General features: G+C 41.1%; 1 protein-coding gene across 2 annotated transcripts; it reads right to left on the reverse strand.

Moving 5' to 3' along the window:
* Positions 1–710: 710 nt before the first annotated feature.
* On the reverse strand, positions 711–32,906 carry HDGFL3 (HDGF like 3). 2 transcript variants are annotated; one of them, XM_033920597.1, is made up of 7 exons: positions 32,525–32,903; positions 24,825–24,901; positions 23,488–23,626; positions 18,513–18,671; positions 14,811–14,954; positions 9,456–9,543; positions 711–1,798 (listed from the first exon to the last, which is right to left on the reverse strand). In XM_033920597.1, exons 1-6 carry the CDS (start codon positions 32,606–32,608, stop codon positions 9,484–9,486), a joined length of 663 nt encoding a protein of 220 aa, XP_033776488.1. In that variant the 5' UTR covers positions 32,609–32,903; the 3' UTR covers positions 711–1,798; positions 9,456–9,483. The 2 variants fall into 2 exon arrangements, with proteins under 2 accessions (XP_033776488.1, XP_033776489.1); XM_033920598.1 differs by lacking the exon at positions 9,456–9,543 and having other exon boundaries at positions 32,525–32,906.
* Between the last annotated feature and the right edge of the window lie 26,080 nt (positions 32,907–58,986).

Here is a 58,986-nt window from a genome sequence, read left to right on the forward strand (position 1 = left end):
CTGCTAGTTAGGAAGGCTATTTATTAGAGAATGACACGGGTGTTGGCGGGCGGAAGCTTCTCTGACGCAACTTCTGGTTGCATCAGAGGAGAAGCTTCCACCCGCAGATGCATGCGACTTCAGGCAGGCTTCGGCAGCTTTAAAAATTTACACATTAAAATAAAACATGCCACGAAGTTAAGGAGGAGGGAGATAGATGCATCCGGTAGATAGGAAGGAGGGGGCTGCGCGCGTTCCCTCCCTTAACTGCAGAGACAAGGCCATTCACTGCTCCACCCCTTGTCCCCGTACCTGCAGTGAGCACTTCCCCCCCCACACTGTTTTAGTGAGTTACCCACAGCTACCCACGGGTAACAGCCACCGTGTCATTCTATACTATTTAAGCTCATAATTTTTATTAGTTCTGAGAGGATTATTCTGTCCCACTGCTGTCCAATGTCACCCCATCTGATCCTTTCTGTCTATGGAGAACACCTCTTACAAGTTAAGCATCTTTGTTTTCTTGGGGGGGGGGGGGGGGGGTCCCCAAAAATTATAATAATGAAGAGACTTCACCTGTGCTTTCTTCTATCCCAATTCAGTATGAAGAGTGTTTGGAGTTAATTCTTTAGTCATATTATACACCCATGGTTACACACGTGCAGTCACATAATCTACTCTATTTAACGATGATATAAGAACTCACATGCAGGCTGATTGTTTACAGTCAGTTGTTCTTTCAGTACACATTCCAATAAATTTATTCTGTAAAAACGACAATACAGTTTTATACAATAAATGTTTCAACTACAAACTTTGAGATGTTTCAAGAACAAGCATAACAAGGATTCATAAAACAAACAGAAAAACAGACTAAAGATAATGTGTCCACAATAAAAGCTGGCATAAAAATAAATAAAATTATCTATTATCACAAGAACAACAGTAATGTACACAGATTAATGAGTTTGGAATGCTTATTTACTAATCTAGATTTATTTCCAAAGGAAAACCAAATAACTATAGGGCCCATTTTCAAAGCTTTCAATGTTTAATATTCAGTCCAATTTTTGGATTCCCCTAGGGGTTTTTTATGTTATATTACATAAAAAGAAAGTATATGTTAGAATGATTAACCCATATCGGCATAGAGCAGATACCATCCTCTTATAAATGGAAAATCAATCTCATGATCACCAAGAACTAAGTCAAATAATGTGGTAAGCATTACATTAGCAGCTCGAGAAGTAGAACCAGCTTTTCTAATACACAAAGGTAATTCTTCTGCCTACTTATCATTGCATATGGCTTTTATCATGTTGTAAGAAATTTTGCTTCCATATCAGCTGATCAAAAAAAATAGGAAAGAGTAGCCATAAATGTGGTTTCAATATACAGCAGATTTCTATTCAGGGCTGGCCTACTGATAATTCTTACTCCCAAGCTTTACCTATTTTAAAAAAGTGCTGCTCTATTTCTAGAGAAAAGTAACATAAGTTAATTGTCAGATCATTTTGCCTGTAGGGTTTCACCTTTTCTATGGATAGAAAAGGTCTTTTGACTACATACATGGCTGTGTAGACTCTTTATAGATCTCAGCCATTGTTAAAGGGCAGCTTCATGCAAGGAAAGGTTTATCCCTCAGATGGGGCACGTTTTATTTTAGCAAACACTACAAATAGGAATGTGAATAATGTGCATACAAACTGAGACTGTTGATGGCAACAATGAAAGTATGGAGTCATCAAATCCAATATATTAGACACCCAAACATGTAACTTTCTTGTGGTTTTGAACAGCATACAGCACACGATTAGGTCTGGAAAAGAAAAGAAAAAGAAATCATTATGACAGTAAACAAACAGCATTACGCCTACCAAGCTGCTTAAATATGCTTGCTAACTTCTCTCTCAATACACTGCTGTGCTGCATTGATACTTGGTGTAAACTGCAATGATAAGAATCATTTATGGGAAAAATGCTAGTCAATATGGCATATATCATTTGGCTCTTCTGTTAAACTTTTTGCTTTGGTGTAAACTAATTTTACATGTGGTTTATCAAGCTACATACTGTGATGTCTCTGCACTGAAAGTATGGTACCCAGTGATGATCAACACCAAAACAAGCTTAGCAAATTACTGTAGCCACACTGCCTTAACTCTATGCATATAGGTGACAAATTATCTCATGTGTAGATACACAAGATCTTAACATGCTACTTTTTGAAATGCATCCTTATACAATTAATTAAGAAAGCCAGACTTAACTATGTCATGAGCAAAATCCTGCATATTTTATATGTCTTTCTTAAAAATGTACATCTAAATGTTTGGTTCTCACATTTTAAGCTGACCTTCAAATCTACAGAATATTGTGCGTGTGTGTAATCTGAACATTATAAAATATCTCACATTCCTCTGAGGCAGGGGTTCTGAACTCAATCCTTGGGATGCAGCAAACTAGTCTGGTCTTCAAGATATCCATAATCAATATGCATGTGATAAATTTGCATGCAGTATCTCCACTGTTTGCAAATTATCTCATGCATACTCACTGTGGATATCCTGAAAACCTCATTGGCTGGGTGTGTCCTGAAAACCCCTGCTCTTATCTGATTGGGGTATGCTGAACAACAGAAATGGCATGACCCAATCAGATACCATCATATTTCATCCAAGACATCATTATTTCTACTCAGTATATATAAACATGCTTAGCACACTACAGTAGCACTTTTCGACCCACTATACGGAGCACACCCAGACAAGTCAGATTTTCAGGACATCCACAATGCATAAACATGAGGTACATTTGCATACCAAGGAGGCAGTTCATGTAAATCTATCTCATGCTGGCCCCAAGGACAAGGTTGAGAAGCACTGCACTATAGCAACACCTCTCTCTCTCTCTCTCTCTGGATCTGCTAATTCACTAACAGGGGGAGTTTGCTAAGGACAAGTGAAAAGCCCTCAACATCCAAACTTGTCTGGTAGACTTGTTTCTAGTTATTTTTCAGTCATATCCTGTGCTCATTTGTTCACCCCAAGGGCTTTCTCTGATGAAACTGTTAAGCATGTTGATGGAATCTCAGACCTCAGCGATAAGGAGAGGATCACGTATGCATACTGTACACTGCTGGCTGTCATGACCTTTGGCCACCTTATCAGCCAGTTAAGGGTAAACTTGGAAACAAAAGGAAAACATAATTCAGGCATATTGCACTACAAACATATGTTCATTACAACTGAACTGAACACTGGCTTCTTTTATTAATGAACCATCACATTAATCATTTTGACTAGCTGACTGTAATGGCTGATGTCAATGGACTAGAAATGAGCATAAGGAATATGTGAGAAGAATGAAGGTAAGATGCACTGACTAGGCTGTAAATTGTGCCTTAGCACTGGCTTCATCACACAGATCCAACTAGGTGCTCATTAAGTGACTTCCTTAGAAACAGTGAGGGAAATGCAATACAAATCTAAAAAATTGGCATCTACTTATCCAGTTTCTTCTGCTTTTCATTATAACTGGATTGAAAAGTAAGATGCCCCACACTTAAAAACAGGAGAGAAACTTGTTACTACTTGGAAACCTCAACACATCTGTTTCATAGGTTTGTTTTTTTTGTATGGACAAGTTTAAGTCTTATTTTTATATTAGTTTTCAGTATAAAAGAGGTACTTTATACCCACACCACAGTATTGCCTCAGGAGGGGAAATGAGAAGACAGAATAAGCTTTGTCATCATAATTTATATTTCTGACAGGTGATGAGCATAACACCATGCCAACCAAGTGTTGGGCGTTATGCAAAAGGTACTTGGGGACTGGACTGCACACTGTTGGAAACAGGATACTGTACCGGGCTTGACAGTGGTGTTTTCAATGAAAACGAATTCAGGCATAGGAGATGTTTTAGGCCTGATTCAAGGTCCCCTCCCAAAGATACAGAATTGGGAAAAACTGCTCCAATGAATTGGCATATTTTGGCAAATCAGTCACAAACTGGACCTCAATTGCCAAGACTTCCCCTTTAGACAGAAAATACAAAAAAGCTACAATAAAATAAATCAGGCTCAGAATAGAAGAAAACCTTTAGTGCAGGCTCCTTAATCTGTTACATTTGATTTTTATTTTGATAGTACTGGTGCTTTAAGCACATTAAACTCCTTGATACCTATCCGTGTCCTAAAGTACAGGAATAGCCTTGTGCTTGAGGTAGTGAGATAAATGAATACCTGGGAAGTTAAGGTTCAAATCTTTCTCCCCCCAACACTTCTCATAATCCTGGACAAATCAATTTACCCTCCAAACTGAAATCAATAGGGTTAGGGAACACTCTAACTACATGGGTTGAGGACTGGCTGAGTGGTAGACTTCAGAGGGTGGTGGTAAACGGTACCCCATCCAAAACGTCAGGCGTGATCAGTGGAGTGCCGCAAGGCTCGGTCTTGGGCCCGATTCTATTCAACTTATTCATAAGAGATATGACCCAAGGACTTAGAGGAAAGGTATCAATGTTCGCCAATGACGCCAAACTTTGCAACATAGTAGGTAAAAGCATTTTGCCTGATATGACGCAAGATCTACTACTGCTTGAACGGTGGTCGGCAACATGGCAACTAGGCTTCAATGTTAAAAGTGTAAGGTAATGCACCTGGGTAAGAAAAACCCGCACCGAACTTACATACTAAATGGTGAGATCTTGGCCAGGACCACGACGGAACGTGATCTAGGGGTGATCATTAGTGATGACATGAAGGTCGCAAATCAAGTGGAGAAAGCTACCTCCAGGGCAAGGCAAATGATGGGTTGTATCCGTAGAGGTTTTGTCAGCAGGAGACCTGAAGTTATGATGCCACTGTACAGGTCCATGGTGAGGCCTCCCTTGGAGTATTGCGTTCAATTCTGGAGACCACACTACCGGAAGGATGTGCTGAGAATCGAGTCGGTTCAGCAAATGGCCACTAAGATGGTCTTGGGGCTCAAGGATCTCACGTATGAAGAAAGACTGAATAAACTGAGGCTGTACTCACTTGAGGAACGAAGAGAGCGGGGTGATATGATTGAAACGTTTAAGTACATGACGGGCCGTATCGAGTCGGAAGAAGATATCTTCTACTTCACGGGATCCTCGACCACCAGGGGGCATCCGCTGAAAATCAGGGGAGGGAAGTGCTATAGCGACTCCAGAAAATACTTCTTCACTGAAAGAGTGGTGGATCATTGGAACAAACTTCCACTGCAGGTGATTGAGGCCAACAGCGTGTCGGACTTTAAGAGAAGATGGGATATTCACATGGGATCCCTAGGGGAGTGAAACCAGAGGGCGAGTATTTGGAATGGGCAGATTTGGTGGGCTATAGCCCTTTTCTGCCGTCTTTTTCTATGTTTCTAACCTGTGTTAAACACACTGTTCAATGCAAGCTCCATTATTTATATTGGGTCCTCTTTATAAAATAAATGCCTATCTTGCTGACATTAACGTGCATTAATACATGAGGCCTTTAAACTGCACGTTATCTGGTGCACAGATTTACCTATTTTCCCTAGCTAGGTCTTTTGAATGGAACAAATTGCCAGATAATCTCAGAATGTTAGAAGACTATTGTACCTTCACAAAACAGTGCAAGAGGCTATTTATTAGCCATGCATTTGGCAACCGAGGGTTGTACTTTGATGAGGGATAATTTTTATGTTGTATTTTCACAATTGTTTTCGGTAAGTAGCATATATACTCGAATATAAGTAATCCAAATATAAGTCAAGACCCCCATTCCCCCCCTAAAAAAAGAGGAAAAATGGTTGACTTGAATACAAGTCGGGCAGCTTAATAGTCAAGTGCCCTGCCCTGTCAGGCTCTGCACCCAGTCCCCCCCTCCCCACCCTGTCTTCGTACCTCCTCTCCCGATCCCTGGTGGTCCAGAGGTGCAGCTGGCAGGAGCAAGCTTTCCGCGTTCCTGCCCCACTGCTAACCCAGTCAGTGGTGGCTGCCATGTGATCGGGTTTCTTCAGCCACAGAGCGGCACTGAGCAGAAGCGCGCTTTAGCGCTCCTGCTCGGCGCTGAGTGGCTTCTTGATTGGCTCCCGCAAACTCTTGCAAGAATTCACAGGAGCCAGTCAGGAAGCCACTCAGCGCTGAGCAGAAGTGCCTAAGCGCGCTCCTGCTCAGTGCCGCTCAGCAGCTGAAGAAACCCGATCTCGCGGCAGCCACCACCTACTGGGATAGCAGCGGAAAGCTCGCTCTTGCCTGCTGCATCTCTGGACCGCCAGGGATCAGCAGAGGAGGTACTAGGCCAGGACAGGGAGGGGGAACAGGGTGAGGAGCCTGGCGGCGGCCTGCAATAATTGTGGGAGGGGACGATGGCTTGAATATAAAACGGGGCCCCCATTTTTGGGCCAATTGGTTTATATTCGAGGATATATGGTACCATATATCGTAAGATACTTTGTGTATCTGAATGCTTTTAAAATGAGTCCCATAATGCTTTAAATATCTTAGGGGTCCTTTTATTAAGTGCGCTCACCAATTTAGCATGTGCTAAAGATTAGCGTGTGTTAAATGATAAGGCATCCATTATATTCTTTTGGCACCTTAGCATTTAGCATGCGCTAAATCGGTTATAAAAGGACCCCTTAGTCTTTATTGTGAGCGCTTTCATTGTATACTGCGTAGAACTTTGAATAGTTGTGGTCTCTAAATATTTTATCTTAATTATAATAATTTACTTTGAGCATGGGTTTGGAAAGGTGAGTAAATAAATCCAAAATCATCCTCTTGAGTTTTGCAACAACAGAAAAATTGCCACACTGGGACAGCCAAAGGTCCTTCAAGCCCAGCATCCTATCTCCAACAGTGGCCAACCCAGGACATAAGCACCTGGCAGCAGTATATACTGTAACTGTTTCCTCCCCTGCCCCCTGGGAAGAGTGCTAGCCAGGGCTGGAGAAAGATTTTGGACAACTTAATTTGGAACCCAGCAAATTATAGACTAGCCTAATACGATACAGTGGATCATGTGTCAAAAGGGGGACAGAGTGTCAGGAAATCTCAGTGCCAGTTGTGGAGGGTCACAGGCAGGTATAGTTTGCAAGGTAACCTAAACATGAATATTAATCTAGTTTCTGGAACAAAGATATGCAAAAATTTAATGAATGCACACTCTGAAAATAACCTTCAAGAACCAGTGTATGAAATAACTCCTATACTAGGTGACCTTTTGAGGTTCCTCTTATTCCCATTGCCTATGATTGTATGAACAAATTGCCAGTCTCCGGGGATGATAAACATGAAGAAGCTATAAATAAGCCCACCTTACAGTATGTAGACGGTATCCTACATATTATTTAGCCTGATACAGATTTACTTCAAAAGAGAAAGCCATAGAGATTTCTATAAGTCCAAAGAAACTGCAGTGTTCCCCAAAATATCTGAAACACGAGAATTTCCTTTCACTGGGTACATGTGGCATGTTATCTATGAGAAACATGAGGATTTGTGGTCTCTCTTTACAGACCAATATAGAACTGTGTATAGAAGGTCAATATTTTTAGATTAACAATGCAGTAAGAAGGCCTTTTACTAAAGTGTGTTAAGTTTTTACACTAAGTGCGTCCTAACAACAGAAAGTACATCTCAAGTGTAAAGGTTGTGCACTAATTGTAAGGGGCATACCCTGCATGTCCTCTGGAATCAATGCACGGAAATCTGCGTTAGTTTGTATAGAGTCTCGTCGCAATTAGCACAGCTGCACTTAGCCTGACTTCACTTAATAAAGAGGCGCTAGTTCCACAAATGAAAGCTAGAACATGTTAAGTAGTGGACACTCCTTGCATTACACAGTCCACATCCATGACCCATCAAGTTCCTGCCTCCTAATACTATATACAGTTAGGACTGGATAGTAACATAATAGTAGATGACGGCAGATAAAGACTCGAATGGTCCATCCAGTCTGCCCAACTTGATTCAATTTAAATTTTTTCTTCATAGCTATTTCTGGGCAAGAATCCAAAGCTCTACCCTGTACTGTGCTTGGGTTCCAACTGCCGAAATCTCCGTCAAAACCTACTCCAGCCCATCTACACCCTCCTAGCCAATGAAGCCCCTTTCTAGCCCATCCTCCCCCAAACAGCAATATACAGACACAGACCGTGCAAGTCTGCCCAGTACTGGCCTTAGTTCAATATTTAATATTATTTTCTGATTCTAGATCCTCTGTGTTCATCCCATGCTTCTTTGAACTCAATCACCGATTTCCTCTCCACCACCTCTCTCGGGAGCGGATTCCAGGCATCCACTACCCTCTCCATAAAGTAGAATTTCCTAACATTGCCCCTGAATCTACCACCCCTCAACCTCAAATTATGTCCTCTGGCTTTACCATTTTCCTTTCTCTGGAAAAGATTTTGTTCTACGTTAATACCCTTCAAGTTAATACCCTACCTTTCCTCTAGTCTAGGGTATACATATTCAGGGTTTCCAGTCTCTCCTCATACGTCTTCTGGCGCAAGCCTCCTATCATTTTTGTCGCCAGAAGACGTGTGAGGAGAGACTGGAAGCTCTTAATATGTATACTCTAGAGGAAAGGAGGGACAGGGGAGATATGATTCAAACGTTCAAATGGATTCAGTACAAGGTACCCAAATTTGGGTGCTGGAAAAAATCAGTGTGGAGTATTATTCTATAAAGAGTGCTCCGAGTTGAGTCCATTCTCATGCCCAAATTCGGGTGTCAGTATTTATGCCAGCTGAAACCTTGTGTAAATGCCGGCACCCGAAATACAGCATTGGGTGCAGAATGGCAATATTCTATAGCTTCATAAGCAAATTTTTTGAACGCCCCTACCATGCCCCCTTTGAACTGTGCACTAGGGGGTGTAGAATAGCGCACAGGAAGATGCATGCACAAAATCTAATTACTGCCAAGTAACTCTAATAATTGATTGTTGACATCAATTTCTAATCTAATATTTGTGTGTTGCACAAACCTAAACAGGCTCTAGGCGACTTGTAGAAGGAAAAGGGTAGCCTGGGCATAGAGGGGAGGAAGGAAGGGGGACGAAGGAGAAGAAGAGTCTAGTCATTGCTAGTTAATGGCTTATTAGCCTATTCATTTCAGTGTCCAAATGTAGGTGCCATATATAGAATCTGAGGGTTAATGTGCAAATTATGGATGATCAAGTTGTTATAGCAGCTATTGGTGGTGCATTTTTCCGGTAACAGTTAAGGCACCATAATTCTCCTGCTTAACACACTTTGGTAAAGACCCCTTAAATGCACTATTATTTTATCTTCTACGTGCATTCAATTTTATCTCCCAAGTCAAGCAGCATATTAAATTATTTTAAGATGCCTTTCACTCATGGCTAATAAAAGGCAGCTAACAACCTTCCTCTGCAGAATTTTATTATGTGCTTTATGGGTTAAAATTATACCAATATTTGACTTTCATAGCTGTATGCTCACCAAATTCTTGCCCATGTGCCACTAAGCATTATAATTTTTCTTTAGGCTCTGAGCATTTCTTACGGACCCCAATTCTTGCATGGACATTCTGCAGGAAAATCACAGAACATCCATATAAAACTTTGTTCAGTTGATCAAAGTCCTCGATAGAATATGTTTCACTGTGGACAAAATCAGGGCACTTTATCCTCTATTAACTCAGCAGCAGGTCTCTATTAGCTGAAATAAAATGACTACTTAAAATAACGGGAGTAAAGAGAGAATAGAAGAAAATAACCCTTATAAAGCTCAAGGTCAGAATAAGGGGTCATTACAACAGCAATGCTGTTACTCAGTTCTTTATCAGCAAGACTGAAGTGAGTGACAACATTCATGTCATAGGATTAACAGAATCTCTACAGATAAGTGTATTTACTTCCAAAATAATACCTTTAGATGACTTGTAAATTCAATGCATGTATCCTCTCTCACACACGTAGCTCACCCAGTGACAGTACAATTTAAAGTGAAGATGACCTCATTTCATTTATGATGACTTCCATATAGCTATGTAATTAGTAGTATCTGAACATAGTACAAGCAGGCATTAGTTGTACCTGGGGTTTAAATTCTCAATATGTAAAGATCACAAAATGATTTTATTAAAGGCACATATTTTATGCATCACTGAACCCTTTCTCTGCACAATTCAGCCTGTAGTATTCATTTAATAGAATATGAATACCTGATTGTTGCAATGCCCATCACGGGTTCAGCCTCAAAATGGCCTCTGCGATCCCCAGTAGCAGTCTCACGGTACTTGAGACTGCCACTAGGGGACACAGTGGACATTTTGAAACCGGGCCATAATGGGCATTATTCTGCCTGTATGCACTCCTAGACCATCAGGGAGAGCTTCAAGGTAGGCCCGAGGGACTTGGGCCGAGACTATGCTTTGCTTCAATAGACTACTTAGGGGGGGAGGAGGAAGGAATACCTGAAAGCACTCTTTGAAGGTTAACTGAACACCAATCAATATACAAACTGGTACCTGGTTACCTTCACAACCAAATCTAAGACAGCCTTTTTGCTCTCCTAACTTTACGTCAGCGATGTGAATACCTCTCCGGCCATGGACCATTCCAATACTAATCAAACAGTGCAGGGGCAGTGATATTGAGAGGCACTGTCTGGTTAAGCACCGCTGAATATCAGAGCAAAGGTGGATCCAAACAATTTAACTGGGCAGGAGCCTCTCCTACCTGTTAAAGTGCTTTGAATATCAGGTTAATCTACTAACTGGTCTCTCCACCAGAACTCCTGAGCAAATCACCATGAATGAAAGAAAAAGCCTCAGGTTAACGGTGAGCCAATAAATGCTTGACCTCCACCTCCCACATCATTGGCATAAAAAACTTTTGTTCATGTGATTAATGCCAATTGTTAAGTAAACTTTTACATAATGAACAAATGAGGATCTCTGTAAATGCTCAATACTTTTATCGCCACTTTTTCTTACTCCTAATAGTACTCGAGTCCAACAATCCAGGCCAACTTTTCACGGCATGCGCGCTTAGGGTTTTGTGATCCCTGCCACCGTGCTGTGTGCCTCCGTGCCGAATTCGATTTGCGGCGCGTGGAGCAGCTTGCGGCACGTGCAGAGATTTGAGCAGCGGTGGCGGTTTGACTCCTGCGCTGCCACTGCCAGGACGCTTCTTCTCACCCCTGGACCAGCAAACACAGCAGCCACGGGGCATTTGCTAGGCCGGCCCACTTCGATAATGTGAGGTAGGCCAGCACAGCAAAAGCCCCGAGGCTGCCCAGGCTAGTGGATGCTGGACAGGGGGAGAAGGGAAAGGAGAAGGGGTACTACTGGACAGAAGGATCAGGTAAGGGGGGCTGCTGGAAGGGGGGGGGAGGTAAAAGGAAGGGAGAAGGCCTACTGCTGGACAGGGGGAGCAGGGAAGAGGTGCTGCTGGTCGGGGAGGGGGGAGGTTAAAGGAAAGGAGAAGGCCTACTGCTGGATAGGGGGAGCAGGGAAGAGGTGCTGCTGGACATGGGGGGAGGTAAAAAGAAGGGAGAAGGCCTACTGCTGGACAGGGGGAACAGGCAAGGGGTGGTGGTGGACAGCCGAGGAAAGAGAGACATAAAGAAAGAAAGACAGACTGACAGAAAGCGGCCAAGTAGAGAGAGAGAGAAAGAAAGATACACACACACATCTATTCTAGCACCCGTTAATGTAACGGGCTTAAAGACTAGTAAATTTATAAAAGATAATAATAATAATTAAAAATGCAGACTAATGAGGAACTGAAAGACTATTGAGTACCTGAAATATTGTGTTTGGTACTGTCTACATTCTGATGGTTCAACATTTATGAAGAGAGATTATCTTATATTGAAGTTGTATATGCAAGTTTTTCCTCAGCCACAGTAGTGATGCTGCCTCGGTAAGTACACAATTCCTATGGGCTTTGGTATAACTGCGGCAGTATCATTACTGTGGCTTTGTAAAAGTGGCCCAAGTGATTTTGGATGCTATAGATATTGACACTATATAAGTGATGCATACAGAACCATTCCTCAAAGTGTACAAATTCTCTCTTGCTCTAAGGAAGGTGTAAACGTGTGCATGTACACTATCTCCTGGATTCTCTATATGGTGCCCAGATTTGCTTGCCCAAATTTAGTCTTGCTCCTGAGATGTGAACATAAATTAATTAAATATTGAGCTAACACCAATCGATAATTGACATGTAACTCAAAAGGGGCACAGCCATGAGAAAGGCATGGGCATATTGGGAGCACTCGAAAAAATATACACACTGTTAAAAATACTTCCTCAAAGGCCCATAAATGGCACCCTACCGGCACCTACATTAAGTTGAAAATGCCATTTAAAACCTATTAAAAGGAATTCAAAGCAAAAACTGTAGGTGCCCAGCACCTTAAAAAATGGCACCTGCATTGCAGGAGGCCAGCGAGAGAGCTACATTATTTTAAAAGGTACGGGGGGATCTACTAATGGGGCGGCTTATCTACGATGTCATTACATTGGCTGCCCCATATAAGGAAGCCACACCAACGGTTTAGATTGTAAAATCCATGTATAGATACGGTATATAGCAAGATTAAAAAAACTAACTTGGGAACCATTGACTCGATATTCCAATGATCAGGTTTTATAGCACATTAGTAATGGATATATTAGATTGGGGAAGGGTGGGAATGTATATTATATGGATTTAAGAAATGAAGAAAGGGGAGGGTTATATTTTATGTGATAAGATGAATTACTTGTAATCACAATTTTTCATGTATTAATTGAAGTTTATGTAAAATTAAATTATTGTAAGAATGAAAAATTTATAAATAAAATATTTAAAAAAAAGAAAAACAAACTAGTTCAGTCACTAGGTTTCACAGTAGAATTTGCAACAAAGACAATGAACAGTACACCTTAACTGGCAAATCCTCTAAAGTCCACCTAAATTTAGACACCTTCATCGGCGCACCTAACCAACGTAGGCACCTACTTAATTAATAGGCTTAATTGGCACCAATTGGCACTTAATCTAATCTAATAAAACCCTTACCCGCGCAAGCGTCATTGAAACGGCGTGATCCCCGCCAACGTGATTTGTGCTTCCGTAGCCATGTTCTATGTGTGTCACGTGCACGGCGGTGGAATCTGTGGCGGTTTAATTTGCAGCACCAATTTTACCCATTGCTGATGTAGCTACCTGCCAATCGATGTGTGAGACTCGGGAGGAGAGGGGAGGGAGGATGAGAAACGCTACTGATGGCTGGCCTACTGCAGGAGAGGGGGAGCAGGGAAGGGGTGCATGTTTTGCAGGCCTCTCCACCACTGCGTAGGCAAAACTTGACAAATTCAAACGTAGGACTCGAATACTCATCAGAAATTACTAGCCAAATCGTTGCCACGCTCTAAACTCCACACTATATTAGTGAGGAGTTGCTATACTCGCTGTTAAATCGCTTTAAGTGCCAGGGCAGCTCAGAGCTACACTAGCATGCAGCCATCTTGGTCGACATCGTAGCAACGCTCCCCAGACAGAGCATAATTTCCAAGACATTTCTATGAGTAATGCAGAGCTCTGCCTAAAGAAACCGGGTAAGGTTACACGTATGTGGCCTATGAATACAAAACTGTATGCACTGTCTGAAGAGATGTTTGAGGTAGGCTTTGAATTTATTCACATACTTTAGGCCTTTGAAGTATGCAAATATTTTTAACTCATAATAATTCTGCACACTTAAGAGCTAATGTACTTCTGTACACATATGGATCGATATTCAACTGGCAGCAGTGAGCGTTTTTTAGCTGGCATTATTCTCAGATATTCAATGTCAGGCCATGTTTTGGCACTGGCACTGAATATTTGGATTTACGCAGCCAGCTCTCTCTTACGCAATTAAGTGCAATATTTAGCATTTAGCCACATAAGTGACATTGGCTAAAGATAGGGCTGCATAAAAAGCAGTCCTATTTGACCACTAAAATGAGGCAGTTAAGTGCTGAATATCAGCACTTAACCACATACGTGCCAACTCTGCCCCCAGACTGTCCACAAAATAAGCTGGTTTGAGTGTAGTGCTCTATAGGTGATATTCAGTGGCACTAACTGATTAAATGTTGCTCAATATCAACAGATGCCCTGAACAAGCAATTTAACCGGCCAAGAGCCATTTCTGGCTGGTTAAAAACACTTTGAATATCAACCTTAGTTTTTTGGGGGGTTTTTGGTTTTGTTTTTTTTTTGGAGGGGGGTATAATTTCCAAAGCAAATGTATGCAATATTTGCATAGTGCATATTACTAAATACCAGAAGAGTTTCAGTCAACAAGATCACCTGGCTGGCTGAATTTTCCTTACCTCTTTTACTACCAACAGTATTTACTACCAGCAGTCTCAAACTCTGATCCTCGAGGACCACAAGGGTTTACAGATTTGCATGCCCACTGCGTCCATTATATGCAGATCTCTCTTTTGCATATTCATTAGGAATAACCTGAAAATTGAACTGATTAGCAGTCCTCAAGGACTCCTGCCTTATACAGTGGAATGGAATGTTCCACTGCAACACAAAGGAGAAATCTGGTTGCAAACTCATTTTTACTGTGAAACACTGGAAGATTTGTAAACCAACTATAATTATGAAAAGACTAGGAGCTTCATTATGTATAGTATTAATAATAATATCTACAGGAAGTGACACTATAAGCTGATAAGGCAATACAGTCCTTGTAGGACACGTTTACTTGTGCAGCAAAAATAGTATTATTTAAGTGCATAGTCTTCACTTGCTTGTAGGACTGCAGCTCAATGATTTACAAGAATGATATTAGAATTACCCCTGCACTGGTTTTCTGCATCTCTGACGCGTTTCTTGTGTCATTGCCTGCATCTCCAGCCTCAGATCCACTCTTATTTCCTTCATCTTTGCTGTCTTTGTCTCCTTCATCTCCTGAAGATTTACGCGATTGCTTTGATGATTTCTGATGTGTGGACAGAATAAAGCAGGTCAAATGATAAGAGCAGATGCAAAACTATCAGAGTGTCAGAAATATCAGGGTTTATAGTGCATGCATAAGCAAGATCATTAGCAAGCTTTTTCCTTTAATAATTCACCACCTGACTTGCTTAAAAGGTACACAGGAGCAGGGTGAGAGCAATGTCTGAATGTCAGCTATCAGATGGAGGCAGAAGGGTGGCAGAACTGACAAGTGGTTTGACAGCCAGCAAGCACAGTGGTTGCTGCAAGTGGTAGAAAGCATGCCTCAGCATGTGGAAAGGACAGGGATGCTAAGCTGGATTTATTTATCTGCCTTTTTCAAAGACAAGGAGCAGTGCAACAAAAATGCACTAAACAATCCGTAACATTTATTAAAAATAACAAACACTAAAAAATCATCCAAAGGCATAACTGAACAAGCAGGTCTTTGCTAACTTCCTGAATGTGGAATAGCTTGTTGCCTCTCATAGTATGTTCAGGGGCGGCACATTCTGAAGGGTGCAAGCTCAAGATCTGAAGGCCTTACACCGTAGTTCAATCAGCCATACATCAGGGACAACACAAAGATTCTGCAAACCCTGCTGCAATGAGCTGAGAACCGTTAATGGCCCATATGCCCTACACAAGTTGGACAAATAAGGAGAAGCAAGACCATGCAACAATTTAAACTAAAGTTAGAATCTTAAACTGTGAGCACTACTGAAATAGGGAGTTAATGAGTCTGTAGCCTTCCTACCTGACTGCAGCCTAAGATGCATCTTCCTATGGGCTTGAGCCATGAACACATCACATACCCATGACAAGATAAAGTATTCTATAGCAGTGGTTCTCAACCCTGTCCTGGGGACCCCCAGCCAGTCGGGTTTTCAAGATATCCCTAATGAATATGCATGAGAGATTTGCATATAATGGAAGTGACAGGCATGCAAATCTCTCTCATGCATATTTATTAGGGATATCTTAAAAACCCGACTGCCTGGGGGGGGGGGTCCCAGGACAGGGTTGAGAACCACTGTTCTATAGCACCCCTCCATGAGATATGGATGAGCCTTTCAAAGAACTAGGCCCTTAAATAGCTTGATGAATCTTAAGAAAGGCCAGCCCCTACTTAGTCTCACAGTCCAGTGTATTATTACACCTTCTTTTCTGTCTATCCCTTCATTGAAAATTATAAATACCAGAAGACAATTTATTTTTTCAGTTACTGCGCCACAGATTTGGAATGCCCTCCCTATATTCTTAAGGGAAGAGAAGGAATTTGGAAAATTTAAAAGTAACTTAAAAACATTCCTCTTTAAGGATGCCTATGCAAACTAATTTTATTATCTAGCTAACCCCATCCTATTTGTATTATATTTATTTTGTTAACCTTCTGTATTTTCCCTTAGTGTTCTCTCTTTACTTTAAAGATTTGTATTTCTTTCCTCCTTACCTAATGTTATGAATATGTTAAATTGAGTGTAATTCAGTCTTTTTTTTATTATTTATTGTATTGTCACCTAAAAATGTAAATTTTAATTTGTACATCGCTTAGAAGTCTGATTAAGCGATTAATCAAGAAACCTAATAAACTTGAACTTGAAACTTGGGCTTCAAAAATCTTAACATTCAAGTCCCAAATTAATTCATTGTTAGAAAATCATATTGCCCTTTCATATGATACTATATTATTTGGTACATCTATGAGATTTAAAAGCCCAATTTCTGCAAATAATAATAAACTTCTATTAATACTGACAGGGGTTGCCATTCAGCAGATTACTGGAAACTGGAAAGATTACACTAAATTGAATTATACTTCTTGGTGGAATTCAGTATGTCATATTTATAAAATGGAGAGCGTGCTGGCCATGCAACAGGGAAATTATCATAAGTTTAAAAAGATTTGGGGGCCATTGATTAATTATTCTAATGACCAGACATCTTAAACACCTTAGTATTAGATTAAATATAGGGGGGGTGGGAATGTGAAAGATAATAATTGATAATTGTTTATTATTAATATGGGTGGGTGGGTAGGGATTCTTTTATATTTATATGTTTGGAGGAATTTAAGTAAGATTGTCAAGTGATTAGTTAAAGATTTTCTGTTTGACTATTATACATTTGTTGAAATATTTGAAAATGAATAAAGATTTAAAAAAAAAGTCCCTGAAGGCAGACTCAAAAAATATTAGGCAATGTATACATATATGGACATTTTAATCGATTATATTGTATGAGAACAAGTTGATGTTTCATGAATATTATTGTTTGTTACATATTTTAAGACTAACATTTGAATTAAAGTTTTTTTTAAAAATCTAGCTAATTCATTGATCATCATCGATTGTTTATTTATTAGTTTTGTACTACTTTAAACTCATTCCATTCCTAGCCCTCACCTGCTTTTCTGTTTCTTCTCAACAGTCCAGTTTCACCCCTGTCATTCTGTTCTGTCCCTGACTTATCTCCTATCCTCATCCCACCTCTGACTGCTCTGCCCTTTATCACCTCCCCAGATTTATTTTCATCCTTCTCTCTCAACTCCTTGCTAAGCTCTACCATGGCCTCCTCTGAATGGTTCCACCATCCCCAGCATCTCCCCTCTTTTTCTCTTGCCCCTCCCCCCCCACACTCACCAGTATCTTTGCCGAATGGTCAAGTATTTTCCTTCTTCCTTTTTCTCCTTCCCCACCCCAACAGCATAGCATCTCCCCTCTCCCCTTAAAAATCTAACAGCTCTCATGCTCTCCTCCCACACAACAGTCCAGCATCTCCCTCTCTACCCCCTAACAATGTCTATGTTTATATATTTTTTTTTAATTTAGTAGGCTGTCTTTCAGGAGACCAGTCAAAGCAGTTTATATACAATTGGAGAGAAGGAAAGGAATGCCATTCGTTCCAGTATCTCCTTGTTCCCACCATCTCTCCCTTTTTCCTTAAAGGTCCAGAATTTCCTCTCTTCAATATGGCAGCAGGAGCATCACCTCAAATCTTAGCATTTTTCTGTAATTTGATATCAGTTGTGCACCTTCCTCGGATCACAGCAGCATGCAATATTTATTACGATTTTATTTCTGGTGCACAAGAACTCACTGGAACTGAAATCCTAATAAAAGCATTGCATGTTGCTGCAGCCTGGGAAATCAAATTACGGAAAAATGCCAGAACTCCAGTTGCTGCGCTTCCTACCGTTAAGCTTTTCTTCTCTACTGCTACTCTCCCGAAGCAGTGGTCCTGTGCAGGGAACACAGTTTGCAATGCCTTGCACAGTACGTTTGGCTGACCCTGGTCTTTGGAGGGGCCTGTGCCTCTCCAGGCCAGTCTCTCCCATTCAAGGTTACCCCTCCGACTAAAAATTAGCAATGATTCAGGTGGTGATCTCAGAAAACTAAAATATCTAAAATAACTAATTCTGATAAACACAGATGGTCTAAAGAGAATCCTTGAGATTTAAGGCAAAAAAGCACTTATAAGTAAAATGATGGATTAGTATTGCATTACTCAGTGCACTGATATTTTTTTTCTTTTATAGAAAATCAACACAAAGTTCACTAACCTTTGAAGCGTAAGATTTCTTTCGCTTTGAACCTGCTTTTTCATTCTTCCTTTTACCTTTACCATCTTCCTCTACTCTGTCACCTTCCTCCTCGCTGCTAGCATCGGCTGCATTTCCTCCTTCTCCTTCAGTTTCTGAAGAGCTCTGTTGCTGAATTGCCTTAAAAGTTATTTAAAAATTATCATGTATTTTGCAATTATTTTTTGATACATACTAAGTTACAGAAAGCTTGGCAGGAAAGAGTGTTTTTATTTTACAGAAATAGAGTCATTGACTTATTATCCTAAATTGGATAATTGGAAGTATGAGTCTGATTAGAATGTAGATAGATATCTGAAACAGTCAGGAATAGTACAGAGATAAGAAAAAAGTAATCATTCAGAGACACAGAGGGTGTTGTAAGAATAATGCCAGAGAAAGAACTGATTTAAGGAAGACAGTACAGGAAGCTGCTGGGAATTGTAGTCCTTCAGAAATCGGGCAATCAGCAGAAAAAAGGGAACTGGCTGCAAGGGAGCACGCCAATAACTGGGGTATTCAGATAAAGTTATATAAAGAGATATTTAGGGAAAGCAGAATCTTTTTTGAGCAGACAGAGCAGAGGAGGGGATGATGAAGTTATGCTGCTATCCATGAAGAAATAGAGAAATAAATAAAATAAAGATGCTGTTTTACTGCAAGTGTCTGGTCAGACTGTTTTTTGAGCAATCTGGTAGTAGAACATTTTGTGTACTATAGTCTTTTTCATTTTCTAGTGAAGGGTCTGGATCATGAGAGAGCAGTAGCATTCAAGGGCAAAAGAGGCAATAAAAAGAGATTAGGTTCTCACCTATCTTTTCTAGTAGATAGGTGTGTCATTGTAGACAGTAGGGTATTCTTCCTATGCCCGCAAGCCATGCAGAAGGAATCCACTCCAAGTTTTCACCTCTACCTCCTTCTCCACAGGGCTCTGCTGCCCCTTTCAGTTTGTACCAAAGCATGCTCTATATAGTAACAGTTAAAAAGAAGGGGTATGGGAAGACTCCCCAAACAACAAATCTGTTCTTCTCTGAAAGTATAACAAACAAGTTAAAACATTTTAATTGAACAAAATGAAAACATTGAAATAACCATATCAGAAACATTTACGGAACTCAAGCATTCCCCCAATGAATTATGTTTATGTTTATTAAGAACTTTATATACCGCATAACAGCCTAAAAGGATCTAAGCGGTTTACAATATACAATTCATATTCATTAAAAAAAAAAAACTCCATTAAAAATAGAAAAGGAAAGATTAAGAACAAAAGTTTAAAAAAATGTTTTTCCTTAAAATATCATAGCAAATATCTCAACAGTAACAATTCTAATAGTAAAACCATAAAACACAGATCACAGTCCCAAACTCTGTTCTAAGTTGAGAAAGCCAATTGGAAAAAATGTGCTTTTAAATGTTTTTTAAAATGTATATATGATTCATCTTTTCTCAAGTCTATGGGCAGATTATAAAAATGCACAATCTCTAGTTGATGCAAAATGTACCTTCGAAATATGAGGAACGACTACCCTATTGTCATTCAGAGATCATAATAAATGCCTTGGGGTGTAAAATAGCACCAAATTAGAAAGATATGAAGGCTGTAACTGGAATAATGCTCTATGTGCTAACATTAAGATCTTAAATTTGATCCTAAACTCCATTGGTATTCTGCACTGTTTGCAAATGCTTCATCTGTCCCTAACCAATGCCTGCATATACTAAATTACCATAATCTAACTTTGACAATACAAAGGCATGAATTAATGTATGCAATGTTTTCTCATCCAAAAAATCTCAAATGGCTTTAAGCTGTCTTAGTGTCCCAAAACCTTTAGCAACCACACTTGATACCTGTTCCTGAAAATGTAAATGACAATCGATTATAACCCCCAAATATCTGAAACTATCTACTAGTCTTATACTGCAATTATTTTATGAAAAATCTAGTTGGGGTGTTGCTTTATCTCCAGAGATACAACAAGGCTTTTGACATCCCTTATAAATGCTGACATCTCAAGCCAAGAGGACTTAGCCACAGTTTTAAGCTAAGTATAAAAACATAAAAGAATAGAAAAAGTTAAAAAGTTTAAGAAAAATATTAAGCTCTATGAAAAAGATCATTAGACCCAGTGACGAGCAGACACGTAAAGCTCAGGACAATGAACAGTTTGAGTCCTGAGTGGTGCCACTGAGGGTCGGTTAAGATCTAATATGGTTGCTTGTATAGCAGGAAAGAAAATATTTCCTAGCTACCACATTGAAAACTATCACACAGCCATCTTGATTGACATGAAACGCCATAATGACTTTTGACAAAAAGGACGGAACTGTGCACAAGGATACTCCTGCGTCCATGATCCTGAGGAAGGGCAACCTGCACAACAGGGCGTGCAGCTCCGAGATTCGTCTCATTGACATAATGGGTATGAGGAAAATGGTAAGCTCCAACAAGGATGCCCCTTGAATAGGCTCATACGGAGCCTGACTGAGGACTTACAAAACCATGTTAAGAATCCATGAAGGAAGCAGTTGTTTTACTGGTGATCTGAGCCTCAGTGTCCCCTTTATGAATCTGGCTATATTTGGATGCAAAGCCAGAGGAGTTTACATTCACAGGCTCTGAAGCAGGAGAGGCCTGCTACCACTAGGCCTTTGTCGAGACCGGCTTGGAGGAATGCTACCACAGCTCTAATTGGCATCACCTGCTCCTTCACACACCAGTGTTGAAACGTCTCCCATACCTTAAAATAATAAGCTTCTTGGCTCGGAGGAGAGTAGCAATGACTACCTCTGAGTATCTTTTGGCTCTAACGTTGCGTACTCAAAAGCTATGCTGTGAGACCAAAATGATCCATATCATCTATGACTACTGGGCCCTGAGACAGAAGATCAGACTGCTCCAGGACCGTCTTCTGGCTGAGTCCCTCCTTCCAATGTAACTTCTGGCGAAACCAAATGGCTGATTTTTTACCCCTTTCCTGTGGGTCAGCTGCAGGAAACAGTCATTCTCTACTCTGAAGGTGCTGCAGCCTGCATCAGCTCTAACCCATGTCACTAGTATTTGACCAAAACCCAAGGTGTAGCAATATTCCATGCTACCAATACAGGGCAAGCAGTGGCTTCCTCCATGTCTTTCTCAATAACAGACTATTGTTACGATATCTTAGGATACAGTGCTATTTGGCATGATGATGAGGAAAAAGAGTCAAATATCATCAAAGAACAACAAGCTTTTATTAGTTATGACAGGGGTTGCCATCCAACATATAACCAACAATTGGAAAAATCACAGTAACCTTAGTTACACATTTTGGTGGAATTCTTTATGCCATATATTTAAAATGGAACGAGCAATAGCAATACAAAGAGGGACATATACTAACTTTATAAAAATATGGGGGCCATTGGCAAAATATTGTGGTGAATAGTCATCAATTCTTCTCTTCTCCTTTTCTTTTTTTAGCACACTAAAGGGGGGAGGGAGTTGGGAATAATTTTACATAATGTTATATAATATGTGTATATTCCTATTAAAATATTATAAAGGATGGGGGTAGGGGGGTTATTGCATCACTAGATTTTATGTGGTAGATATTAATGTGCTATTGTGCAACAATTTGTATAATATATTCTTCTGTGCACTTGCTGTTCAATTTGAAAACGAATAAAGAATTATAAAAAAAAAACAGACTATGGACTTTTCCTCCAGGAACCTGTCCAAACTTTTCTTAAAACCAGCTAAGCTATCCGCTCTTACCACATCCTCTGGCAAAGCGTTCCAGAGCTTAATTATTCTCCGAGTGAAAAAAAAATTTCCTCCTATTGGTTTTAAAAGTATTTCCCTATAACTTCATCGAGTGTTCCCTAGTCTTTGTAATTTTTGACGGAGTGAAAAATCGATCCACTTAGACCCGTTCTACTCCACTCAGGATTTTGTAGACTTCAATCATATCTCCCCTCAGCCCTCTCTTTTCCAAGCTGAAGAGCCCAAACTGCCCTTATGACACTGTCATTATAACACACAATACTTTTGCTGGAGAGAAATACTTCTACAGTACAACAATTTTTATGTTTATCTAGAACTAAGCACATTCTGCCAGTGAATATTTACAGATAATATAAGTTCTCCCCCCCCCATCACTGGCAATCTGAATAGACCTAGCTGACCCTCTCCAATAATCTACCCAACACTTTTATATTCACTCCTTTGCAAGGTGTCCTTGAACCCATTCCTCTTGCAGCTGGAGTCTCTACCTGTTATGCTATTTAAAGTTTCAGATCGAAGTGCACATTCAAACGACTGACATTAAGGGCTCCTTTCACAAAGCCGCAGTACACCGCCGGCCGTGCTAGCCGCTACCGCCTCCTTTTGAGCAGGTGATAGTTTTTGGTCAGCGCGGGGGTTAACGCATGATGAAAAGTCACACGCGTTAACCCCGCTAGCGCGGCTTGATAAAAGGAGCCCTAAGAGCATGAATCATGTAGGAGACCGAGGCAGAAGCAAATTGAAGCAGAAACAGTAGCAGGAACAGGTAACGGAAGCAACGGACCGCTAGATCCATTTTGGTCAAATCAGGTTGCAGAGACTGAGCAGCTGATGAAGTTGACAATAGACAGAAAAGCCATTTTGCTCCATTCTCCCTGGCATTCTAGGGGCTTTTAGAAAGGCCTAGGCATAAGGATTTTTTTTAATAGGTAAGAGTTTTAAAATATAGTATTACTAAGCAAGCCTGATGAATTTTCTTTCCTTTTATATAAAGTGCAGTTTTTGAGTGTGTGTCCCTTGGTCATATGTAGGGTATAAGTTATCTTTATATCTTTTTTTTTTTATAACCTCCAAGTAGTCTATTTCAGAAAGCATTAGAATTCCATGACCTCCAGATAAGTGTCTCAATATTTATTCTAAAAAGATTACCAAAATCTATTAGAAGAAAACTCAAAGTAAACTGTTTACCTGGTATCCAGTAAACTTGACTCCTGGATTATTTTCTATTTCCCATAAACCTTCATTAAATCCTTTACGCTTGTTTGACTTCCCAAATTTGTCCTTATATTCCTTATATGGAAACAAATCTTTGGGCCCCAGGAAGGCACTGCAGTATGAAAGACATGATATGTTACAAAAAATCCAATGCATATATTACCGTATTTTTTGCTCCATAAGATGCACTTTTTTTCCACCCAAAAGTGGGTGGAAATGTCGGTGCATTTTATGCAGCGAAGATACAATTTTTACCACCACCCCCGTGCCTTTTTAAAATGATCCCCGCCCATCGTCCCTTTTAAAATACGCCCCCCCCACCAGCCATCATATCTTTTAAAATGCAGTGGTGTATCAGCCAGCAGGAGCGTGCTTTCCGTGCTCCTGCTTGGGCTTGCAAGGCTTCTGAATGGCTGACGGCAGCCATTCAGAAGCCACGCAGGCCCATTAGACGTGCCCACCACTAGACGTGCCCTGTACCCTGTCCCGGCCTACTACTAGATCACCAGAGGGGGGAAGGGTACAGAGCACACCATTTGGTTCAGAATTTTTTTTTCTTAGTTTTCCTCCTCTACAGGTGGGTGCGTCTTATAGTCAGGTGCTTCTTATAGAGCGAAAAATACGGTAGGTACCATTTTACAAATTGCTTTATGGTTCAAGATTTTTCGCATTAGTCCAGCAGTTTCCTCCTGCTGCCTTAGACTTTCAACCCAATCAGAATTGGCTTCCACTGGGTTACTGCATCATGGGTCTTCATTTGCAACACGTGGGGCTCTTTCTCAATTCCATATCCCCTTCCCATTTAGTCCAGCTATTTAAGTGATAGTCATTAGCCACAGGCCACACACTGTGTCTACCTCTAGCACCCAGCTAATGTGGACCCTGGCCGTTAAGAGTTGCTGTTGATTGATGACTATTTCCCAGACCCAAGGGCTGTAAATGTAGCATTCCCATCTCGTCTGCTCCAGAAGCAGAAACCTATTCAAGATTTAAATTCACGTTTCCTTTGGTATGTAACAGCTGGCCAGGCTGGCCCACAGTTCCAAGATTTTTGAAGTAATTAAGGTAATGACAAACATGAGAGGTTGGAAGTGGGTCCGACATCATTTGCTGCCTCCAATCACATTCTTCCCACTCTAAATTTATCTAACAAACAAGAGATGTGGACCTATAGTAGGCAAACATTATTGCTTGCCATTGAGTAAACCCATAGCTCTTCCCAGAATTAAATTTGTTTCATAAGCCCTGTTAAAGCCCATTTTGTAAAAGCAGCTACATTTTGTGAAAGATATTCTATTTTGTACACTTACGTTTCATGAGTGCCAAAAAAGAAGATTGGATATTTATTTGCAGGAGGCTTCACAGCTCCCTCTGGGAGTTCATCAATCTGTCAAGAGGAAACAATATTTAAAACATTGTTAAAATATTTTGAACATATTTTGTATTCTAATTTACTAATTGTTTATTTTTTTGAATTTATACAGCTCTTTCTCTCATAATGTGGGCTAGATGGAAGTTTATGTATAAGATGGATTTTTTTTTCTTCTTTGTTAAATTTTTCTTGTGAATTTCTATATCTTGTATAAAAAATATATTTTGAACACAAAAGTGTACATTTTGTCAAAGAAGGCTCTGCAATGCAAGAGGCTCCAAGGAAGAAAAGGGGATCACCTGTAGTTTTGGAATACCGCACCCCAAGAGAGCTGCATGTGTTTTTTTAACGCTAATTTAGAAAAAAAATCAGCACAGGATTCTGAATTACAAGCATCTGTACTAGTGATATTCAGTACCAGTCCTCCAATGGATTAAGCTTTAGGATATCTGTAATGAATATGTATGAGATAAATGTGCATGCATACTAGTTTCATTGAGTGCAAATTTCTCACTTATTTATTACATTTGATACACCATACTTCTAAGTGGAAACTAAATCAAAACAATTTCCAGCTAGAACTATAAACTTTCTATAAAATTAATAACCCACAACATATGAAATACACGACACAAAATATTACCAAATATAATAAATCAGTTGTGGGGAGTGTGGGCACAGTGGTTAGAGCTACAGTCTCAGTACCCTGAGATTGTGGGTTCAAATCCCATGCTGCTCCTTGTGACCCTGGGCAAGTCACTTAATCCCTACCAAAGTGGAGAAGATGAAGAAGTAAGAAAAAATGAAATCTCCCACAAATATAAACTGACTCACTTCCGAGTGAATTAACAACAGACGGCGGGCAAATTTTTATGATATATAAATCCCAAGGGTTAATATTTAGTTGTAAAAACCCTTTATGCCAGCACTCCTGGATGTTGTGCAAAAATTCTTACTGTTATTCCTTAACTTTATAATTAAATTCAATCAAATATGATCACAGTAAGTTTTGTCACTTATCTTTATTGTGCAGTCTTACTAGCCAGCCCAACGGGACCCGTTTCGCCATAAATTATCTCAGATTTATTTTCAAACACCAACATTATCAGTACAGAGTTCTCCAATGATGGCTCAATAGGGATCACCTCTCCCAAGGAATTCCTTTCCAGCCACTTCAACATACAACAACTATCACAACTGATGCATCCAAATGAGGTTGGGGAGCACATCTAGACCACTGGTCTGCACAGGGGACATGGCATGTATCAGTCTCAACAAAAAGCATCAATTTTTGGGAGCTCTATGCAATCAGATTAGTCATACAAACGTTCCAATCACATCTCTACAATCAATCAGAATATGCACATACAACCAAGGAATGGGCTTTCACCTACTTTCTCAGGAATTGACTGCCATTTGGGAAATGGCTCTCAAATTGAATTCCCACATACAAGTGTTCTACCTTCTAGGGAAGGAGAATTCCATTGCAGACAAGCTAAGCAAACAGTTTGCTCTTCATGAATGGTCTTTGAAGACCACCCTTATACAAGACCTTTTCAGTTGTTGGAGAACACCTCTCATAGACCTCTTTGCATCCCCTTAGAATAACAAATGCACCAAATTATCTTCCTAGTATTACACTTCCAACAGGTTAACAGAGGATGCTTTTCAACTTTCCTGGACAAAAAAATCTTCTCTATGCTTTCCCTCCAATTCCTCTTATCAGAAAAGCTCTATAAAAAGCAAAGACAGACAATGCACACCTCATTGCACTAAATTGTCCCAGACAGGTGTGGTTCCCGATACTATTAAACAGAGATCACTATCCACCTTACATACTAACCAAAATTCCAGATCAAATTTCACAACAAAAGGGATGACGTCTCCATTCCAATCTACAGTCGCTCAATTTAGCAGCATGGCTCCTTCTACCTCAGTAACTGCATCAGATATATTCTCATCAGAAGTATTTCATATTCTCTTCTCATCCAGAGCAGACACCACAAAAAAATCTTATGCCTCCAAATAGAAAAAATTTGTTATATGATGCGCACAGCATCAGCTGAATCCTGACTCAGCCTCAGTTTCTCAAGTCCGCCAATATCCGACTCACCTAAAATCAAGTTTCAAGTTTATTAAAATTTGATGAAACACTAATCATAAATTCTAAGTGTTTTAACAATTAAAAATTAAAAAGGGAAACAATTAAGATACTTGTTAATGACAAGATGTAACATACATAAAAACAAGAGGAGAGTGGGGGGGGAAATACAATTTAAAAAGAAAAGAGTACAATTAAGGTTAAAGACAAAAGGGCAGCGAGGAAAATCACATGGTAGCGCTTTTAGTCTTCCATGACCACTTCTCTAGTATCCAGTTGTAAAGCAGCATTTCTGTGGTCTCCTACATATACTTCCTCCACTGAAACCACCAGTATCGTCATGGGATCTAAATCTTATTCTGCAGGCCCTTTGAACCCATGAATCAAGTGGATTTCAAATACCTCTCCTAAAAAATTCCATTTCTTACTGAAGTCACATCAATGCTGTCTTGTTAAAATGTTTATTTTATTTTTATTTTTCCTCTAACTCTACTTTTCACTTCTCTATTACCCTCCAGGTACTTTAGTTAGATTGTGAGCCTTCGGGACAGTAAGGGAATTTTTCAAGTACCTTTCTTATTTCTAATCTTAATGTATATTTTCTGTAAACCGCTTAGAACCTAACGGATGTAGCGGTATATAAGAAATAAATTACATTACATTACATTACATTGGTGAACTCCAGGTCTTGGTACATTACAGCCCTTACACCCAAATCCTTCACGATACTGTTAAGGACCCACCCTAAATTTCTGACAAATATGGTGTCCCAATTTCATCTCATCCAATTCATCATCTTGCCTACCTTTTTTTTCAGCTCCACATTCTTCCGATGAAGAACAGAGACTTCATCTTTTGGATACTTACTATCTACTCAGACAGGATGACACTTCAGAATCGTCCATCCCAACTGTTCCTCTCTCTTGCAGGTTCATTAAACCCCAAACCAGTAATGAAAGATACTTTATCCAGATGGATTACAAATCTTATACGATTTTGTTATTCCAACCAACATTTATTTATCTTCTTCATCTCTATCACGTCACAGCACATAATCTCAGAGCTAACTTGGGCACATCTCCAATGTGCTCCTCCTCAAGACATTTGCAAAGCAGCGATTTGGACGTCCATTCACACTTTTACAAAACACTATTGATGTGGTGTCTCAAGAAGATTTGACTGTGGGCAAGACAGTGCTCTGAGCATCTCTACGAAGTGGCAACTACCCTCCTCTGCTTTCATCTCAGGTAACAAGATATTTTTTATATTCTTATACAGGTGCACTTAACAATATATATACGTATCTTACCTTTTGAGCTTGGGAGGCACCACTTGTGTAGCTGACCTGTAACAATAGTTCTCCTTGGACAGATGATTTTACAGCCACACAAACCCACCCAACCTACACAGTTGTCGCCAGCTTTACACAGAACTGAACAGGTACAGTATACATATACTGTATTTACAGTGGATACATTGGGTGGGAAGGCTGACACATGCACATAAAGCTCTTCTAGCTGGATTTCCCAGCTTGTGACTAGCTGAGGTCAGCTCCGTCCTGATGATGTCACCACTTGTATGGCTGTAAGATCATCTATCCAAGGAGAACTACCGCTATAGGTAAGCAACTTCTATTTCACTTCTGCAACACAGAAACTTCATCCAGATCACCTATTTCCTTCCTATAACTAAAGTTGTTTTTGAGTCCTCTACCCACCCCTATCTACAGTTTCTGCCGCTACAGTGATTACAGTGGAAGAAGGCAGAGCGGGCTCACTCCAATGTGTGGGGTTGGGGGTTTGTTTAAACATCTAGACATTACCCGTCCTTTACCTTCTGGTCAATCATGTACAATTCTAAAAACAAGCCAGAGAGTTGGCAATCCTCACCTTCCCCCCTAAACATATAGTCACAAAGTATGTGCAAAGTTTGCTAAAGAAAACTGTATGATCTTGAAGTAGTTTTCACAGTAGAATTAACAAAGAAATATCCACATATGAACTGAAAATTCTATGGTCTTTGATATCCCTAATGGGCACTGATATCTTCCTACTAAGCATTGGATGCACTAAAAAGGGTCGGTAATACCACATGGGTCCGCTATAATCCAATTTTTGGTCAATTCCAAAAGAGCAATTGATGCACTAACAAGTTTATATGCAAATGATTTGTGTGGAGGTTTGCTGTAATCCCTATCTCTCCCATCTGATGGATCACTATGAGAGCGACTCTCACACAAGCGCAGAGCCAGCAGGGGAATCCCCGAAGCAGCCTCTTGCCACCCAGGGCATCTTTTCTCAACATCAAGTGTGTAGATCAAAGGACTTGGACACTGCACACTGCAAATAAAATCAACAAAAAAAGCTTATCTTTCCAGCTTCCTGATGTAGCTTAGCGAAACACAGACTGTGTTGGAGCTGTGAACTGACCTTTTCAGATAAGTGGTCTACTGTTAAACAGCTTTAGTAGAGCCATAACATTTGCCATCCAGTAGAAGCAAGATTCCTTGCTCCATGCAATGTGTTATGATTAAAATTCAAGCACTTTTCCAGCGACGTTGTACCGCTGTTGTGGCACCTTGCTGAAGAGCTTATGAGCACATTTAAATATTCAAAAGCCTTTAAATGTTGCGTGATGTTATTATTTGAGAAACCTGCCCAGTATTGATGAAAGGGGATTTTTTTGTGTTTTGTTTTACTCAGCTATTCAGGGCAGGAAACCTTTTTTCTTTTTTTTATGAACACAGATGTTGTGCATGTTACCCACACATAATATCTGTCTTCATTTTTTTAAAAAAAAGTCATGCCAGTCCCCCTCCTGATCACAGCTGTCGCAACCCCTCTGACGACAACCGTGGGTCCCTGAAACCCCCCCCCCCCCAAATGATGACAGCCACCCCCATGAGAGACAGGAGGGATGCCTCAGCTACCCATGGCAGCAAAAATGGCAGGAGGGATGCCCACTCTCTTCTGCCAATGGAGGCCTCCCACACCAGGTTCCCCCCCCCCATGAACCATCCCCTACCCTTCCCCTCAAAAAAGGCTGCTCCCCTGAACCCCCCCCTTCAACAGTATCTTTGTCTGAAGTTGAGAGGAGGAGGAGGAAAGCCAGTCCCTCCTACTCTGGGACCTGCTAGTCCAAAATGGCAGACCTTCCCCTCCTTGGTGCATCATGTGATACATGGGGAGAGGCCTAAGACCCTGAGTGGCTCAGATGACTTAGGAGGGACCTTAGGCATTTGAGCCAATCAGGGCCTTAGGATCCTCCCTCTATATTTCAGGGTTAGCAAGCTCAGGGTCCTGTCTGGAGGACCTTCACACATATGCGAGCATCACACATGCATGTGACATCATTACATCGATGTCTGTACATGCCTGGAGGGTCTCTAGCTGCAGCCCCAAGTTTAGTGTGCCATGGCTTGAAAAAGTTTGTGAGACACTGCTGTAGTTTATAATATCAGACTAGACTCTGTATTCCTTATGTAAAACTTCTTTAATACAAAGTTAAAAACAAAGATATAAATAAACTCACAGCTCAGTTGCTCTTAAGGATTCCTGTCTTCTACAAAGTCCATACTCTACCAGCACATTCCAGAGATAGAAATGGCCAGGAGTGTATCACACATACTCTATGGAGGATAATATTATCCTGTAGAGCTTAGCCCATTAAGTTGAAATTTAGACTAGCAGATTCAAAGGTAAAAACAAATTGGGCACAATACTTTCTTTATAACCTGCGTGTCAAAGCAGCTTCTGATTGGTGAAGCCCGACTTTAGTACAGGAAGAGGTGGTCAGAGCATACCGCAAGTGATTTCCTTCACTCGCTGGTGCTCCAGCTGCCCTCTCCTGCCTCCCCAGGATATTTGCAGGGTTTCCTGGAACGGAACCCCCGTGAATATCAGTGAAGTACTGATATTATTATAGATTGTAACCGCTTAGCTCTTGTGCGCAGGCAACAGGCACAATTTCTCCCCCTTTCACCAGGCTACTCAGCACAAATAGCATGCATACGATTTGCATGCTATTTGGGCTTAGCATGCCCTAGGAAGTCCAAATAACACCCAACTGGCTATAGGCCTGTGTGCATGCTCAAACATCCACCCCTTCTGCAGCTCTGTTATTACCTTGCTGGCACAACACTGCCATGTTATACATATGCCTAGTGGATAGGCTGACATTGCAAGCTGATCCTGGAACAGTTAGGTTTTCAGGATATTCACAATGAATAAGTGTTACATCATGAGAATAAGCAGACATTTCTCACTGTTGTTCCCTAAAGGTCATGTTAGTGTCAATGCCCTCACTTCTAGCTATAATAGGGAGATAGCAATAGGGGAGAGGTGCCTGCATTTTATTTCAGTAGTGCTCCTGGGGTCCATTCTAATTGTACCCTCTTGCTAAACTCTGCACATCCTTATATGGTAACTAGCCCCTCCCTTTAAATCCCTGAATGCACTCTATTTTGACAGGGGCAGCCCAGGAAAGGCAGAAGAAAGTGGCTTCCTTCCTGCCTCCAACTAAAAGGTATGAGGAGAGGGATTTCAAGCGCTTGTTAGGGGGTCCAGCTTGGGGCCCGGATGGTTGGGGCAGAAGGGTTCACTCATCACCAGGGAATTTCTCAAGGTTGGCGGACCACTGGGGGATCTGTTGGCGTGAGGTCAGGAGTGGGGGTCAGAGGTCCTCTGGACTTCCAGGGAATTGTTAAGTTTGGGGGTGGCTATGATTTGGGGAGGGGGTAAGAGAGAGCTGCTGCCAATCAACGCTCAGGCACTTGACAGCAAGGTGAGCATGGGGCTATTCAAGTTTATGTGCTGTACTTTTAACCAAGCTGAGCCATGTTTTGGAAACTATTTCCTTTCTCCAGTCCTTTCTGTCTACAGCAAGGGCCTCTGAAACCCAACTGTTTATGCACAAAAAGGACAAAACATAGCAGGTTTCTGAAAACACAGTGGAGAGATGAAGGCCGAGAGCAGGGTCTGCGGGAGTTAAGCTCCTATTAACGGGAAGAAATCGACAGAAACCGAAGAGAAATCTAAATCATTTAAAGCAAAAGGTCTCTTCGAGCTCCAAATGCCGCTCCTGGAAAAACGACATCTTCCCGGCACAGGTGATATAAGCAAAGGCCACACAAGATCCTGGAAACTCCTATTAACAAACCCCCCCCCCCTATGGCCTTCTTATAAGATAAACGGGGGCCTACGGACTGGACCAACTGCACCAGCCCCCCCTCTCGCCCTGCCTGAGCGGTCTAACGTTTCCCCGTACAGGCCTCGGCACCGCCTAAATGCTGGCGGGAGGGCGACGCGAGAGTCGGGGGTGAAACGCAGGGCCCTTCTCATTGTGCTCGTAGGAGGAGGGGGGGGGGTAAGAGCAGAGCCGCCTCCCCGCGCGAGACACCCCCGCGAGCCTCTTCCCGCAAAATCAACTGAAAAGCGCCCTCGCGCCAGCGCGAGAAGGCGCCGCCTCGCTGCACCCGGGGCCCACGCGCAAGGCGCAGGGGGGAGAAGCCGGGCCCCCTCCGCCGCCGCCGTACTCACCCGGGCCGGCCAGTGCGGGTAGCCCTTCATCTTGGCGAACACCAGCTCCCCAGCCTTGTAGTCCCGGGGCCGAGGTCGAGCCATGGCGAGTGTGACGGCGTGAGAGAAGCGAGGCCTCGCCTCCGTCCGTGGGCCACGGCGACACAGGAGCGACGGCAGAGGGAGGAGGGGGGGGGCGCCCCCCCGAGAGGAGAGCGGCGAGGGCCGACAGGCCGCAGCGCCCAGACTCGATCCCCCGCGCGCCGGCGCCTCTCTGCGCGCGCAGAAAATATCGGGGTTAAAAACCAAACCAAACCAAACCCCCCCGTTAGCTTCAGTAGGAGCTGAAGACCCGGCTCGCTCGCTTTAACGTTGCTTCGTGGCTGCAAACTGTCAACACAGGCTAAACGAGCATTTCCTGCGCCAGCCCGCGCTAAAACGCCCTACCGCAGCTTGATAAAAGGGGGCCATGTTATCTAGTCAGTAACTTGAAATGTGAAGAGGGTTGAACGATTTTCAGGTCGATGCTACAGGGCTGGGTTGGAGATGGGGGGGACCAGGGCAAGGAAAGAGATGCAAAAAGTACTGAAAGGTCACTTGGACACACAAAGTCAGAGGCGTGAAGAAAGTACAAGAGGTTTATTACAGCATGCTGGACTCTAGTACAGTTAACAGCCTGCCTACTAGAGTGTTAGAATCAGGAAATGCATGGATTTTTATGCCCTTTTCACTAAACTTAATATATGCAAAAACTACAATTTTCATTTGTTACTTCTATAACTTTTCTACAATTATTATTGGTCCTAAGCCAGCACTTATGATAGGTTCAGGGATACAACTTATAGGCCTATAGGAAACTAGCTCATTTATCTGCTTATCTAAATCTTACAGGTCTAAATGTTACATGAACAGAAGGGCAGGGTACATCATAACTAAACTAAACCTTGGGTTTGTATACTGCATCATCTCTACATTCGCAAAGCTTGACACGGTTAACAAGGGTTAGGGTAGAAAGGAACTCCAGTGAAAGGAAAAGACAAAATGAAGAGAAAATTTAGGACAGAGTAACCAGAGAGAGGAAGAGTTACATTTTTGAAAATAACCAGGTTTTCAGATGTTTACGGAAGATTTGGCTCAAACTCTTATCTATTTAGCTTACAATGTGGTAAGGTAGGGACATACATTTTAGGCAGATGAGGTCAATAGATTGTATACTGTTTTCAGCTATGTAGGCTAGAGCAATATTTTAAACAACAGTTAACCAGTTCATGACCCTACAGTACTTACTTACAAATGGAACAAATGTTTAACCAGCTTCATCTCAAACGCACTTTCATACCAAACGTTGAGGAAGTCAATCAAAACTTAGCTCTCTGTCTCCGCTTCAACCTGATGTACTTCCAAAACACTTCCAGATAAACCTGACTAAACTTAACATGCCAATGTAGTTTCAAAAGTTCATCTGTATGCGTCAAAACAAAGACAAACTGCAGACAGATGTACAAAGATGCAGACTAAATTTATTAAAACAAAATCATGAATGCGGTTAATGTTACCACCTTGAACCAAACCAGTCTCTTCCCTTGTAAACGGCTTAGAACTGTTTGTGGTATGGCAGTATATAAAAATAAAGTTGTTATTATTAGGCACAAGGCAAAAATTTCAGCATACCATGCCTCATAAGTATGTGATACAACTCTTAATACAAAATTGATCTGTAGGAAATAGCTTTCAATAGTTATATTATTAATATGTAAAGTTTATGTACCTGTTCAATGGACAAAGATGCTGTTTTAGGCTTCTGGTGGCAACTTCTGTTTATATACCCATGTAACTAGACATGATTGTACAATTTGACATATCTAAACCTGTTTTGTAAATCTGTTATTCTTGTTTTCTTCTGCAAAATTAATAAAAAATATTGAACACACACACAAAAAGATCTTTTAAGGTTTATTGGGTTGTTCTTTTTAAAAAATGTTTATATCCCCCAATCACAGCTCTAGGCAAGTAAAAATCCATATAGGAATAGATTCAAGAAAGGGCAGCAAAAGTTTAGAGCTCAATTTTTTAACACCTACAAGTAACAAATATTTTACATCAAAGTTGGGTACTGAAGCCATTATTACAATACGAGGTGGGTGCGGAAAAGTTTTCAGACCGACAAGAAGGGAATGACATGAAGCTATGAAACTTACAAGTTATTCCACATATTCTCCCCTAAGTTCAACACACTTGGCACATGTGTCTGAAGTTCCTGTAACCCTTCCAAACAATGCCCAGATGGCTCAACTGTTGCAATCACCTGAAAATTGTTGCCCTTTCAAGCTGCCCTATCTACTAGAAAAGAGATTAGCAAGGTAAGAACCTAATCTCTTTTTCTAGTGCAACAGGTGTGTCATTTTGGACAAGGACATACAAAAGCAGTCCCAGAAATCTAGGGTAGGACCTCTGTGCCTACTCGTAACAATGAGGACGCAAAGACTATGTCCTCCCGTGTTGCCACGTCCACTCTTTAGCTTTTGAAGAACGTGTGCAGAGTGGACTAGGTCACTGCCCTAAAAAGCTCTCTGGGCGCAATCACCTGAACTTCTGCCCACGAAGAGGCTATGCTTCTTGTGGTGTGCACTTTCATGGAGGCTGATGATTGCTTGCCACAGGCAACATATGCTGATGAGATGGGCATCCATATTCTTGAAATGATAGCTTTAGACACTGGTTTATTTTATTTATTTATATCGATTTCTATCCCGTCCTTCGGAAGCTCAGAACGGGTTACAAAAGACATTCACAGCAACTTAAGAACATCACAGGTTGCAAAACAAGGATTACATAGTGAGGAGGATATATAGAGGAGTTATCTGCTAGCATCAGTTTAGCTGAAGAGGAGGGCCTTCACTGCTCTTCGGAAGACCATCAGTAAGTTTAGTGATCTTATCTGTTCAGGCAGCTGGTTCTATAGTTAAGAACATAAGATTTGCCACTGCTGGGTCAGACCAGTGGTCCATCATGCCCAACAGTCCGCTCACACGGCGGCCCTTAGGTCAAAGACCAGTGCCCTATTTGAGCCTAGCCTTACCTGCATATATTCTGTTTCAGTAGGAACTTATCCAACCTTGTCTTGAATCCCTGAAGGGTGCTTTCCCCTATAACAGCCTCTGGAAGAGTGTTCCAGATTTCTACCACTCTCTGGGTGAAGAAGAACTTCCTAAGTCAATTCCCTTCAATATCTTAAATGTTTCGATCATGTCCCATCTCAGTCTCCTCTTTTCAAGGGAGAAGAGGCCCAGTTTCTCTAGCTTCTCGTTGTATGGCATAGTTGTGGGAGAAAGTGACTGTGGAAGCATTTACGTGCAGTTTCCATCTGGAGAGATCTTCCTGGAGGGATGCATAAACAGATGATCCGACAGTTGGAAATCATTGGTTATCTCTATAATGTAGGAGGACTCTCCTCACATCCAGCTCTCTCAAAATACGGTCCCCTTTCTTTGACCCTGTGGTCTGGATTACTGGTAATCTTACCTCTTGATTGACATGAAACGCCAAAACATTTTTAAGCAACCGTGTGCAAGGACACTCCTACTTCCGTGATCCAGAGGAAGGGCTCCCTGCATGACAGGGCCTACAGCCGTGAGACTTGTCTCACTGATGTAATGGCCATGAAGAAAAATTCAACAAGGATGCCTCCTGAATAGGCTCATATGGAACTTGATTGTGACCTTGCAAAAACACTTTTAAATTCCACAATGAAAATGATTGTTTTACCGGTGGTTTGAGCCTTAGTGCTCCCTTTATGAATCTGGCTATGTCTGGATGCGAAGCCAGCGGAGCTTTACGTTCATAGGCTCTGAAGCATGAGATCTTGGACCCTGAGATACACCACTGCTTGTTTTTTGTTGAGATCTGCTTGTAGGAATGCTAGCACCACCAAGATCGGAGCACTAAATGGATCCACCTTCTACATGCACCAGTGTTGAAACAACTCTCATGCCTTAGCATAAGTGGAGATTGTCATAGGCTTCTTAGTTCTGAGGAGAGGAGCAATGACTACCTCTGAGTATCCTTTGTGCGTTCAACCAAAGCAATCCGGATCTTCTATGAGCACTGGGCCCTGAGATAGAAGATTGGATTGCACCTGCAGTCTAAAACGTTTGTCCCTCCGAGGATGTACTAAATCCGGGCTAGGTGGACCTTTGGTCTGACCCAGTAAGGCTATTCTTATGTTCTTATGTCTGATGAAAGGATGAATGTAGTCTCATGTGCTCCTGCATCTTCTCATATTTTGCTGTTCTAACAAAAGACATTGCAGCTTACTAAAACTTTAGTATGGAACCAGCACATTTCAATAAACATGGGAGATCCTGCATCTCTTCCCTATGTTACAAATTAAATAGATATAATTCAAGGCTTTTGTCAGGGCTTCCCACATATGTTCTAGAGACCCTTCAAACCACAAAAACATATGCTTGATATTCATTAATGTATTCTGGGTTTTCCAATGTGTGCAAATTTCTTTTATGCATGAATATCCTGAAAAGCCAACTGACTGGGATCTCAGATTAGGATTGAGGACTCTAGGCTTAAGACATTAAAGTGCAATTTCCAACACTTTAGTGTAGCTTGCAGGCTCACAGATGCAGTCGTTTAGACATGCAGGTCTACAAGTGAAAAATGTTTAAAGGGAAACACCCTGAAGAGTTCTTTGTCAAACACACACAGTGTGAAGACTTTTTACCCTCAGAAGGGAGAGCAGTTCTCAACCGCTTATTTCACCTGGGTACTTAGTTGTCAAAATAAAATCTTGTGAAGATTGCCATTACATATGGAGAAGGTTAAATTGGATAGCAGACTCACATTATGTCTCCTTCAACTTCAGTCCAGTGATTTAAATCTTTTATTCTGACCCTTTGACACTTGGAAACCAGACATTTGGATGAAAATAATTAAGAACGAGTTCATTGGAAGCCTTGAACTGTGCAGATCATAGAGCTCATGGGCTTGCCTGTGTAGTGCAATGGTAATTCAGTCTTGACAGTGCCAGTCAGGAATTGATCCTGCAGACTGCCAGGAGACAGTGAATTTTGTGTAATGCATAAAGCCATGGATAGTTATAGTTGGTGCACAAGATATAATTTATTTCCTCCAGCAGAGGTCTCCGTTTACTTATTTTTACAGAAAGTTTTGCAGTGTAGAGATAATGAGCTTCTTTTCTATACATTTAATTATCATATTTGCTGAGGCAGGAATTGTAACATGGAATTTGTGAAGAAGTTGAAACTGGTAATTATCTTAAAATAACAATTTTGGATCCCAGTTCGATTACAAAAGTTAGACAGCTCTAAGTCTATTAGATGCTGGCATTGTAAACTTGAAGCAGGGACTCTAGATCATTTATTATTCTATTGTCCCTTTATCATGGCCTTTTGGAAATCAATTTGGTCCCAAATTAATTGTTTATTAGCGAATCATGTAGCATTATCATATGATACGATTCTATTCGGTACATCAATGAGAACAAGGAGTCAGATTTCATCAAACAACAATAAACTTTTATTGATTATGACAGGGGTCGCCATTCAAAATATCACAAGTAATTGGAAAAACTGCAGTAGATTAAATTATACCTTCTGGTGGAATTCGTTATGTCACATTTATAAAATGGAAAGCATAATTGCTATTCAAAAAGGGTATTATAATAAATTTTAAAAGATCTGGGGGCCATTGACGACTTACTGTAATGAGTAGATACCATTTTCTATTGAAAGTATATTTGCAAATGGGGGGAGGAGGGTGAATTAAAGTTTACTGTAGGTTTAATCAATAGAAAAGAATATTTAGATTTGTATATTTTTGATTAAATGCTAAAGGAAAGGGTGGGTGGGAAGAATTCAGTAACAGCTGAGTTCTTAACTGTTTCTTGAATCGAAACCAGTTTACACAGTTGCAATTGACCCACCAGAGCATTCCACATTTTGATACCAGCAATACAGAAAATCATCGCTCTAGTGTCTGCATAATTTCCCTGCGCCACTGGAATTTATAGCTTTTGATTTTCGGGTCATAAAGATCTATGAGGCTTATAGAGTGCCACAACTTGTCGAAAGTACCATGGTGTTTGATGGTAAATAGTCTGATGGACCACAGAAAAAACTTTATGCAGCACCCGAAATCCCCCCCCCCCAAAAAAAAAAAAAGAAAAAAGAGGCACTGATCCTATATAGAATCAGGACAATTGAGACTAGAAAGTTAATGAGCTAATTTAAATGAAAATTCAGTTTTTGACTATTTTCAGGTGGAGTCTAGTTGGAGACAACCTATGTAGGAGCAGATCATTTTAAAAACAAACAAAGCCCAACAGCTTTGAGACAGAGACAGTTCATCAGAGAACCATAGAGGCATGGGTTGATGCAAATTAGTAGGCCCCAGAATCCTGGAACTCGTACATGAATGAATGTTATTACTTATTTTAAAAATGTCTTACAATAGAAGCAGTTGAGGTAGCTTTATAGCTGCAGAAGTATGAAAACTTGTTTCTAATTAAGGAAAAATTCAGTAGTCGAATTATTTTCATGTTCAGTTTAAAGATAAATGCTTTCCCCAAACAATCCCTTTTCTATGTGAGGCCTGGCCAATTTGCTATGTTGGTCTCTCCACAGACAGAGCGGACAGTAATTTAAGGTAGAAGACTTGGTGCATTTGCATTTTTGGAGAAATGATAGAGAGAGAAGTAAAAGCCATGAAAAGATGTGGCTGAAATAGATTTGTTAGGGTTACAGAGAAAAATGGATTTTGGTAAAGTTTCATTTGAGGCTTAGAACGGTAGCCAAACATGCCAACATTTTCAAAATGAGCCATTGTTTTTTCATTGAGACTTCATCAAGGGCCCCTTTTACAAAGGCACAGTATTGATTCCTGCACAACAAATGCAGTGCAACCCATTAAATTCCTATGGGCTATGAATTGCTACCAGAGCTTTGTAAAAGAGGCCCTGAATTAGTTCCTGCACAGTCTGAGACCATAGCTCCATTGGCTTGAGGAGTAATGTAGCTAGTATCTATTATGACCCCTTGGATTTGACTAGGATAATCATAGACATAGGGTTGCTAGGTTTTCAAATTGAGAAATCCAGACCCCTAGACCCGCCCCCAGGCCTGCACATCCCTGCCCCCAGTCCTACCCTAGCCTTGCCCCCTACTGCCTGCTGTTGTCCTCAAATCGCATCGGGCAGGGAAGTGCGGACTTCCACTCTGTCCAACGCGGTTTGAGGAGGCTTTTCAAAACCTGGACAAAGACTGCAATACTGCAAGACCTTCCCACCGGAGGGGTGTGTGTGTGAAAAAGAATTGGCTGGGAGGATAAACAGGCGAGGGGAGGTTATAAAGCCGGGACCTTGGAGGACCTGGCTTCTTCCAGGGTCCTCCAGAGTCCAGTGGGTGGGTGGGCTTTTCCCGCCCACCCACCCACTGTTGGGGTTAGTCTTGGTGGCTGATGGTTGGTAACTCAGGATGCCAGGTCTCCCAAGCTACCGGGTGCTGGGGCTTATCTGGCGATGAGTGGTGGGCCGGCTGGGAGCCATGCCTGGGGTCAGGTGATCTAAGGGGCATGGAGTGACATGCCACCCCCAGACTCTTGCTGGTATGGCGGGGTTGGGGGCCAAAAATATTTATGTATGCCTGGTAGTGAGGTGTGAGCTGTTAAGCTATATTACGTTAAGTTATAGAAACATGATGGCAGATAAAGGCCAAATGGCCCATCTAGTCTGCCCATCTGCAGTAACCATTATCTCTTTCTCTCTCTGAAAGATCCCACGTGCCTATCTCAGGCCCTTTTGTTATGAGAATTTGTTATGGTTAATATTAATATTTGTGAATATGGTTAATATTAATATTTGTCAATTACAGAGCTGCGGCTAATTTCACCATTATCAGAGTCATGGTAACTTATAAGTTGGTGAGGGAAGTTTGTAGGTAAAAGGGTGTGGGGGAATGGTGACCGCGGGCCTATCCAAATCCCGCTGCTAAAAAATTTACGTGCACATCTTTGTAGAATAGCATGCAGAAAGATGTGCAAATAAACTCTAATTGGCAGTAATTGATTTATTACCAAATGAAATTGTGTGTGTGCTCAAATTTGCATGCACAAATTAGTGCACCATATATAGAATCCAGGGCATGGGGTGAATTTTCAAAAGGTCACCTAAAGCCTGGATGCCATGTGCTGAGCATGGATTCTTTTGCTGTTATAGAATACTAGTGGAAGTCTAGATTTCACTTTGGGCACGAGCACTTATTCTAGCCAAATGGTTGGTGTAAATGCAGGCACCTGTGGGCCATCAGGCACATAATTGCAGGTTTCCATAACCCGCAGTTGCAACTGCCAAACACGTCCCCTCCCAGGTCCTTGTCCTCTTGCAGTCATGCACTTTGGAATCCATGCACACAGTTTATAGAATGCCCACTGGGGCAGTTAGGCACATATTGCAGACATGTGTCTGGCATACATGCTTTTGCCAGGTGCTGCTCAGTTTTGACTTGCAGTGCCTCTGCAATATGAGGCTGGATCCTGCTGGAGACCCCCCAAAATAGGCCACTAAGAAATTAGGAAATTGTTATTCATAAAGGACTATAATCTTCATGGTTAAAATCCCCTCCTCCCCTCGTTTCTTGCAGACTATGACATATTGTGGGAACAAGTTTTATCACACACAAACTTTATTTGGATAAGAAGCGGCGGTGGTCTTTTCAGGTTGCAATTTCATGTAGCCCGAGCAGCACCAATAGAGCTGGCTAGACAAAGTTAGGCAGAAAAAAATAGCTTTTATCCTGCTTACTTCTTCAGGTATATTTAGATCAGGGATCTCAAAGTCCCTCCTTGAGGGCCGCAATCCAGTTGGGTTTTCAGGATTTCCCCAATGAATCTGCATGAGATCTATGTGCATGCACTGCTTTCAACGCATATTCATTGGGGAAATCCTGAAAACCCGACTGGATTGTGGCCCTCAAGGAGGGACTTTGAGATCCCTGATTTAGATAGACCATCTCTACCTTGAGTTACCGGTGAAGAGGGATGTGTGAAATCCCGATCTGAACTGCACAGATAAAGGCGAAAGATCTGGAAAAAGTTAAGCAGGCAAAGTTGTTTGGTTAACTTTCCCACTTGGTGGCTTGCAGCAGGAACAGGCTGCTTTCACAGCTCTGGGACATGTTTAATACAATTATTACTATGGATTACTTATGTAGTCCTATCAAAATGTATGCAGTGCTGTACCAACACGCAGAAGAAAAGAGTCCGTGCTTCCTGGAGATTAGAATTTCATTAAGACATATGAAAGGTTTGTTTGTTATAGAAAGAAAGAAATGAGAGTGTCCTGATCAGGAAGACGAGAGCTTCAGTTTTAACAGCAGTCTGAAAGAGTTAGGTGCTTAGGTAGGATTTGAATAAGGGACAAGAAGGAGCAGAACGCACTCGCCTATAAAGCAGTCACATGCATTTTCCGATGCCATAGTCTTCCTTCAATGCATGCTTAAACCCTTTAAAATGCATGAAATTAGTACTTATTCCTGGGGGGTAAAGCGTGAAAAGCCTGTTTTACATGTGAAAAGCGCTTTCAAAAAATTGTATTCCTGCATGTGTGCATAAAAAAAGCACACCGAGCATGGATGTAGTCAGTGGGGTGGGGGAGGGGGGGGGCTGCAATTGCACCACCCTAACTGAAAATGAATGCAATGTTAAATGCTTGTGGCCAGTCCCACCATGGCCTTTCCTCTGCTATGTTTCAAGTTTATTTAAGTCTTGATATACCGCTTTTATAGTCAAAGCGGTTTCCAATTAATACAAAGTTAAAAAAAATCAAATAAAGGGAACAAATTCGCAAATACCATACAGACATAACATGATACGCATAGGCAAATGGGGAGGATAACTAGCATAAAATAAAACTTGTCTTTATAGATTGCAACTGATTCAAAATACTGCTGCGAAATTGATCTTTGGGAAACGTAAATTTGATCACGTGACTCCGTTGCTCCAGAGTCTCCATTGGCTCCTGGTTTATTTTAGAGTTCAATTTAAATGTGCTTGTGTTGTTTTTAAAATCCTATATGGTATCTTTACTCCTCTCCTTCCTTTATTTTGGAATGCTTACAGACTTTCTTTTGCAAGAGGTAATCAACAATTTAAATTATCTCTTCCTTCCAAAAAAGGGATTAAAGGAGTCAAGATTTTTAGTCAATCTCTGATCTTTAAGTTTTCTCAACTTTGGAATGATCTTCCATTTTTTAAGGAGTTCGGTTCACTTCAATTTTTTTGCAGATCTTTAAAAACTACTTTATTTGCTAAACAATTTGAGAATTCATTTCCCGAAATTTAGTCTTATTTTTTATGGTTTTTATTTAAGTTAATTATTGTAAACCGAGTCGAGCTTTCTTAGAATGATGACTCAGTATATAAAGCCAAGCCTTAGATTAGATTAAAGGGGAGGTTAAAAACAAAAGGTACAAAGGGAATCATTAATGTAAGGCCTGATGTCTGAGATTTTGGATTAAAAAATTTAAGTATAAATCTCAAAAGCATCTCTGAAAAGAAATGTTTTGAGATTAGATTTAAAATTATTGAGATTCTTTTCTTGTCTCAAGGTCAGAGGTAAAGTATTCCACAGTGTGGGAGTAGTTACCAAAAAAATTGTTTTTCACGTTGTATCATAAAACAGTTGGCGGACTGAAGGGACCGCTCAAAGATATTGTTGGGAAGAACATAGAGTCCTATGTGGATCATATGGGATTGACATCGTATCTATAAAGGATGGAATGTGATTAGCTTAAACTTTAAAAATAAGTAGTATTTTGAAAGTAATCCTAAGTGAAATGAGTAGCCAGTGGGCTTTTCTGAGGAGTGGTGTAACATGGTCAAATTTTATAGCGTTAAAATGATTTTTATAGCAGTGTTCTGGATAACCTGCAATCTCCTGATCTCCTTTTGAGTGATGCCCTGATAAAGTGAATTGCAATAATCTAAAGTTGAAATTACCAAAGAATGGATAAGAATATTGATTGAATTCGGGTCAAGTATTGATTTGAGAGATCTGATCATTTTTAGTTTCTTAAGCCACGGCACACTAAAGGTAGTGTGCATCAAAAGCTGGTTCAGGAAGGAAGGATAGAAATAAAAAAGGAAAGGTCTAGCGCAGAGAGAAGAAAAATTGTTTCCGTGTAAGTTGAAGACTAAGGGCTCCTTTTACTAAGCTGCGCTAATGCCAGCATTGAGCTGGCGTTAGTTCTTGGCACGTTGCACGGGGTTTGCGCGTGCTAAAAACACTAGCGCACATTAGGAAAAGGAGCCCCAAGTCTAAAATAAAAACGTTTTTTCAATAGCCTATTTTGTCATGTGCTCCAGCCTTCAACTTTGAACAAAAGTCTGCTTACTTAGCTTACGCCCATGTACTCAAGTTGGAGTCCAATCCCAGTGTAGTTCTCTCCGGCCAGGATTTTCAAAAACCCGCAATAAAAAGCAACGGTCTGCTAACGCAGCTGTTTCGATACTGAATCTAAAAACCCGAGACATTCTTAAAACATTGCGCATGCAAATAAGATCGGTGATGCAGCGGATGGGTTTTCTAGCAGTCTCTGACACTGACCGGCAACCCTGGACCAGTCGCTTTTTTTTAGTTGCCAAAAGCCGACACTGCTTTTTAAAAATGGCTTGGCATTTTTTAAGAATCCACCGGAGGGGCTCATTTCAATGTTGACGAACCCATTTGCATGTCGGTGTCGGAGACTGCTAGAAACCTCGTCAAAGACGGAGATAATCCGTTTTGATAATCCGCCGCTGAACTGTGTACAGGCTAAACCACTGGAAAACAGTTTAGCGATGGCGTTAAACTTATGAGAATCTTCCAGTCTATGATCATTTGCACCCCCCCTAGCTTGGATCCTGGAAGATTCTACTTGCGCTGGCAAACATTTCACCACTGCATGTGGGCATCCTGGGAGTACGATTACTGCCTCTAGTGGCTGGAGTGAAGCAGGGTTCTGATATAATTGCTTATAAAACAGGCTGTTCTGCACATGTGCACTTTTTTTTTCAGAGCAAGTATACATTTCGGAAAGAGAATTTGCACACTGCTGGAGCTGGTCCAGGAGCCTGTATTAGACAACTACATATCTATCTACATTACCTTTATCAAATTGATCACGGTGCAGTGGTTAAAAGCTACAGCCTCCGTACCCTGAGCACTCTTGGCAAGTCACTTAATCCCCCCATTGCCCCAGGTACATTAGATAGATTGTGAGCCCGTCGGGGCAGACAGGGAAAAATGCTTGAGTACCTGAATAAACACATGTAAACCGTTCTGAGCTCCCCTGGGAGAACGGTATAGAAAAATGAATGAATAAATAAATAAATAACATTGTCCCCGACCTGTTGTAGTGTGTGCTATTTCTTTTTAGTGCATTTTAATACAAAATAGCACATGACAAAAGGTAATGAAATAAAGAGCAAGGGCACAAAGAGAAATAATGGTTTTTGTTTTTTTTCCAGCACACCCCTATTAGGAAGGCTATTGCAGTCATTCAGTGCAAAGAGGGAGAAAGTGCAGTCGAGATTTGATGATGGATAAGAAGGATACAATTGTCGTTGTGTGTCATCGCTTCAGGTATCCAGTTCCCCTAAGCCCTCTCTTATTCAGCCAAGTTACCAGCATAGCTCCAGGTCCTTGGTTTCCTGAGGAAGTCTGACTTGGATAAAACTTCTGTTTACATATTTGGGGTTTGAGATTACTGCATCATTAGATGCCCCGTTCTGTACATATTCACTTTCTCTCTGTCTTGTAGTTCTCCAGTCTTTTCTTTACTCCCCTCCCCTCTTAGATCTCTTCATTTTGTCAAATAATACTTGTAGATACCTATCTGGAGCTTGTGCCAAATAACCTTCGTGGGTGTTCCCCTTACATTTCTTTTTTTTTTTTTGGCATGTTCAGCTAGTGACTGATTTTCCACCCTGCAAAAGACAGGAGAAACACTGTAGCTAAGGAGGCAGGATTAAACCTCACGCACCCGGGAAGGGGTAAAGCGCAGGCCTCGCGGATCTCAACCGCAGATTCATAAATATCTTCATTTATTGACAGCTGAGGTTTCATAGTTCTTGTGCGCAGGTCTGCGTTTTAGCCCCTCATTCCACTGCTGTATCGGTTGCCGTTTCTGACCCCACGGACCTGTGCCGACAGTCTTTTATTAATAACAATTAATTTGCGGAAGCACTTCAGCTAACAAACCCTAATGCTTCTCCCTCCCTACGCTTAGACTAAAAGTGGCACGGACCTCAGGGCAAAAGTTTTGCCACTTTTAGTCTCAGCAAAGGGAGGGAGCTCCCTTAGCTGAAGTGTTATTAATAAAAGACTGTCCACACAGATCCGTGGGGGTCAGAAACGGCAACAAATACAGCGGTGGAATGAGGGGCTAAAACGCAGACCTGCACACATGAAATATGAAACCTCAGCTGTCAATAAATGAAAATTTTTATGGACGTGCGGTTAAGATCTGCAAGGTCTGCGTTTTACCCCTTCCCCACGCATCCTATGGTGACTGTTTTGTGACAGGGTCGGGTAACCCATGGGAAACCTACAAGCTATATTGTTTGTCATAACTGTGGGTGTTTCATTTTAAGCCAGTCTGAAAATGTTTGGTACATAAACAGAGCCAGCTTTAAGGCTGGAGACGTGATTCAGCTGGAGAGCACCTTAAGGATTTCACTGTTCCGAGCTCTTTGCCAAACCAAAGCAGCTGCACTTATGCATCAGTACCATTGCCAGTGGCTACCATGACAAGAACTGTCATGTACACACATGACACTCTGTATGTACTGCACATACTGAATTTTTTCTATGCCTTACATAAGAAACATAAGATGCCAAACCAGTACATTGCCTGAGGAAGGGACCATGATGTTTCCAACAGTGAGTGACTTAAAAAGACTGTTTAATAGCGAAAACATTGCCTACCACCTCTTCCAAGCTACTGTTTCTTTTCTGTTAAAAACTGGATTCAGGTATGTTCACACGTTACCACTCCCTTCCCACCACTACATTTGAAATATTACAGAAAGGGGGGGGATAGAAATCTTGTAAGAGTAAAGTAGGTAAGGACAATGGCAACATAAAGGATGATATAAGTTACGGCCCTCATTTTACAAGCCATAAACAGGCACTTGAACATTTATCCTGCGTCAATGTCTTAAGTCCCCATTGTATAAAGTTGGGAGATAAACTATCAAACCCAAGAGCACACAAGAGACAAGGGGCGTGGCCTAGTATAGTTTGGGTGGGATAAGAGCATGGCAAGTTTACAAATGTTTGCCTATTTCAGAAGGGGGACTAAATATTTATAACCTAAAGATTCAGCAGCAATTTACTGGAATGGGGGGGGGGGGGAGGGTTCCAATCCAGTCCTTAGAACGCACCAAGCCAGATTGGACAATATACAATATTTTAAAAAAGCTGCTGAAAACAACCTTATTTGTGGAAGTGTTTTCTTAAACATGATAGATTTGTGTAGCAGGAAATAATAGAGACAAGCAGCAAAATACAATTTTACATTTTTTGTTTCTGCTTTTAATGTTATTGTACTTTTAATGTTATTATGTAATCCGCAGTTTTTAGGCAGACTTACCCTCTCTTTTACTAAGGTGGGCTAACCGATTAGCGCGTGCTAAACGCTAACGCATCCATAGACTTACTTGCACATGTCAGTGTTTAGCGCACACTAATCGGTTAGCCCACCTTAGTAAAAGAGGGCCTATGTCTTTTAAATAAATAAATAAAAGGTATCCACAATGGATTTACATGAGAAAGACTTGCATACAATGGAGGCCATGCAAGCAAATTTAACTCAAGTTCAATTTACCAATCAGCCAATTTTTACGATTTAGGCGAGTATGTTCCACTATTGAAGAAGAATTTAATCATCAAGCCTCTCTGATGGAAGAACATTTTGAAAATAGGGGATACCCCCAAAACACGATTAGACAAGGGTTTCTGAGAGCGAGATATGCACAAAAGAATCTTTTGCTTCAAGAGAAGTCCACATCAGAGAGAGAGAGGAGGGAGAGAATTACCTGTTTTACCATACTCACAAGGGGCAAAGAAACTTACTCAAATAATGAAAAATAATTGGTATATACTGAAACTACATCCCCCCTTACAACAATTTCCGATGGTATCATTTAATAGGGGTATCACTATAGGTCAGAAATTGAACTTTCAGAAATGTAATGATGACAAGTAAAGAGAATGATGGTAATCATAAGAAATGTGGCAGATGTTAGTAGCGTCCCAAGACTATTGAGGGCAACAAATGGTTAGTACCAGGTAAAGGCAAAGATATAAGATCAACAGACAACACAGACTGTAAAATATTATATATGCCATAGTTTGCCCATGCAATCTGGCCTATATAGGTTGCATGAGTAGACCGGTAAAAATCAGGTTGAATGAACATAAATCCAGGATTTCTACCCAGAACATGCAAGTGCCGTTGGTTGCCCATTGGGTTCATAAAAACATTCTAGTGATCATATCAGATGGCGGGTTGTGGATCAAATTAAGCAAGGGAGGCAATATAGAGAAAGCATGGCTCACTGTAGTGGTGAAAGAAGTGATCAGAGACAAGAAGACTTCGTTTAAGGAATGGAAAAGGTTAAAAATTGATGAAAACTGGAAAAAGCATAAACAACATCAAAGCAGGTGCCATAAGGTGGTAAGAGGAGCCAAAAGAGACTATGAGGAAAAAATAGCTAAAGAGGCAAAAAACTTCAAGCTGTTCTTTCGATATATTAAGGGGAAACGACCCGTGAAGGAAGCGGTGGGGCCGTTGGATGACCAGGGAATAAAGTGAGTGCTAAAGGAGGACAAGGCCATTGCCGACAAACTGAACACATTTTTTTGTGTCTGTATTTACCGAAGAGGATATACACAACATACTGGAAGTCAACAGGCTATAAGCAGGAAATGAAGACTGGAAACTGACTGGGTTGACGGTCAGTCTAGAAGAGGTACGCAGGCACATTGATAGGCTTAAAAACGATAAATCCACTGGACCAGATGGCATCCATCCGAGGGTAATCAATGAACTGAAAGAGGTTATAGCTGAACTGCTTCAACTAATAACCAATCTGTTGATCAAATCGGGAAGGATTCCAGAAGACTAGAAAGTGGCGAATGTTACATCAATCTTCAAGAAATATTAGAGGGGAGATCCAGGAAACTACAGACCGGTGAGTCTGACCTCGGTACCAGGAAAGATGGTAGAGGCACTGATAAAGGACTGCATCGTTGACCACCTTTACGGACACGATCTGATGAGGACCAGCTAGCACGGCTTCAGCAAAGGAAGATCTTGCTTGATGAACTTGCTGCTATTCTTTGAGAGAGTCAACAGGCAGGTAGACAAGGGTGACCCGGTCGACATTGTATATCTGGATTTTCAGAAGGCATTCAATAAGGTCCCACATGAACGACTACTTCAAAAAAATTGCGAGCCATGGAATCGAGGGTGAAATATATGGATTAAAAACTGGTTGGCGGATAGGAAGCGGAGAGTGGGGGTAAATGGACAATACTCGGAATGGAAAAGCGTCACGAGTGGAGTGCTGCAGGGTTCGGTGCTTGGACCCGTACTCAACATATTTATAAACGACATGGAAATTGGTACGACAAGTGAGGTGATTAAATTTGCAGACAATATCAAGTTATTCAGAGTAGTGAAGACGCAGAAGGATTGTGAAGACCTGCAACGTGATATAAACACGCTTGAGAAATGGGCCGCGACATGGCAAATGAGGTTTAACGTGGCTAAGTGTAAGGTGATGCATGTCGGTAACAAAAATCTTATACATGAATTAGGATATCCAGTGCAGTACTCAGAGAGACCCCCCAGGAAAGAGACTTGGGAATACTGATCGACAAGTCAATGAAGCCATCTGCGCAATGTGCGGCGGCGGTGAAAAGGGCAAACAGAATGCTTGGAATGATTAAGAAGGGGATCACAAACAGATCAGAGAAGATTATCATGCCACTGTACTGGGCCATGGTACGCCCCCACCTGGAATACTGCGTCCAGCACTGGTCACCATACTTAAGGAAGAACACAGTACTACTTGAAAGGGTCCAGAGAAGAGTGACTAAAATGGTTAAGGGGCTGGAGGAGTTGTCATACAATGAGAGATTAGAGAAACTGGGCCTCTTTTCCCTTGAAAAGAGGCGACCGAGAGGAGACATGATCGAAAGGGAATAGACTTGGTAGATAAAGACAGGTTGTTCACCCTCTCCAAGGTAGAGAGAACGAGAGGGCACTCTCTAAAGTTAAAAGGGGATAGATTCTGTACAAACATAAGGAAGTTCTTCTTCACCCAGAGAGTGGTGGAAAACTGGAACGCTCTTCCGGAGGCTGTTATAGGGGAAAACGCCCTCCAGGGATTCAAGATGAAGTTAGACAAGTTCCTGCTGAACCAGAACGTATGCAGGTAAGGCTAGCCTCAGGGCACTGGTCTTTGACCTAAGGGCCTTTGCGGGAGCAGACTGCTGGGCACGATGGACTACTGGTCTGACCCAGCAGCGGCAATTCTTATGTTCATTCAATTTCAAGGAACAACGTTAGATATATAGATTAAATATGGTAGATCCAGAGGGGTTGAATGCTGAAGTAGAATGGGACACTTTAAATTGACCCAAGACGTCTGTCGCTTAAAAATTAGCAAAGACTACAGCTTTTAGGCATTTCTAGCTAGGCTGATCGTATTATCTTCAGTTTGGATGTAAATTCAAACACAGCCAGCTTTAGTACTGGAGGTGTGAGTCAGCTGGAGAACACCTTAAGGATTCCACTGTTCCGAGCACTTTGCCAAACTAAGGCAGCTCTATTCCAGTCAGCAGTGCCATTGCCAGTGGCTACAGAGAACTGTCATGTATAAACACGACATTCATTCTGTATGTACTTGCCATACTGAAAATATATTTTGGGCCTTCCATAAATGCTTAAAGAAGCATTTTGAATGCTTCCAGTCTGCAAATGTTCACAAATGTTTTGAATTAAAGACCTGGATTCTGATTAGACCTAGAATGAAGCCAACTTTAAGCATGTGAAGAATCTGAATTAGTGAAAATCATTAGCATCCCCCCCAGTGCAGGTATGCACAGGTACTTTGCTTGTGTCTGCATTTGCTGAACCACCAATAAAAACTGTATCCATATTTATGGTGAGGTTGGAGAGCAGATAATTAATTTGTTATTTTGAACCCAGTACTCTAGGAGCTAAAGTTCACATTTCAGGAGATGCTCAGGCTAGAATTGATGCACAGAAGGAATGCATCTTATGTGAGTACCAGGATCATTGGTGGTGGGGATGGAGGATCCCACTGTATCCACTTGTTACGGTTATGATTACATGCGCTTGATATACCACCTTTCTTAAAGCAAAACAAAATGGTCACAGTAAAATCATTACAGCCGAAAAGGAGTGCCATAGGTCCAATAAGACAGAAAAGCAGAGAAAAGAAATGACCTGTTCATCTGGGTGCCTGTCTCCAACTGGAAGCTATGCATAGCCCAAAGCCTCTTTTTTTTTTCTTTTGTAGGAAAGTCTCTTTAAAATAATAAATCAATAAAGGAATTTAATTTTCTTGTGGCTAGTTTGCACTATTTACCCCAAAGTTCAAATCAAAACCTCATGCCATTCAAAAATGTGCAATTTCTTACAGGGAATTCAGATTTGAAAAGTACGGCCTTTGTGTTTTTAACAAAAAAAAAAAAAAAAGTAGAATATATCAACTTTCCAAACTCGTTAATTCGGGTATCACACCTTCTGTTATGGGAAAGAAATGTACCCCAGACACAAAAGAAATAGGATACTGTCCAACAGAGTAGAAGTTTTTAATGCTCATTGAACCTTGCTCAGAAAATGATGGTCACATGATTAGAAGTGTTTCCTAACCGGTGGACCATGACACAATGATGAGCAGGACAGCCATGGAGAAGTGAACATACTTTGAGGCTCAGGTCCAGACCAGTAAAAAAATGACACTTGCTGTCAAACATTTCTTCCTTCACTGCAACATGAGCTCTGGAGTGTGGGAATTAGGAGACAGCATGGATATCACAGAGCTGGATCCCTTTTTGTGCAGTACACACAGCACTTCTTCAGTTCGGTCTTCCTCCTTCCAGCCTTTGTCTCATCTCCAGGGAGCATGAGACAACAGATCATGCATTAAGCACCGGATGTGACTCACCTTGAGATCTGGGAGCAGCAGCGGTGGATGAGCTCTGGCAGCCACATGTGACAGCCAGGGTAACTAAGATGCCTGTTTGCTGAAGGCATTTCACCATTATGGGAGTCATTTTTTTATAAAGGATTTTTCATATCATGGGTCATGTACGTAAAAACATGCGATGACAAGAAAACACGTTTTTATGAATTTGCATGTAGGCACATTCAGGGACATAGTTTAGGCAGAGGGGTAGCTGGTGTCAGGAAAAATGTAACTATTCCCCACATTTTGTATAGGTCACCCAAAGTTCAATTTTGGGCATGGATTGCAGATGTGTGTGTAAAGTAATTGGCTAAATGGGTGCTAAGAATTGGTGTTAATGAGCACTTAATAGGCAGTCATTAGAAGTTATGGCCAAAATTCTATATATGGCACCGATAAAATTTCATACTAAGTGCTGTGGACCACTAGAAGAGCTAACAAATTGATTCTGTAAGAGATCAAACCAGCTAAGTCACTAGAAGCCCAAATGATGAAGTTACAACTGTCTTATTTTGGTCACACCATCAGAAGAGAGAGATCACTGGAGAAGGACATCAAAAGAATATAAGAATAGCCTTACTGGGTCAGACCAATGGCCCATCAAGCCTAGTAGCATGTTCTCATGGTGGCCAATCCAGGTCACTAGTACCTGGCTAAAACCTAAGGAGTAACAATATTCCATGCTACCGATACAGGGAAAGCAATGGCTTCCCCCATGTCTTTCTCAATAACAGACTATGGACTTTTTCTCCAGGAACTTGTCCAAGCCTTTCTTAAAACCATCTACGCTATACACTCTTACCACATCCTCTGGCAATACGTCCCAGAGCTTAACTATTCTCTGAGTGAAAAAAATTCCTCCTATTGGTTTTAAAAGTATTTCCCTGTATCTTCGAGTGTCCCCTAGTCTTTGTAATTTTTGATGGAGTGAAAAATCGATCCACTTGTACCCGTTCTACTCCACTCAGGATTTTGTAGACTTCAATCATATCTCCCCTCAGGTGTCTCTTTTCCAAGCTGAAGAGCCCTAACCATTTTAGTCTTTCCTCATACGAGAGGAGTTCCATCCCCTTTACCATCTTGGTCGCTATTCTTTGAACTTTTTCTAGCATCAACGGCGACTCACAAGACCATACTTCCACCCACACCACTTTGCTCTGATCATTCAGATGATGGTCCTACCCCCAACTGGACTATTGCAACTCTGCCTACCTTGAAATCAACATCACATTTACCCACAAACTACAACTCATCCAGAACACAGCCGTTAGACTAATCTACAAATTAAACAAATTTGCCTCAATTACAACCTTCATCAGGCAACTACATTGGCTCCCAATATCATCCCAAATAATCTTCAAATCGTCATGTATCCTACACCAGATCCTATACAGAAACTCAGCAGCCCCTCTCATCCACTTATTCTCTAATGTTTGGTCACCATCAAAAAGAATCCTTAACAGAGTCCAATTAAATCTGCCATCCACAAAACACCTCCACTACAAATGAGTTTTCCACTCTATGCTAACCTATCTGGGTGTAAAAATCTGGAATGACCTACCAGAAGCTATCAGGAAAGAGACAAACTACATTACATTCAGAAAAAAAATCTGAAGACTCACCTTTTTGAAAACTATCTATCTCAGTTCCTGTATAGCATCCCTTATGTCTAAGTCCCTCCTCTTATCTCTCCATGTCCTCTTCCCCTCCTTCTATCCCCTTCCTCTTTGATCTGTCGCCTTGAGCCTGAAGAGGGTGAACAACTTGTCCTTATCTACTAAGTCTATCCCCTTCAGTACATTGAACGTTTTGATCATGTCCCCTCTCAATCTCCTCTGTTCAAGGGAGAAGAGGCCCAGTTTCTCTAATCTTTCGCTGTACAGCAGCTCCTCCAACCCCTTAACCATTTTAGTCGCCCTTCTCTGGACCCTTCTTCATGTATGGCGACCAGTGCTGTATGCAGTACTCCAGGTGAGGGTGCACCATGGCCCGGTACAGCGGCCTGATAACCTTCTCTGATCTGTTCGTGATCCCCTTCTTTATCATTCCTGCGCCAAGGCCACTTTTTTACTGCAGTTTGGAAAAAGGACTCCTTTATCTGGACTGAAAATCGACCTGACTGGGTAAGTGAAAATTCACCCAGGCTCCACCCCCAGAGCACCCCACACTATCTGCAGAGTGCCAAGCTAGTCAGTACAAACAATGCAGAATACAGCAGCCTGATATATTCCAAGCGTCAATATGTACAGTTATTCCATTTTGTTTGTCCAACTAAACTGACTACACTAGATTCCAGGATTTAACTTATTTATCAAGTTTCAAGTTTTATAAAAATATTGATGTATCGCAGTATCATGAATTCAAAGCGATTTACAATTAAAAACAGGGTCTTAGTTATTAACTACAATAAACACACGAACATTACGGACTGATACGTAAGGGAAGTGGGAAGCATAATAAGCATAGTAAAGAAAACATAAAAGGTAAGTACAATTTTAAAAGTATAATAAAAATTAAAAAGGAAATTAAGAGTTGTTTTGGGGTTTTTAAAAAAAATTTCTCGGAACCTAAGACAGAGGAAACGCGAGTTTCTGCAGTGAACGGGGTCAAAAGAGAATCCAACGATTAGGGGCTCCTTTTACAAAGGTGCGCTAGCGGTTTCAGCTAGCACACGCTAATCTTGTGCATGCATTAAAATCGCTAGCGCATCCTTGTACAACCAGCGTTGATTGTTAAAATTTTACAAGGTAGTGTTCCGCCCTCTATGTTTCAATTGATATGTATCCCATATTTTCAGGAGAAAGGCTTCCTTTGTAATCAGTGGAGAGTGTGTGGTGCAGTGGTTAGAGCCACAGCTTCAGCTCCCCGAGGTTGTGGGTTCAAATCCCACATTGCTCCTTGTGACCCTGGGCAAGTCACTTAAGCCACCATTGCCCCAGGTACATTAGATAGAGCCTGCCAGGACAGATAAGGAAAAATGCTAAAGTACCTGAATGTACACCACTTGGGGCTCTTTTTACACCCTCTCTGTAATAGCGTGCACTAAACCGCCGAAGTGGTGTATAACTGCTAAAAATAAAAAATAAAAAAAGTTATTGTTACATTCCCCAGTCCAAAGGGGATACGGTTTAAGCAATAGTTCATTTTCTCTTTTCCTTAACAGGTGGCTAAAGTTTGGAATTTTTACCTGCAGAAATAATTTTTACCTGCTCTCTATCTCTTTGACAAGCTATAAAAACCATTTTTGTTCCAAAGCGCGACATATTATCCATCGTGATTGTGCTTCCTATGGTCTCCCTAGTTTTCTTCACTTGTGATCCACTTCACACTGTAATAGATAGTTGTAGAATATAAAAATTTAGATGTAAGAATGCAGCTGAAAATCCTGATGTGTATCTAGTAAGTGGGACTTAAGTAGGAGCTATTCCAAGTGGCATAGTTTATTTGTTTTGGGGTTTTTTTTTCCATTTATAATCCGCTTTTCCCAATTTTTTACCAGGGCCTTTTCATAGATGGACCCATTGGGGATTATGTTATCTATTTCACCTGTTTACAGAATCTGGACAGTTGGCCTCCTTTACTAATTTACAACGGATTTATGGCCTCCTGGAAATGGATATTTTTGCATATTATCAAGTCTGCCATTATGTCCGTTCTTTACCAGCTTGTCATTTAACAGAAACGTGTCGGGAAGCCATTTTGGAAATGTTTAGCCTTTCTGCTCAACAACATATTCCTTTACGCTTTCATCAGGTGGGCCTATTGGAGTGTCAACCTGGCTTTAATTTGGAGATTTTAGCGACATCATGGGCAGAGGTTCTTCACTGCTCTTTATCAGTACAGCACCTCCAGCGTGCGCTAAAGTCTTCAAGAAAACTTTCTGCTAATATTGTTCACTGGGAATTACAACTTAAGATTATATTACGTCTTTATATTCCACCGATGCGAGCCTATCGGATGGGCATCACTTCATCTCATGACTGCCCAAAGTGTTCTCAGCCTTATGCATCACTGGGACATATGCTTTGGGCTTGCCCATCTATTGTCCAGTTCTGGAACCAGTTTGTTTTCACCATTTGGAGTAGGCGATGGACTCCGACACCTAGAGCCCTCTTTGGAATCTATACAATAGGGGCTCCCAAACCCAAAGGATTATCTGCATTTGTGGCACCAGCCTCAGCTCCCATCTGATATCACTTCCTGGTCACAGGATCAGGATGTGACATCAGGAGGGTGCCAAAGCCGGTGTGAGTAGCAGGTGAAGGATGCTGGTCGCACCTGTGAACATTTCAAGAGGTATGCAGGGGGCGCATGGTGCGACGGGAAAGACTGGAAGGGCACATGCTGTGGCGGGAAAGAGAGGGGGGCACCCGGCCCTGCAATGCTGGACAACAGCACCCTGGGTGAACTCCTCCCTCGCTACGCCACTGGGTACTCCTACCCAGATCTGTTGGGCTGATAGCAGGACTTCTTTTAGGTATCTTAAGAAAACCCCCCCAAATAAACCTAGTTAGAAAAATGAAGTTTACCTTTAGTAAAATGTCAAAGATCATAAGCTGTTATTTCAACAAAATACATCACAATTAATAAGGGCACTAGATGGTAGAGAAGGAGAACAGTTAGGGTTACCATATGGCTCCAGAGAAAGGAGGATGGATTGAGACATAGTAAATGACGGCAGATAAAGACCTGAACGGTCCATCCAGTCTGCCCATTAATTATACCCATTACAAATACATGATTTAATTAACTTATCTCTTCTTTGATATTTCTGGATCATAGACTGTGAAGTCCACCTTGTATTGTCAAGTTTCAAGTTTATTCGTGGCTTGATATATTGACCATCACATGTATCTGGGCGGTTTACAATATTAAAAATGTCTAATATAATTTTTGATTTTGGTGGGGTAAAATAAAAAGAGAGTAAACCTAAAACTATGACAAATTAGGACTGATTGGAAATGAGAGGTTTTGGGGGATAGGGAAGTATTGTCCTAGGTTCCAACTGCTGAAGTTGCTATCCAAGCTCTCTCCAGCCTATCCAACCATCCTGTTTGCAGGATATCTACTGTAAAGTCTGGCCAATAATATCCTCATGTTCCAAGTTAGTGGAGTTCACATTGATGCTCTCTCCAGCCCAATCCTACACCAAATCACCACATATGGGACACAGACCGGGTAAGTCTGTCCAGTACTGGCCTTAGCTCTTCAATTTACATTCTTTGTTTTCTAATTAGAGATCCTCTATGTTTATCTCATGCTTTTTTGAATTCCATCACCATCATCATCTGGGTTTTACTTCCATTGCTTTCAGTGGAAGTAAAACCCAGATGTCTCTATCTATCCTCCTTACTTCCATTGCTTTCAATGGAAATAAAACCTGGATGTTTCAATCTGTCCTCCTTTTATGGCAAAGGCACATTCAAGTTGCATTATCTTGCCATTTCATCACTTATAGAACAATGCAATTCAAGAGTGTTCTTTTTCCCAACTCAGTTCCTCTTTCCTGGCAGGTCAGTACTTACGCATGAGGCAAGCCATTCTCTTACCTCTCTAGAGACCGTATAAATGGATGCTCAATGGCTTACGAAAAAAGCAAGATATACTAAAGAATGATTCTATGTCAAATAACCACATGCAAAATCCATCAGAGGAAAAGCGGTGAGATAAAAGTCAGAGGAGCTCAACTGTACAATTACCTCAGCATGTTAAAGGTGGTCGATCAATTATGAAAAATAATTTGCATGCTGTGTGTCAAATTCCTGGATCTGGAAAAAGAGAAATGAGATTACAATTCACCTAAATCATTTCAAAAATGATTTCAGGACCTCGATTCTTAATGCATAATTTCAACCTACATGACCCAGGGAACTATTAGGTTAACATGTTACCCAAAGGCACATTGCAGTGAAATACAGGGTGTCCACAAAGTCTCTTTACAATTGCAAAAAATTACTAAAAAAGCAATTGATGGGATATGTTAATCAAATTTGACCTATGTACTCAATCATTATCAAAGTTTGTAATCACATTGCATTTGGGTTTTTCAGGTACCCTGTTGATGAAAGAGAGAGGCTGTTGAGTAAACCTCTAAAAAAAATGGCTACTCTTCAAGAAAAGGCACAATGTGTATCGTGGTTTATTGAAACAAAATCGGATATGCAGACTCAGCGAAACCACAGGACTATGTATGGAAAACATCCACTGTCATGTCTGTCAATTCGTACATGGTACAATAAATTTATGGAGACAGGGATAGTACTGGATAAAGAAAGGAGTGGACGACAAAGAATATTGGAGGAAAACGTCGATCGTGTAAGACAATCCTTTCCTTGTTCTCCTTCAAAATCCATCCGTATAGAGGTGTATTAAATGAGGCAAAAAAAACCTTCAATATCTACTCCTCATTTTGTAATAATTTCGACAGATTTGTCTATTCATTTGTTTTTTTTAATAAAATCTTGAAATTGTAAAGCGACTTTGTGGACACCCTGTATATCACTCAACATTCTCAAAATGAAAGAATCAATTAAATTAAAATTTATCTGAAGCCTGTTGTGCCAGGTCACCATTTGTTGCTTCGAAGCCTGTTTTGGAGCACTGTTGTGGCAGCCTATGGATAGACCACAAGTATGCCATAAATACAAGGAAAGAACACTTGCAAAGGTGTGGTCCAATATTTTAATGCTCAAACAGCATCTGAAGCTGAAATGTCTCTAACGTCACAATCGCTGCCACAGCAGAAAATGAAAAGTTTGAATATTTGTGGTTTATGACAAAGCCCCAAGTGCAAACAAGACAGTGAAAGGCTACAAGAATCTTCGTCTTCTGAAGGGAAAATAATGATTGGTACAGACACCAACAGCCTGAAGCATTAAGCGGGTCATTAAATGGATCCGAGACTGCTAAAGCCCAGAATCTAAGTAGAGCTACCTGAGTGGAGTCCAAAATGCTTAATTATAGGTAGTTTTCCAGCTGAGGAAGCTGCTCTAAAAACAGTCCAGAGAACAGGAAAGAGTTACTGCAAGAAAGTTACCTTTCCCTAGACAGGCTGAAGGCAATCTTAAGTAAGGACTGTAAATTCCTGGGGATTAAATATGAACAGTCTAGGCCCTGATTAAAATTAGGATTCTCTTTTCTGTCCATATTTATATGGTAATTAATATACCTCAAGCTATTAGAAGCATTTG

The sequence above is a fragment of the Geotrypetes seraphini genome, chromosome 14, assembly GCF_902459505.1.
Source record: "Geotrypetes seraphini chromosome 14, aGeoSer1.1, whole genome shotgun sequence".
In the NCBI taxonomy this organism is placed as follows: domain Eukaryota; kingdom Metazoa; phylum Chordata; class Amphibia; order Gymnophiona; family Dermophiidae; genus Geotrypetes; species Geotrypetes seraphini.

Excerpts from the sequence above, each read along its gene's own strand:
- HDGFL3 (XM_033920597.1), bottom strand. The coding sequence starts at position 32,608 with ATGGCTCGACCTCGGCCCCGGGACTACAAGGCTGGGGAGCTGGTGTTC. Across the intron at positions 24,902-32,524 it reads ACCCGCACTGGCCGGCCCGG|ATTGATGAACTCCCAGAGGG; the intron begins GTGAGTACGGCG and ends TCCTCTTGACAG. Across the intron at positions 14,955-18,512 it reads AGAAATCTTACGCTTCAAAG|AAATCATCAAAGCAATCGCG; the intron begins GTTAGTGAACTT and ends TCCACACATCAG.